General features: G+C 35.5%; 3 protein-coding genes across 3 annotated transcripts; all 3 read left to right on the top strand.

Annotated features, from left to right (window-relative positions):
* Positions 1-32,850: 32,850 nt before the first annotated feature.
* LOC130881671 (olfactory receptor 4K3-like) lies at positions 32,851-33,780 on the top strand. Its single transcript, XM_057781363.1, has one exon. The coding sequence runs from the start codon at positions 32,854-32,856 to the stop codon at positions 33,778-33,780; it is 927 nt and encodes a 308-aa protein (XP_057637346.1). The 5' UTR covers positions 32,851-32,853.
* Positions 33,781-52,459: 18,679 nt separating this feature from the next.
* On the top strand, positions 52,460-53,395 carry LOC130881655 (olfactory receptor 4K3-like). The gene has a single exon (XM_057781333.1). It carries the CDS (start codon positions 52,463-52,465, stop codon positions 53,393-53,395), a length of 933 nt encoding a protein of 310 aa, XP_057637316.1. The 5' UTR covers positions 52,460-52,462.
* A 6,781-nt stretch (positions 53,396-60,176) lies between these two features.
* LOC130881653 (olfactory receptor 4K3-like) lies at positions 60,177-61,118 on the top strand. The gene has a single exon (XM_057781327.1). It carries the CDS (start codon positions 60,180-60,182, stop codon positions 61,116-61,118), a length of 939 nt encoding a protein of 312 aa, XP_057637310.1. The 5' UTR covers positions 60,177-60,179.
* Positions 61,119-72,089: the final 10,971 nt, after the last annotated feature.

Consider the following 72,089-nt stretch of genomic DNA (forward strand, 5'->3'; position numbering starts at 1 on the left):
GTTTATACCTTGGGCCTGATAGGAATTACATTAAATTTCAGTAGAAAAGTTCTGGTAAAATCTTACCAATTATATTCACCTCTCCATTTTTTATGAAGACTCAGAAGGGTGACAGTGTGATGAAAACAAAGAACATTTTATTTATTTTTTTTTTATTTTTTTTTCCTTGCTGATTTTTTTTATTAATTAATTAATTTAATTATTAAAGATTTCTGCCTCTTCCCCACCACCACCTCCCGTTCCCTCCCCCTCCCCCAATCAAGTCTTCCTTCCTCCTCAGCCCAAAGAGCAAGCAGGTTTCTCTGCCCTGTGGGAGGTCCAAGGACCACCCACCTCCATCCAGGTCTATTAAGGTGAGCATCCAAACTACCTGGGCTCCCACAAAGCCATTACATGCAATAGGATCAAGAACCCATTGCCATTGTTCTTCAGTTCTCAGTAGTCCTCATTGTCCATTATGTTCAGCGAGACCGGTTTTGTCCCATGCTTTTTCAGTCCCCGGAACAAAGAACATTTTAAAGACACTGGGAAACACATCCCTTTGCTATAAAAACAGGACAATAGAGGAGAGTCTGGTGTGTTACAAATAAAGATATGTGCCTTTTCAAGAATACCTATTTTCTAAGGAAAAGATACAGATATTATACCAAGCAGGTCTTTGTTCCATGAAAATTTTGATAATCTGAATTTTTCCTCCAAATTTAGTTTCTTACTATACTAAAAAATTCCAGCATGTTTTTAAAACAAGTTCTGTATCTTCTAGATATAAATTACATGGATAATAAATATTTAATATTTCATGTGCTTAAAATCAAAATTTTCTGCAAGATGACAATACATATTTTTAGAAAACAATTTGTCAATATAAAAGTTTTAAGATGAAGCTTCATAATATTATTTAGAATCAACAAGGAATGGTCATATTACTCTATCAATATTAACAAGTTTATTACAATTACTTGACCAAACATGATTTTAAGTAAGTCAGATCTGACTGACTTCTTATTAGCAGTTGGTATTATGCATGGCTTGGTACTAAAAGTATTTCCATATCTTTACTTAAAAAATTAACACACTTAATCAAACACTGTGTTGTGAAACTTTAAAAGAAAAGACACAGAAAGTCATAGGTTTTTCAATTTTTCATAGTAAATTGATTCATGGGCATTTTCTTCTTTCTGTATACTTTTATGTACATCCTAAAACAATAGTATTTCATGTGTGTAAGATAGAAATTTGTACCCAAATTACCACAGACATTCTTAGGAATTAACTGAACAATAAAATAGTAATAGTTTTAAAATTAAGTTTTCTATGACTCAAGGTTGGAACTGTTTTTTTTTTTTGTTCCCAAGGAGGGTGCGTGCAGAACAAGGCATGCAACAGAAGCACAGGGTGGCCTGCCATGGCATGGCAATCAGGTGCTGCCAGGCCATTGGTGCTGCCAGGCTGGTTATCATCACAATGACCACTGCTAAGTAAATTTTATATGATTCTTAGAAGTTGTCTCCTTTTGACATCCTTTATTGTATATCTTAAAAACATCGTATTGTTTTAGCCAAGGATTTTAATATCCAGTTTAAGTCTTTAAAATTGCATGTGTGAATATATATAAAATACTTGATACTTATATTCTTATATTTCTTCTAATTTGACATACACTTTCTGAGTAACTGAGATATGGAGATGCAAAGGACATTTTCCAATGGTGACTCTTTTCCAGAATTTTAACAACTATTTCTTGCTTCCTTTTAGTTTTCTTAGGAGTGAAATACATTTTTAGAGGGCCTAGATTCTATAGAATCTTCTATTGTTTGATTTGTAATTCTTGTCTGTAACAGGTGGCAATGCTAATAGAAAATGCTAGCTTTGACTTTTAAATGAGTACATTTAAAAATTATTGAATGTAAACACACCAAATTATCCTTTTAGAAACATTTAAACCAAGTATTCTTTTCTCAGATTAAAGATTTTTCTATGCAGTTCATTTTAAGTTCTAAACTTTGCAATAATGTATTTGTATTTTTGTATTTGTGTATAAAGTTTAATATATATACATACATATGTTAATATTTAACTTATACTGTAATAACACTTTAATATAGATGTAGATCCTGCTGGCTGAGAATTATACTGCAGTTACTCCTAATTTCTTGTTTGCTACCAGATGAATTTAATATTATTTCTGAAATGAATAGGAGTCATCTCACTTGACATGCTATTACACTGACTCCTATTTCTGAGCTGAAAATTATCTACAGTGAACTCTATGATTAAAGAATACTGTACTTGATTAAGAAACAGGAAATTATTGTGCAATGTTAGCTGGACGCTGCTCATATTTATAACTACATAGGAATGATCTTTTGATGCAGACACTAGAACAGTTTTGTGGGTGTGCCTTTTGGTGGTATATGCCCTGATGGTCATCCGCTAAATAGCTGTTGGATAAGAAAAGGTAGAGAAAACCAATTACTTGGGTACAAAAAATGAAAGGAGACAAAGAAATATTCCTCAAGTCTTTACATAATGGGCATTGGTGGAAGAGATACCTAAAAATATCTTAGGGATTATCTTGAGAAGAATGTTGGAGAAATGAATTGGCTTATCAAACTCACGATTTTTTCTTGGGTTATATTTTCTTCCATCTGATGTGCATATGGGAAGATATCAGTTTCATACAGAGAGTTTACTAAATGTATTTCCTCTTATCTTGACCTATATTCACTCCTGGAGTTTCCCCATGGGTGAATTCACCTGCTCTGTGGAACAAAATGAGAACCCTGGTAATAATTATTTGGACATCTCTCAGGGACTTCTCTTCTCTGAGAAGAGAAGTGATATATATTGTAAAATTTCTGTTTACAAGTTCTAAGCATCTATGAAATTATAGAGAAATTTTATTAATTATCCTAGAATTGACATAATTAGTCTATATTTCAAACTGCTTTACTCGACCAATAAGAAGTTTTATTATTTATGTCATCAAAGTAAAAAAAGTTGCTTTATATTTACAAGAGGTGATGTGTTATAAGATATGCTAGAACAAAATTAATGCTGTGAATGTAATTTTCTTATGCATTAGAAGGCAATGGCAAATTGGCCCTTGATTAGTCAATTGGTCACTCATTGGTGTATTTCAGTCTGACCTCTGACTGCATATAATGATGGCAGGTATAATTGGGTGTCAAAATATCAAAACCTCATTAGGTTTCTAAATTTTAATTTTTAAACATTATTTTGTAGATGTTCATGGTATGTTTCTGAAAGTAAGTGAATAATTTTCTAGATTTGGTTCTCTCCATCCACCTTTACAAGTCTCCTGGAATGGAACTCAGGTTGCCAGACTTGAATAGCAATTCCTCTTATCCTATGATCTATTTATATCATACCCATCTTACCTTGTTTTCTTTTCAAAAGGACATGGGTAAACATTTCACATATATTTGTTTTGATCTTACATTTTAAGTACTCTACAATAATACAATACGTAAAAGTTACATTTAAATGTGTAACTTATGAAAAGCTGATATTGACATCAACCTTGACTAGATCATCAATGTGAACTATAAATCTCTGAAGAAAAAGATTAAAAATGATCCCAGAAAATGGAAATACAACTAATGCTCATGGGTTGGTATAATTAATATTGTGAAAATGTCATTTACCAAAAGCTAATGAAGATTCAATGGAACCTCTATCAAAATTTACATTTTATTGATCACAGAACTTGAAAGAAAAATTATCCTAAAATTTATTTCAACCACAAATACCCTGGATAGACCAAGTAATTCTGAACAAAATCATGGGTGCTGGAGGGATTATCTTTATAGATCTCAAGCTATATTATAGACTCATAGTAATAACAGCATGTTACTGGCAAAGAAGTAACGGTATAACAATGGAGTAAAACAGAAAACCAGGCATAACTATTTGCCACTATGGTCATATAATATTTGACAACGATGCCAAAATCACACACTGAGAAAAGACAGAATTTTTAACAAAATTTTCCAAGAAATCCAGATATCTACTTAGAGAAGAATGAAATTACAACTATATCTATCACTATACACAACAATGAACTCCAAATTGATCATACTTAAGCATGAAAACTGAAACAGGAAAGACCACTGACAGTATCCTATGTGATAAAGTTTTAGGAAAGGATTTTTGAATATGATTCCATTTGTTCAGAAATTAAGGCCTATACTGCCTACACTGGCACCACCTCTAGACATAGTTCCATGTGTAGTTGAAGCATGCCAAGAGAATTAGAATTAGTCTATTCCAAGAATGAACACCTAATTAGTCATAGGAACTACTGGAGGAAAAGTACACTGGAAGTAATGAGGAAGGAATGGTAGTGGGATGCTATGGAGATTTGCATTGATACGGATCTTGGTTTATTGATACAAATTTAAAGTCTGATGTAGGAGTCCCTTTTGTTTGCTATGATTACCATTAATGAATAAAGAAACTGCCTTGGCCTGTTGTTAGGATAGAACTTAGGTAGGCAGGGAGGACTGGACTGAATCCTGGGAAAAAGAAGGGCACAGTAAGAGAGATTCTATTATCTGTCACAGAGATAGACATGCTGAAACTTTACTGGTAGGCCATGACCTTGTGGAGATATACAGATGAATAGACATGCGTTAAATTTATATAAAAGTTAGCCAAGAAGAAGCTAGAACTAATGGGCCAAGCAGTGATTTAATTAATACAGTTTCTGTGTAATTATTTTGGTTCTGGGTAGTGGGGACAAACAAGCCAGTCCTCCTCCTACAAATGGTGCCCACATGGCCAACTAAATCCACATAAAACCTGAGAGGGCTTGAAAAAGAATTCTAGACAGAAAAAAAATTACAGAGTTTAACACAACTTCTTGCTGTTTGTTGGCGGCTTGTTGCAGCTCCTTTAAGAGAGATTTTTCTGATTCAGTGATAACAGGAAAAAAGCTGTGGCCACTTTAAAATGCCAGCTTTCTGAGCTATATTGACAGCACAAACTCTGACTTTTTCAGGAGATGGAGTATTTGAATGGGTTTTGTTAGCAGACTGCTGCAGCTTGTTTAATGGCAGCATGGACTTGCTATGTGCCTAGAGATGTTACACTGTGCATGTCTCTCAGAGGCAATGAGCAGCTCTGCTATGCTGGACTGTGCTGAGAGAGCAAGCAGTACTGTATATATTATAGTAATGACACCACTTAAGTTTTAGACTTGGCAGGGCAAGCATGAAGTATCGTATTTAACCTAGTAATGCTGCAGCTTAGATTCTTAAGCACTTAAACTTTTAAGAAGCACTTCTGGTCAGAAAATAATTACAGATATGCAATAAAGGCAACTTCAAATGGAAAAGAACTCTAAATAAATCACAGTTTTGGAATAATGTACATAGGCTTAGGAGAGAGAAGAAGAAGAGTATAGAGAGTTGGAAAAGAAGTCAACCATTTAAAAAAGTATTTAAAGAGACAGAGTACAGATAGTCATAGAATAAAAGGAGTAAAGTAAAATAAGCCATGTAAAAATGGAAAATTCACAGAGTCTGAATTCTGTGTATTATTGTATATCTCTGAATTTTTTGACTGTGAAGGAGCTAAGTACAGAGAGATATTTCATTGTATGGGCTGCTAGACTAAACCAGCAGGTATATTATTTTAAAGGCATCTTTACTTCAAAATTTGAGTCTAAGGATATGTTGCTTTGGAAAAGAGGTTCTTATTTTCTTTCCACAGATGACGAGAACCTATGAATTTCTTCCATACTATTATGGTATGATGGAAAAATGTGCCCTGAAAGGTTGCTGTGAATACTCCCACAAAGAAAATACTTCACCCAATAAACAGCAGGAAGCAGTTTGGAGAGAAATAACTATGCACATATTCCTAAATATTGTTTATAAATGTTTATTTACATTAAAAGGGGGATATGATATAGATTTGCATTGGTATGGATCTTGGTTTCTTGATAGAAATTTAAGGTAAAATTTGTTATACTGTATATATCATTGATTATGATATTGTGTTTGGGTAGTTCATTTAAAAATTAACATATAATTAAGAAATAAAGCTTAATAGTTAGTTATCTATAATAGTCAAGATTGTAGTCATGTTAGTTAGGTTTTCTAGATATATAGAAATATATTTCAGTTAGATAGTTATCCTTCAAATCTTTTAGAGACCTTCAGAATATGGAATTTAAAATGTTTTAATAACTAAGGACTTTTCATGACAATGAGACACATCTGCTCCTGGCAGCACCAAGCTACTTTAAGAGGAAGATGGGCATCGAAGAGGCTCCTAATGGAGTTTGCTAGACATTTGGGCAAGAACTGCTCTTTCCTGGACTGCTTAACTAAACATGCAGAACCGACAGAGAAATGACTGCTGAACTTGTAGGTGAAATGGTCCTTTGGGGATCCCGTTACATGAAAGAGTCTGTTAGACATTCTTCAGGACACAGAAAAATATGATAGACAAACTGCAAGTATAGAAAGAATTGTTTTTGAAATTTCCTGTTTTGTGGAAAAGTCTGCTGGATACTATAGGCCAGTAGGCTGAAGATGGATGCCTCAATAGTACAGAAGAACTTTTGGTGACTGTCCAAGCAACAAGATGCCTCTGTCAGTTCTAGAATTTTGGAAGTTGCTTACAATGCACTTCCTGTTTACCTTAGAAATATTATATACTTCTGAACTCTTTGATGGAGTTGAAGAATTTATAGTTATATTTCTTCTTAGTTATGATAAAAGATAAAGTATATATAAATATTGTAACTGTAATTCTTGCTTGATACCTGTTATATATAATTTTACTATGTTAAAACCTTCTTCTTTATTTAAACAGAAAAGGGGAGGTGATGTAGGATTCCCATCTGTGCTGTGCTTACTATTAAGGAATAAAGAAACTACCTTGGGGGTTGGAGAGATGGCTCAGTGGTTAAGAGCATTTTCTGCTCTTCCAAAGGTCCTGAGTTCAATTTCCGGCAACCACATGGTGGCTCACAACCATCTGTAATGAGGTCTGGTGCCCTCTTCTGGCCTGCAGACATACACACAGACAGAATATTGTATACATAATAAATAAATAAATAAATATTTAAAAAAAAGAATTAAAAAAAAAAGAAACTGCCTCAGCCTGCTGATAGAGTAGAGCTTAAGTAGGTGGGGAGGACTGGACTGAATGCTGGAAGAAAGAAGGGTGGAGTAAAAGAGATGCCATGATCCACTGCTGGAGATGGATGTGCTGAAACTTTACTGGTAGGCCATGACCTTGTGATAATATACAGATTAATAGAAAAGGGCTAAATTAATACAAGAGTTAGCCAATTGGAAGTCAGAGCTAATGGGCCAAACAGTAATTTAGTTAATACAGTTTCTGTGTAATTATTTTCTTTCTGGGTGGCTGGGACAAACAAGTGGGCCCTTCTCCTACAAAGGTCAATTTTGTTACATGTATATATTCTGCTCTTGATTAAGGTATTGTGTTTGTGCAGTTCATTTAGAAACGTAATGTATAATTAAGAAGTATAGGTTCATAGATAGTCATCTATAATATCTATAATAGTCAAGCTTGTAGTCATGTTAGTTAGGTTCATATATATATATATATATGTATATATCTTTCAGTAAGATAGACAATCTTCAAATTTTTTAAAGACTATAGAATATAGCATTTAAAATGTTTTAAGAACTTAGGACTTTTCATGACAATGAGACATATACTCCTGGAAGTACTAATCTACTTCAAGAGGATGATAGACATTGAAGAGGCTCCTTATAGAGTTGGTTAGCCATTTGGTAAAGAAACTGCTCTTGCCTGGACTGCTTGATGTTATGTTGTATGAACTAGACATACAGGACTCACAGAGAAGCTGCCTAAAGAAGGTGAGACAGTCCTTCAGGATTCCTGCTTCATAAAAGAGTCTGTCAGACATTTTGCAGGACACAGAAGAAAGCAACTGTTGAACTTTTCCATTACACAACAGATCTTCAAATTTTCTGCTTCATGGAAAAGTCTGCTATGGGGCTGTGGGCTGAAGATTGGATGCCCCAACATTACAGAAGAACTTTAGGTGACTGTCTAGGCAGCAAGATGTCTCTGTTAATTACAGAGTTTTGGAAGTTGTTTACAATGCACTTCCTGTTTACTTAGGTAATATTATATCCTTCTGGAGTCTTTGATGGAGTTGAAAAATAGATAGTTATAGATTTTCTTAGTTATGATATGAGAAAAGCAGATATAAATATTGTGACTGTAATTCTTGCTTGATGCCTATCTTGTTATATGTAATTTTGCTATGTTAAAGTTAAAACCTTACTTTTATTTAAACATAAAAGGGGAAATGGTGTGAGAAGTTCTTCTGTCCATGTGTTCTTTTCATGGTTAATGAATAAAGAAACTGTCTTGGGCCTGGGCAGGGAAGAATAGAGATAGGTAGAGAAAACTAAACTGAATGCTGGGAAGAAGAAGAAAGAGACAGGAGAAGCCATGTAACCCTGCCAGAGACAGATGCCAGATGGAACGGTTCCCGGTAAGCCACAGCCACATGGTGATACACAGATTAATAAAAATGGGTTAAAATAATATGTGAGAGCCAGCCAATAATAAGCTAGAGCTAATAGGTCAAGCAGTAATTTAACTAATATAGTTTCTGTGTGATTATTTTGGATCAGACCAGCCAGGAACAAACAAGTGGCCTCCTATTACAGTAGGGAAAATAATGTAACTGTATCTTAATAAAACAATTGTTAAAAAAAGAATCAAAAAATTATAAACAACAAGAAATACCTTCCAAAATGTACAATGAGTTACATTGTACATTTTGGAAGGATGATTTTTTTCTAGATTCATCTATTTACTACAGTATTTCATGATTTTCTTATTTTTAATGCCTGAGTAATTATTCCATTGGGTAATTATGCCATATTACTCATTCATCTTTGAGGGACATCTTGGCTGTTTCTAGTTTCTGGATTTTATGGAGAGATAAGCAATGAGCATGGTTGAGCAAGTGTCTCTGTGGTAAGAGGAAGTGTCTTTTGAGTACATGCTTAAGAGTAATATAGCTGGATCTTGATGTTTATTGATTCCTGTGTTCCCAAGCAACTATCCCACTGATTTTCGTTGTGGTTGTATAAGTTTACACTTCTACCAGCAATAGATGAGTGCTCACTTTATATCACATCCTATCAGTATGAGCTGATGTGTGTAAGATGAAATCTCTAAGTGGTTTTGATTTATATTTCTCTGATGACTAAATACATTCAACATGTCTTTAAGTGTTTCTCAGTAATTTGAGTACCCTCCTTTGAAAATTCTATTTAGGGATTTTCAATGTTGGCACAAAGTTGTGAAAGTAGCCAACCAAGGTTTGGTTTGGCATGAAGTCTGCACTATGAGAAACCTGAAACCAAATACTACTATTCAAAACAGTAACAACAATAATAACAATGCAAAAATCTCTAAAATTAGCAATAAAATGACTCCTTATGACATTTTGCTATACTCATAGATCAGTGCCTTACTCAGGCATCATCAGAAAAACGTCTTTATGCTGCAAATGGAAACAAATACAAAGGCTCACAACCAGACAATATGCAGAGGGTGAGAGGAACAGGAGGGAGAAAGAATGTAACAGCCAGAGGGAATGGAAGACACCAAGAAAAGAAAGTCTTCTAAAGACAGTTGGATCAATACACATATGAACTTGCAGAGACTGAGGCAACATATTTGGGGGCAGCAGCAAAAGAGATTGCAAGAGTTGAAAGAAGTAGATACATAATCCCCACCCTAACTCAGAAGAAATCGCTAAATTATATCCACTTGCAAATGAAAATTCAATTTTTTCAAGGGAGTCTTACTGAGGAAAAGAAATCTCTCTTTAGGATAGGTCACATACCCAGTAGTAAATGGCCAATGGAAAATGAACTGAAAAACACCATTTTTAAATGTCATGCCAGGGATTTTTAGCTTTTTAAATTTTTTTTTAAATTTAGTATTATTTTTTATCTTATTTATATGTATATTTTCTCTCAAGATTTACCTTATAGGTCCATTGCGTCTATATTATGACTTCCTGTGTAATGCTTTTATCAGATTCCTGAGTGTGCAAAACAGTGAATCTCTGCACTTATATCTGTTTCTTGTGTCTTCACTTGGGCTCTTTTCCTTCTGTTTGTTTGTTTTGTCCTATTCAGGTGTGCTTGTTTTATCTTTTTATATTTTATTATTATCCCTTACAAGCATGTCTGTTTTCTTTTTTTAAATTGATTTTATTGAGCTATATATTTTTCTCTACTCCCCTCCCTCTCTCTTCCCCTCCTCTTCAACCCTCTCCCATGGTCCCCATGCTCCCAATTTACTCAGGAGATCTTGTCTTTTTCTGCTCTCTTAAGAAAACTAAAGGAGTCCTGTGGGAACTTCCAAACAACCAAGGTTCTTTAAAAACTGACAGCAAAGTCCTATAAAATAACATCCACACAACTTACTGAGCTCAAGGTCATGCCTTACTAGAGCCTTCACTCTTACCTGTTGTGCACTTCCAAAAGAGAAATGTCAACACAATCTCAGATACGAAACCTTTGACAATGATGTACTTCTTACACGATATGGTAGTGTGCTGATGACACAAAACTGTGGGAATAGCCAAACAATATCTGATTTTATTTAAGACCCATTCCATGAATTAGAAGCTATACCCATTGCTACTTGGGTGACCAAAAACTTGAGAGTAGATACCCAGGGGACCTAGGGGAAACCCAAATATTACTGCACTACAAATGCAATGCAGCAACAACTAAATGATTCTTATGATATTCTGCTATATTTATAGATCAGTGCCTTGCTCAGTCATCATCAGAGAAGCTTCCTCCAGCAGAAGATGGGAACAAGTACAGCACCCAGTCAGATAATAGGCAGAAAGGGACAGACCTCTAAACACTCAGCCCTAAGTGGTATGGTTCCTTCAAATTCATGCCCTCAAGGCTTAGGAAAGCCAGAGGAAGAGGAGGCAGAAAGAGTGTAGGAACGAGAGAGGATGAAGGACACTAAAGAAACAAGACCTAAATACAGCAGAACTGACATACATATGGACTCACAGAGGGTGGGGCAGTATGCACAGGGCCTGCATGAGTCTACACCAGATGGAGTCTTAGAGCTGAAAGGAGGAGTTGTCACATGCCCACATCCCTAACCCAGAAGCTATCTCCAATTTCAGCTACTTGCAAATATAAAATTAGTTTTGTCCAAGGAAGTCTCGCTGGAGAAACAAACTATTCTTAAGGGTAGATCCCATTCCCAACAGTAGATGGTCAAGAAGAAATGAACTCAAATGCATCTTTGGAGGTTTTTTGTTTCATAATGTTGTATCAGCTTTTATTTATAAATTTTAATTTTTACTTATTTTAATTTAATTTTTTAGATCCTACAGATCTTATGTATATGTTATGGTTTCTAGCTTTGTGTTTTTGTGAGATTCCTGAGAGTATGATCACATGGGTTTCTTCATCTATATCTGTTTCTTGTTCCTTTTCTTGGGTTCTTTTCTTTCTGTTTGTTTATTTTGTCCTATTTCAATTTGTTTGTGTTTGCTTTATCTTATATTTTTTTCTATTTTATTTTATTATCCCTTAGATGCTTATTTGTTTTTTAATGAGAAACAGAGTAGATGTGGATCTGGATGTGTGGGGAGCTGGGGAGGAGCTAGAAGGAATAGAGGTAGGGGGAACTATAATCAGGAATTTGCATGAAAAACTGTTTTCAATTAAAAAATGTCAAAACAACAGTAACAAAAAAGTACACAAGAAACATGGAGTCTATTTTGTGCTCGTCAACTATGAGAATAAGCCATGCCCTGATTTTAGTTGATATGCCCAATGTTACTCATTGCAGAAAATTGATTTTCCATTTCTCAGTAGGTATCAATTGCAAATAGATTCTAGGATAGGAGTAGGCGTTGTCCTCATTTTGCTTCTCAGTGTTGGAATTTTGTCTGATTCGAGTTTATGCAGGTCTTGTGAATGCTGTCACATTCACAAGTAAATTCATTTGTGTTTTTCTTGCTCCTGGAAAACACAATTTTCTTGAAGTCATCAACCACCTCTGGCTCTTACAATCTTTCCATCTTTTTTTCAGCATAACTATCTGTGCACTGGGAGCAGGGGTGTGATAAAGGTATCTCAATTGGGGCTGAGTGCTCCAAAGTCTCATTCTATGCACATTGTCCAAGTGTGGATTTCTCCATTTGTTACCATTCCCTGTAAGAAAAATTCTGTGATAAGTGATGAGTGATGTACTAATTTATGCTGCAGATTATGTTATTATGAGCTGTTTTATTGTTATGCTCATTTAGTAGAATAATAGTAACAGGTTTTCCCTAGGCTCTTGGCCCATCTAGCATCAAGATCTTGTCCTAATTAACAGTGTCATGTATGAGTTATGTTTCATTTGCTGAAATTAAATACTTTTTTGAGAATTTCTTGCATCAGAGACACTTTTCCCACCATTTTCACACTTTCATGCACCCATCAAACTCCTGTCTTCCTCCTCTGACTCCAATTAATGACCTCTTCATCTTTAATTATTAATGTTACACCTCCACATTATAGTTATGTGTATATTATGTATATATAAATACAATCAGAGAGTACTTCCACTTTTCATCAAAATTATTCTTTACTCTCCTGAACATTCACATCTTTCAAGTGCAGTAAACTTTTCTTTCTCAGAAGGAGATCATTAACAGAGAACTAACTTTATTTCTCTTTCCCATGCATTCTGTCATCTATAAGAAATGGCAAACTGTCCTATAAATAATCCTTTACATAACATTAATTTGGTTTGCATACAAGGCCGTTGTTTCAAAACATACAAAATACTTATTTACAAAATATACACAGTAGATCAACAGGAAACATAATAGAAAATGATGAGAAATAAAGCAGAAAATATGCAAATATTGATGACCAAGGCATGATCATCACATATCTGGAATCTGAACACCTATGAAGTTTGTTAGCAGGAATGTGAATTCAAGCCATAGTTAGGGTATATATTGGGATTTTGTACAAGAATAAATATATTAAGAGCATAAGATTAAGTATTTAATATCTTAAATAACTATATCTCCATGTACAACATATTGCTAAATGATCTTTATGTTTATTATTTATTTATTTATGAGAATAACATTTGTCTAGGGATTAAATTAATATTATGGAATATATGGTTTTGAAGCAAATGTGTGAAGCTCATCAAAAGTGGATATATATTAAGGCAGATTATAAGTCTTAATAAATTATAACTTATTGATTATATCTTGTAGATTATTTAAACATAAATTCAATATAAAAGAAAGACTTCTTTTGCTATTAGTTTGTAATCTTTGTTTCTTTTAGAATCAAATGTTATTATTCCTGCTAAAAGGAGAAATCACAAAATAGAGTTTAAATTTTTTTGGAGAATCTGATTGATGTCATAAATTTGATGATTTTAAGCATAATATTCTTGTTGAATACTTGGAAATTTCACATAAAGTAGCCCAATCACATTCATGTTCCAGTCTTCCCAGGTCCACTCTACACCTCTCCCAAAACAAAAGATGAAGAAAATAGAGAATAAAGCACCAGTTTAAAATTGTTCTGTCCATATACTCACTGGAACATGGTCAAACTAAATATGTAAAGATAAAATACAGAAAAATGTTCATATTGACAATCTTGAGAAAGTGATGAGTTCATTGAAGTGAGCAATACCTACTTTCACCTTTCGGAGTATGAGCAAGATGAGGAATGAAATGGAAATGAATTCTGGGAAAGTCTTTTCTGTGATAAATAGAAATAATTTTTTTCTAACTGCTGTAGTTTACATTATGATTTAGAATCAGGAAGAGTAAGGAGTCAACTAGTTTTGGCATAGTCCTATGTTGCTTCAGGATTTGCTAAACACACGCAAAAGAAAATTGAAAACAATGTTGAGTTAAAGCTGTCTGAAGAAATAGATATGCAAGGAATATTGCTCTATTGACTGGACTGAAGAGAAATTTTCAAGTTAACTCTCGGTAAAAGAAAGAAATTATTAATTGCAATTCGTTCAATTCCTTTGTACAAATCTATCTTGTAATAAGGACTTCTGTGCCATGAAGACACATGTCAACAGAAGTAGATGTCATAATAATCTGAGTGTCAGCAGTAACAGCTACGAGGTTCAAGCTCACTCCAGTCTGATGACTATCACAAGGAAGCTTTTGGCAATAAATGCTGGTGAGGAAGAGGAAAAAGAGTGACCTTTATTCACTGCTTGTGGGAATGCAAGCTGGAGCAGCCATGATGGAAATCAGTATGGAGGGTTCTCAAAAATTTAAGGACATGCACAAGTATCATGTTACTCAGGTACCTCTCTTCTGGCAGAGGAGTCCTTAACATCGTCTATTGCAGCACTTTTCCCAGCCGGCAGGAAATGGAATCAGTCTAGATGTTCATCAGCAGATAAATGTATTGATGAACATTGGCATTTTCTTCATTCTTGGAAAAAAGTTAAGTGGCACCACTTCCAGGTGGTGGAAATAGATTTTGTTAGCCTCAAGGAAGTCATCAGACTCAAAGAAAACAAATATCACACTCTAGGGATCTGCAAATCTTGGACTAGATTTAAGGTTTTCTAATGCAAGCTCTACTAGTTTTAGAGACAAACTGTATGCAGTTTGGCATGGTTAATTAAGACTATCCTAAGTGTTTGAATTTATTTTAATCATGGATTTCAGTGATTTTGAAGGTGTCTTCTGTTCTATGGTGTGTGTGAATATTAGAAATTTCCTTTTAATACTTATTTACTCCTAACATATTTCACACATTTTGTTCTCAGGGACAATTTTACAGTATTTTAGAATTTCAGATTTTCCTTTAAAACTGTTCTCAAAGCAATTCAAGCTTTGGATAACTATAGTCAGAATAAATTAACACATATAAAACATGTAATGATGCAATCACTGGTGTTTATACATTACACCATTTTAATTAAAGGTTTTTACATACAAATGAGCCATGAATGTTTTTGCCATTTGAATTTGTGACTTACACATCATTATCCTATTGGTTTGCTTCCAATTTCCTTAAAAAAGTTAATCAGTAGATAAGACAAAGGAAAATATTGTACCATTCACTCAAGGTTTAGTGTCCCTGACAACAATATTACTATTCTTAATCAAGATCTAATATTACAAAACCAGTTTTAAAGAACAAATCGTTCTTTCACTTTTTCCTTCTGTTATTTTTCATTCAATTAAATTTGCTTGTTAGTTGGCTTCCTGGAAAATAAATTATTACAAGGAGAAATAAACATCAATTTACAGGAATAGATGTGATCCCCAAGTGACCCATTAATCATTTTCCCTCTTATAACCACTTTCCCTCTTACAACATTGGGAAAACTAATATGATTCCAGAAGACAGCTCCCAAGACATATTCTTGGCAGGCAATGTCTGGTCTCTGAAGGTCCTCTTGGTCACTACACAAGCACAGTTAGGGCTCTTAATTAACTGCTTTCAGTATGGCAGGGTTTTGTAGTACTCTTTACATAGGGGACTCATGCAGCAGACAGAAACTTTCTTTGTTGTTGTGATTCCCTGAAGATGCAGTTGCGTATGCCCTGTAGTAACAGAACCAATGTCTTCTGTTTATAACAATAGTACAGGGACTGATGGGATTTGCCTCTGACAGTGTTAGTTAAATGTTGGTCACAGATATGAGAGATTACAAATTGGAGGTATGTGTATCAACTCATTCACCAAGCACTGAGTTTTATTTTTAAATTAAATTTATAAATAAATTACAGTACAGAAAAGAAGGTTGTCTTTGTTAAGGTTTAGTTTTCTGTGACAAAATACCACGATCATATATAACTTGGGGAGAAAAGGGTTTATTTCACACTGAAGATTACAGTCCATTATTGAGAGAAGTCAGGGTAGGAGCTCATGGTAGAGACCTAGGGATAGGCTGTGGGGCACTGGGACACTGAGTGCTACAGGCTTGTTCCTCATGGCTCACTTAGTTGCCTTTTAAAAAAGATTCTTCTCTGATACATTACATTCTGACATCAGTTTCCCTTCTCTCCATTGCTCCCAGACCCCCTTTCAATTTCTCTTTCCCCCAATCCACTCCTCCTCCATTCTCTTCAGAAAAGAGCAGGCCTCCCCAAGATATCAACCAGCAATAAGGCTAGGCACAAACCTGCTTTTTTTTAGCAATCCTAGACCACTTGCCCCAGATGGTACCTCCCGCAGTGAACTGGGTCTTGGCAACTCAATCATCAGTAAGGAAAATATCCCACAGGCATGTCTATCTGTAAAGTTGGTGCAGCAACTTTCTCAATTGAGGTTCCCTCTTTCAAAGTGACTCCAGTTAGTATTAGGTTGACAAAAAATTAGCCAGTACAACTGCTAGAAAAATTATTTTTATAAATTGATCACCCTTGTAATCATTATCTAAGTCAAGATATTGAAATTGCCAGACGTCCGGAAAATCCTCCTTTCTTCATAAATACAATATTTTATTGTGTTAGTTTTCCATCTACAGTGTGTATTCCAAAGCACTATGACTTATTCTTACTTGATATGTTTGTCATGATTTTACAACTTCTTCTAGTACATATATTTTCTTCCTGCTTTTTTTCTTTGTTGAATATTCCCCCCACTTTCCAGTCTGATTTTTGCCCTTGCACACTCAGTTAAACATAATATTTATATTCACTTTTGCATTTTATTGAAATGACACCTGAATTTAGAAGATTGATTACCTCATGCTTGATTCCATTTTTGGTAGATGATAGTTGTGTTGTAGTGATCTGTTGTATGCATACACCACAACTCCTTTATCAAATCCTTTGTTCACAGACACTTAGATGAGCTGAATAGTTAGTGTGACACTCTCATCCATTGCTGGTGGGAATGCAAACTTGTGCAACCACTTTGGAAAAATATTTTTTCTTACAATTTTTTGTCATATCATCTCTGTGTCCCAGTACTAATAATCTGTCAGCTTGTGGGTTGTTGTAGTATAGTGCTGTTTCATATTTGTATCTGCTTCCATTAACTATTGGATGGAGACTCTCTACTGACAATTAGGGTAGTCACCAATCTAATTACAAGGAAGGCCAGTTCAGGAACCTTCTCCACTATTGCTAGGAGTCTTTACTGGAGTCATCCTTGTGGATTCCTTGGAGATTCCCTGGCACCATGTTTCTTCATCATCCCAAAATGATCTCTTCTATAAAGGTATCTCTTTTTTTACTCTCCCACTTCCTTCTGACCCCAACTCATCCACCCTGATCCTTCAGGTTCCCATCCTCTAAGGGAATAAGTTCCCTATATAAGGAAACTCTTACATAAGGAAACATTTAATTGGGACTGACATAAAGTTAATACTTTATTATTATGTCAGGAAGCAAGGTAGCATGCAGGCAGACATGGTGCTGGAGAGGTGATGGAGAGTGCAGGCTACTAAAGGAGAAATCTGTACAGCAATGCAGGTGCAATACACTTGATTTATAATCTGTCCTTCTTGCAAGTTGTTCTGGGGCTATGAGGTACAAAACTTGAGGGCATGGTCAATCAAGGTTTGGTTTAACTTGAGGCTCATGCTGAAAGAGGGAGTCTGTGTCCTAGACTGCCTGGATGACCAAGAACTGGAGACTGGATTTTCCAGAGACCTAGGGTAGAACCAAATACAACTGGCAAAAAAAAATCGATGGAATTATTCTGATGATATTCTGCTATACCTGTAGATCAGTGTATTGTCTAGTCATCATCAGAGAGGCTTACTCTGGCAGCGAATGGGTGCAGGTGCATAGACCTACATGTGGACATTATGTGGACACTCTAAATTGTAGGTCCTTTGTTTTACAGAAGCTTCTCAGTTTCAGGAGGTCCCATTTATTCATGGTTGCTCTTATTGTCTGTGCTACAAGGGTTCTTCATAGGAAGTGGTCTCCTGTGCCCATGTGTTGTAGACTACTTCCCACTTTCTCTTCTATCGGGTTCAGTGTGGTCAGCTTAATATTGAGGTGTTTAATTCATTTGAACTTGAGTTTTGTGCATGGGGATAGATATGGATCTATCTGCATTTTTCTATATGTTGACATCCAGTTATGCCAGCACCATTCGTTGAAGATGCTTTCTTTTTCCATTATATAATTTTAACTTCTTTGTCAAAAATCAGGTGTTCGTTGGTGTGTCAATTAATATCCTGGTCTTCGTTTCAATTCTATTGGGCAACCTATCTGTTTTTATGCCAATACCAAGCTGTTTTCATTCTGGAGCTCTATAATAGAGATTGAGGTCAAAGATGGTGATGCCTCTGTAAGTTCCTTTATTGTGTATTGTTTTAGCTGTCCTGGATTTTTTGTTTTTCTGTATGAATATTGTTCTTTCAAGGTCTGTGAATAATTGTGTTGGGATTTATATAGGGATTACATTGAATCTATAGATTGTATTGAATCTATATGTTGCTTTTGGTAGAATCACATTTTTATTAATTTGATCCTACCTATCCAAGAGCATGGGAGATCTTCCATTTTCTGGTATCTTTTTCAATTTCTTTCTTCAAAGAGTTTGTCAGTCAGAGATTTTGTCAAACAGGTCTTTCATTTCTTTGGTTAGTGATATTTTATTTTATTTGTAGCTATTATGAAAGGTGATGTTTCTATGATTTCTTTTTCAAATTCTTTATCATTTGTATATAGGAGGGCTACTGATTTTCTGTTGATCTTGTATCCTGACACATTACTAAAGGTATTTATCAGCTGTAGGAGTTCCCTGCTAGAGTTTTTGGGATTACTTATATATACTGTTGTATCATCTACAAATAGTGAGTTTAACCTTTTTCTTTCCAATTTGAATCCCCTTGGGCTCATTTTGTTGTCATTTGTTCTAGCTTGAACTTTAAAAGATGGGAATATATATGGAAAGAGTGGAGAGCATTGTTTTGTTTCTGGTTTTAGTGGAAGCACTTTGAATTTCTCTCCATTTAATTGATGTTGGCTGTTGGCTTGTTGTATGTGGATGATTTTTTTTTGATGTCTTCTTGGATTCAGTTTGTCAGTATTTTATTGAATACTTTTCCATCTATGTTCATTGGTCTGTAATTCTCTGTCTTGGTTGAGACTTTGTGTGGTTTTGGTATCAGGGTAATTTTAGCCTCATAAAAAGAATTTGGCAATGTTCCTTTCGTTTCTATTATGAGGAACACATTAAGGAGTATGGGTATTAATTCTTCTTTGAAGTTTTTGTAGAATTCTGCACTGAAACCATTCAGCCCTGGGCACTTTTGTTTGGGATGCTTTTGATGACTACTTCTATTTCCTTGCAGGTTATAGGTCTATTTAAATTGTTCACCTGCTCTTGATTTAATTTTGGTGTGTGGTACCTATCTAGAAAATTATTTGTTTCTTTTACATTTTCCTTTTTGTGGAGTACAGGTTTTTGTAGTATAACCTAATGATTCTCTGGATTTCCTCAGTGTCTAGTGTTATGTCTGACTTTTCATTTCTGATTTTGTTAATTTGGATGATCTCTCTCTGTCTTTTGATTAGTTTGGATAAGGGTTTATCTATCTTGTTGATTTTCTCAAAGAACCAGCTTTTTGTTTTATGGATTCTTTGAATTGTTTTTTTTTTTTATTTCTATTTTATTTGTTCAGCCCTTCATTTGATTATTTCCTTTCATCTACTCCTCCTGGGTGAGTCTGCATCTTTTGTTCTAGAACTTTCAGGTGTGCTATTAAGTCACTGTTGTGAGATTTCTCCACTTTCTTTATGATGGAACTTAGTGCTATGAACTTTTCTCTTAGCACCGCTTTCACAGTGTCCCATAGGTTTAGGTGTGAATTGTTTTCATTTTTGTTGAATTTCATGACGTCTTTAATTTCTTTCTTTCTTTTCTCCTTGATCCAGGGGTGGTTCAATTGAGCACTGTTCAATTTCAATGAGTTTGTAGCTTTCTGCAATTAGTGTTATTGTTAAATTCTAGCTTTAAACAATGGTAATCAATAAAATACGGGGGGTTACACTAACTTTTTGTATTTGTTGAAATTTTTTTTAAACTGAGCATGTGTTCAATTTTAGAGAAGCTTCCATGAGGTGTTGAGAAGAAGGTACATTCTGTTTTGTTTGGGTGTAATGTTCTGTAGATGTCTGTTACGGCCATTTATGTCATGATATCTATTAGTTCTCTTATTTCTCTGTCAATTTTCTGTCCGGTTGACTTGTCCATTGGGGAGAGTAGTCTGCTATTAGTGTGTGGAGTTTGATGTGCAATTTAAGCTTTAGTAATATATTTTTTTACATATGTGGGTGTCTTGTACTTGAGGCACAGATGTTCAAGATTGAGATTTCATCTTAATGGATTGTTCCTGTGATGAGTATAAAGTGTCTTTCTCTGTCTTTTCTGGTTGATTTTAGTTTGGTCTATTTTTTTTAGATATTAGCATAGCTACACTTGTTTGTTTCTTAGGTCCATTATATTGGAAAACCTTTTCTCAACCTTTTATTGAGGTAATGTCTGTCTTTGAGGTTGAGGTGTGTTTCTTGTATACAGAAGAAGGATGGATCCTGCTTTCATATCTATTCTATTATCCTGTGTCATTTTATAGGTGAATTGAGTCCATTCATATTAAGAAATATTAATGACTAGTGATTGTTAATTTCTATTATATTTGGTGGTAGTGTTTGTGTGTTTCCCTTCTCTGGGGTTTGCTGATGTGAGGTTATCTGTTGCCTGTGGGTTTTTTTTTTTTTTTTGGTGTAGTTAACTTCCTTGGATTGGGGTTTTTCTTCTAGTATGTTCTGTAGAGATGAATTTGTGGATAGTTATTGTTTAAATCTGGTTCTGTCATGTAATATCTTGTTTTCTCCATCAGTTGTGATTGAAAGCTATGCTGGGTATAGTACTCTGAACTTGTATCCAGGTTCTTTTAGTGTCTGCATCACATCTGTCCAGGACCTTCTGGCTTTCGTGGTTTCCATTGACAAGTCAGGTGTAATTCTGAAAGGTCTATCTTTATATGTTATTTGATCTTTTACCTTCATAGCTCTTAATATTCTTTCTTTATTCTGTATGCTTTGCATTTTGATTATTATATGCATATATTATTTGCACTTTCTTTGGTCCAGTTCATTTGATGTTCTGTAAGCTTCTTATACTTTCATGTTCTTCTTTAGGTTGGAGAAGTTTTCTTCTATGATTTTGTTGAATATATTTTCTATGCCTTTGAGCTGAAGTTCCTCTTCTTCTTCTTCTGTCCTTATTATTCTTAGGCTTGGTCTTTTCATGGTGTCACACATTTCCTAGATATTTTGTGTTGATACTTTGTTGAAAATAATGTTTTCTTCGACCAATGACTCTTTTTCCTCTATAGTATCTTCCACATATGAGATTCTCTCTTTTGTCTCTTGCATTCTATTGGTTATGATTTACTCTGTAGTTCTTGTTTGCTTACCCAGATTTTCCATATGCAGAATTCCCTCGGTTTGTCTTTCCTTTTTCACCTCTATTTCAGTCTTCAAATCTTGAACTGTTTGCTTCACCTGTTTGATTTTTCTTGGTTTACTTTGAAGGATTTATTTCTTCCAATTTTTTTTTTGTTTTCTCCTCCATTTTTAAAGAAATTTTTCATTTCCTCCTTAAAGGAAATTATGGAGATCATCCTCAAAAATCACATTTAAAATTGTTTTCTTCTGCTTCTTCTGGGTTAGGATGATCCTGTCTTGTGTGACCTCTGGGTTTTGGTGTCACAATGTTGCTTTTCAGGTTGATGGATGAATTCTTGCCCATCTCTTCCATCAATTGGTGCCAACAGTGTCTTTGCCTCTTGGACAATCCTTGTAGTGGCTGTCTGTGTCTTTGGGAACTGTTCATGGTCTGCTCTGTACTGCCACTGTTTGTGTCTTAGAAAGCCACTGAAGTCTCTCTTGGCCTGATCTCTTGATTTGCTCTCTTGGTCCATTCTGTACAGTCACAGCCTGTGCTTCAGAGTTCCTCTCTTGGTCCTTTCTCTTGGTCCTATCTGTGTAGTTGCAGCTTGTGTTTCAGCATTCCTCTGAGGTTCCTGGGGGGTATAGGAGAGTTTGGGGGCAGAGTAGGATGTGTAGCTGATGAATGGGGTGGGGTGTTGGAGAAGTCTACCTGCAGGAAACTCAACCTGCTGGCTGGATAGAGTAGTTGATGCAGGTGTGGTAGGGGCCTGGGATTTTGCCCCAGTTTGGAGGGCCTAGAGAGTGGGGTGTCCTACTGGGTGGGTGGTCACATACCTCTTGGTCCTCTATGTGTATTAGCAGGTTGTGTTTCAGGGTTCCATCTAGGTTCCCCAGGGGTAGAAGTGTAAGGGTGTTTGGCATTAGAGTGGGATTTGTAGCTTGCAAGGTACTATTGATGGGATGGGGGTGTTGGAGGAGCCTACCTGCAGGAAACTCACCTGCTGGCTGGCTAGAGAAACTGAGGCAGGTGGGGGACAGGGGTTTTGCCCTGGTATAGTGGGTCTAGAGAGTAGGGCATATTGCCAGGTAGGAGGTCACTTACCTCTTGGTCTCAAGTTCATTTATCTTAGTGTTGGAAGATGTGCTCACTAGTGGGTCTCTGACTCTTGTGCGTGATTTTGGGACTCTTTTCCTCCTGTTGGGTTGCCGTGTCCAACTTGCATAGGCACTTTTTGCTTTATATTATTATATTTTATTTTGTTATGTTTGGCTATCTCTTGGAAGCTTGTTTTCTAATGACTTAAAAGGAGTAGATCTGGAGGGGGGAAGTAAGGAGGAACTGGGCTGAGTATAAGGAGAGGAAACTATTATCAAGATATATTGCATGAGAAAAGACTCTATTCTCTTCTTTTTTAACTTTCTTTTCATTTATTCTTTCTGCCCTTCACACCATGCATATTGATCTTATTCATTTCCCCGTCTCTTCGTATTTACCCTCTGCCCTTCCAATCCTCTCCTCCCAATTAAAATAAAATTTAAGAAGCAAAAGAAAAAAGAAAAGGAAAAATCTGGTCATGGGAGCTGTAGTAAGAAACAGTGAGTCACACACTAAACTCCTTTGTCCATATTTCTTTACTTGCAAGTGTTTCTTGTAAATAATCATTGATCTGGTTTGAGGTCTCTGGTTTCTACTATCCTGTCATTGCTGGGCGCTCACTGGGACACCTCCTGAATATCCTGTGATTAGCCTGTCTTGTGGAGATTCTGCAACATTGGGTCTTCAGAACAGGCCCCTTTATTTGTTCTCATAGATCAGAGAAGATGTGGATGTTGGTTTATAGCAATTCTGGGCCTGGGTAGCTGCAGGGTTTTTCAGCCCACCAGTTCTTCCTCATCCTCACCACCATGGTGAGCTCTCCAGCATTGCCAGGGGCCTGGTCTCCCACTTGCCCACCTGATTGGTACCCAGCTGTTGCTGTAGTCCTCTTGCTGGCCAGGGCTAGAAACCCCTGGCTGCATTTGACCTCCTGGCATGGGGTGGAACTGTTGCTGGAGTTCTCTCCTGGATCGCGCTTTAAAAATCTATTTTCGTGGAAGTGAAGGGGGTGGGACCGGGTGGTGGTGGTGCCAGCCATTAATCCTAGCACTTATCAGGGGATACAGTTTTAGAGAAATCTTTCTTAATATTTGCGCTTGGGAAGTTTAGTTTCTCATTGCAGAAGTTTATATTGATTATAGTTTTTGCAATCCAGCTTAATTTGTGCCTGTTTTACCACTCTTCAGCACTAGATGGTGACCTTCGTTTAAGTTTGCTATGAATTAATAGTTGCTCAATAGTTCTTTAGTGACATGGGGAGTGAGGGTAGATTCTACTTAACAATAGACAGACTCTCTGGAGAGACCAGCCTCAGGTTTCTAGATCATGACTATGGCTACCAATGTTACAGTTATTTACCTTAATCCCCTGTATCCATAAATAATGACCCAACACTTGAATGGAGCAAAACCCACTGCTGTATGAGGCTTCTTACTACTGAGTGAACTTACTCATCATGCCTGGAAAAGTCTAGAGGCTCCACAATCAATTTTGGTCCTAGTTAAGGGATCTTTGATTTTTCCCTGGTGTTAAATGTCACTAAAGAGAGTCTTGTAATAAATTCCAAGGCAATGCTATTATAACTTTCTTGCCCTACTCACCAGCAGTTGGGGTTTTCTGTCTAATGCCTAAGGTTGGAGAAAGCATGGGCCAGTTTCTTTGATCCTTAGTGACTTGTTTCCTTTTAGGAGTAACCTTAAAATGTGTCCAAGAGCATTTAATATATTGTGCTTTTATTTTATTTAGTTCCTGGAAGTTAATTTGTCTTCTTTATTTCTTCTTAGCTCACTCTTAATACAGTGATGTGGATTTCTAACCATTTTTTCCTATCCATAATGTTTGTCCTATTTTGTACTTCAGTAATTATATCTTCATTTATTTTCTTATTGTAACATTGTGGGTATGCTTATTCCTCACCTCAGTTCTGATTATTTCTTCTTATATTCTCTGTCAGACAAGTTTGAGAAACAAAAATTCTTTTAGCCTATATTTTTATCTTTTTTGGTTTTTTGACACAGGGTTTCTCTGTGCAGCTTTGGTGCTTATACTGGAACTTGTTCTGTAGATGAGGCTGGCCTCAAACTCATAGAGATCCTCCTGCCTCTGCCTCCTATGTGCTGGGATTAAAGGCATGAGTCCATCATCTGGCATTTTTTTTTCTTTTTTAGTTTTGAATTTCTTTTAGCCTTTTATCTTTATTCTTCCTTTATCTATGGCAGACAGTCTTGATAGATAAAGAACTCTAAGCTATCATCTGTACTTTTTTAGAACTTGGAGTCCATTGCATGGTGCTGTTCTGTTTTTTAAGGCTTCCAGTGAGGAGGCAGATGTTATTCTGATAGGTTTGCCTTTTTATATGATTTTTTTTGATTTTCTTTTGTAGTTTTAATACCTTTTATTTGATCTGAATATTTAGTGTTTTAACTACTTTATGGCATGGAGAGTTTCTTCTCTGTTCTTACGTTGTGGTCCATGTGCTTCTTATATCTGTATTCTTTAATTTGGGCAAGTTTTTTCTTTAGTCTCATTGAAGATCTATTCTGTGCTCTTGACCAAGGATCTTTCTCCTTCTATGACTGTAATTTGTAGATTTGGGATTTTCATGGGGTCCCAATGTTCCTATATTTTCCTTGTGTTTGTGTGTGTTTAATTTTACCTTTGTTTGGTGGTCATATTTATCTATTTTATCTTCAATTTTGATACTCTATTTTTTTGTGTTTTTTTTTTTTTGTTTGTTTGTTTTTTGGTTTTTGATACAGGGCTTCTCTGTAGCTTTGAAACCTGTCCTGGAAGTAGCTCTTGTAGACAAGTTTAGCCTTGAACTCACAGAGATCCACCTGTCTTTGTCTCTCAGGTGCTGGGATTAAAGGTGTGTGCCACCACCGCCCAGCTTGATACTCTATCTTCTATTCAATCTATTCTACTTGTAATATTTTTTCCTGAGTTTTCTTATTGGGGTGTTGAAATTTTCAATTTCATCTCAATTTCAGGTTGAGTTATTTTCCATCTTTTCTTTTTGCTAAATTTATTTATTTATTTTTACTTTTTATTGAAAAAAATTTCCACCTCCTCCCAGCCTCCCATTTCCCTCTCCCTCCTCCCCTTCCTCCCCCTCCTCTCCCCCTCCCTCCACTTCTCTCCCCCTCCCTCTCCAGTCCGAAGAGCAGTCAGGGTTCCCTGCCCTGTGGAAAGTCCAGGTCTAGGAAGGTGAGCATCCAAACTGGCTAGGCTCCCACAAAGCCAGAACATGAAGTAGGATCAAAACCCAGTGCCAGTGTCCTTGGCTTCTCATCATCCCTCATTGTCCGCCATGTTCAGAGAGTGCTTTTTCAGTCCCAGTCCAGCTGGCCTTGGTGAGCTCCCAATAGATCAGCCCCACTGTCTCAGTGGGTGGGTGCACCCCTCGCGATCTTGACTTCCTTGCTCATGTTCTCCCTTTTTCTGCTCCTCATTTGGACTTCGGGAGCTCAATCCGGCGCTCCAATGTGGGTCTTATATTATGGAATAAAATCGAGCTGATTCACCAAAATCTGTTTTCTGGACAGCTGTCTCCATTGGTGTTTATAGGCCACTAAAGCTTTTTGTTGCCCCATCTGCCTCCTTCCCCTCTCAACCTGGTGTCCAACAGACTGAGGGAGGAAAGGACCACACAGATAGGGTTTTGACTGTTTCATTATACCTTTTCCTATATGTGATTATGTATTGCTAGAATTCTGTCAGAATTTTCACACATTTAAAATTTTGTACTTAGAACATAGTGATTAAAATTGCTATATTATTATAATTAATTGATGACTTTTTCTATGTGAAATGGTCTTTTTATCTGTAGCAGTATTCTTCAATTTAAATCATACTTTGCCTAATATTAAATATTTGCTGAATTTTCTCTTGATGTATGTTACTGTCACATGCATTTCTTACTTTTTTTGAGATAGAACCCCTGTTGGGCACTGTTCATGTAGCCAAGAATCTAAGACTAAATAGATCAAGGATCTAGGGCAAAACCAAATACTACTATTCTACTGAAAGCATATAGTGATAAAATGACTCCTAATGACATTCTATGCTCATAGATTAGTGTCTTGCTCAGCAATCACCAGAGAATCTTCTTCCTGCAGCAGATAGGAACAAATACTAAGATTCACATGGATAATGTGCAGAGAGCAAGAAACCTAGGAACATTCAGTCCTAAATGTCCCTATCTAATCTCTCCCCTCATGACTCAGAGAGCAATGGGGAAGAGGAGGCATAAAGATTATAGGCACCCATTGGGACAGAAGATTCAAGGAAACAAGGCCTTATACATGCAATAGGACTGATGCAGATATGGATCCACAGAGACTTTGGCAGCATGACTGTACAGGTCTAAGCCAGATGGTGTTCTTGTGCTAACAGGGAAGTTGACATAAGCTCCCATTTGTGAGCAGAAGCTATCTCCAACTTATAACCACTCAAAAAATAAAAATTAGTTTTCTCCAAAAGAGTCTCACTGGGTATACAAACACACTAATGGCAGGATCTTTGCCCAGCAATAGATGAACAACACAAAACAAACTCTGGTATCTTTGGAGTCTTTCTTTCTTTCTCTTTCTTTCTTTCTTTCTTTCTTTCTTTCTTTCTTTCTTTCTTTCCTTCCTTCCTTCCTTCCTTCCTTCCTTCCTTCCTTCCTTCCTTCCTTCCTTCCTTCCTTTCTCTCTCTCTCTCTCTTTTTCTTTCTTTCTTTCTTTCTTTCTTTCTTTCTTTCTTTCTTTCTTTCTTTCTTTCTTTTTTCTTCCTTCCTTCCTTCCTTCCTTCCTTCCTTCCTTCCTCCCTCCCTCCCTCCCTCTCTTTCTTTCTATCTTTCTTTCCTTCCTTCTTTTCTTTCTTTCTCTCTTTCTTTCTCTCTTTCTTTCTTTCTTTCTTTCTTTCTTTCTTTCTTTCTTTCTTTCTTTCCTTCTTTCTTTCTTGTCACGTGTGTACATATGGATACACCTCATTAAAATACAAAGGAAACATCACAGATTAAGGAGCTAATTCACTGTCTACACTATGATGATACTTCTTCATGGTTAAATGTATGTATCAACACTTCTTAAATTTTACATTTTAAATTTCAGTTTTTCTTATCTATTGAATTGAAGAGATACTTCATTTATTTATTATTTAGAAGGAAGAGCTTATTTGAGCTCACTCTTCCAGAAAAATAAGAATCCTTAATGGCAGGAAACATGACTACAAGTAACAGAGGCAGGAAGCTAAAGAGCTTAGTTCTACAAAATCAGCATGAAGCCAAGAGAATGAACTTGTAGTGCCTCCAGCTTTCAACACTTAAAACTGACTCTAAGTGATATACATCCTTCTGCAAATCCATACCTTCCCATAAACTTTACAAACAGTTCCACCAGCTAAGAAGGAAGTGTTCAAATACATGAGACCATGGGAGACATTGCCTTGCAAATCATTACATTGGATGATGTTGGGAATCTTTGAACTGGAGCTCTGTCACTTACCTCTCTATCTATGCAGGATAATCTTTTAGCTGTACCGGTTAGATGCCTTAAATCTAAGATGAAAATAAATATGTTTGAAATGTACATCTATGTCTTTTCTCTAAAACATATTGAAAGAAGAGGAGCCAAGAAATCTCCAAGAATAAAGATGTTTGTTGTCCAAGTCTGACAGTCTGAGATCAATCCCTGAAAAAATTGGAAAGGCAGAAGAAGAGAATTAAGTTGATAGAGTGACACTCTGATCTACATATATGTATGTATATGTATACACACACACATACACACACACACAAACACACACATTCATATGACATACACACCCAATGAACAATGGCACAAATTCACACACAGGTATACATGATAAGCATAGCTTAATTTAAAATATCATAATGGGGCCTAAATAACTTGCCAGCCAATTCAAACCTAGTAATACCAGGTACAAATATAGAACACAAAAAATATATCAGGTGTGTGACCAAGACTTGAAACAGATTTCCATACATTAAGAAGTTTTGTTCACAGCATGGGTTTTGTTCTAGTCATATCTCACACGTTTAGCAGACAGTCTTATAACTATAAATTTTTGAGGTACTTTGTTTTTACTGATACAGTAACAGACTAGGCACCAGCATGCTTCTTCTTCATCCTCATTGGTGAAGTAAATAATTTTGACTAACACTGTCAATGCTGGACTAATGAGCAAAGGGTTTTCCTTGTCTTTCTATTTTCACAAATTTTCTGCACTAAGTATCACTCTTAACAGAGAAATCCCTCAGAGATGTCCAAGATAATTATTTCCAAGGTTCTCATTATATCCAGAATACAAAACAACTGACATGGTTCACCCATGGGACAATGTCAGGAAGTGAAGATTGGTCAGGCTAAGAGGAAGACTGGTTTTACACACCACGAATGTCTTCATAAACACACATCAGATGGGAAGAAAGTGTGACCAAAGAGAAAACTATAATTTTGGTAAGTTATCTCTCTTATAGTCTTCTGTTACGAAGTTCTCCATCGACTTCTTGCTATCCCTTTTTAGTAATACCCAATGTGTTTATTGAGAACTGTTTCTTTGTTCTATGTCATCCTTGGAGGTCAGTTAATGTGATTTTTTCATTTGTCATATTTCTTTCCTATTCATGTCTACATCAGAAGATCGTCATTCTTTATCAGATAATCCATAACAGCTTTATCCAACTACCATTGTATCATTATTCCCTTCAATTGAACAAGACCAAGCACTTTTAATTCAGAGTGAATATATAATTTTCAGCATAGATATAGTAAATATGACAAAAAAATCAAATGAAACTAGAGATAATATATGGTCATTATAGAACCCAAGTTGAAAAAAAATTCTGAAAATTAGTGACTCCAAAGAGAAGGAGAATTAGTTACTCCCAGAGATGAGCTCCTTAATTTGTTCTCAAATGTTGCAGAGTGGTCAGCCTTGAATTATTTTGCAATAATAAATTTGAACTGAACAGATTATGTGTATATATTTGTGCATACAAACATATATCAATAAAAATACATACGAATAATTACCAAAGAAAAATGCTATCAACTATAGTGGTAGTACTGGAAGTGTTTAGGGAGGAATATGATGGTGGAAAGGGAGGTAAGGATGTTATATAATTATATTTCAATTAAAAGTACATTTAAAAATGTGAAAATAAACCTACAGCCCCTAAACACAAAATAAACAGAGAGGTGACAAAACACCAATAGCAAAAAATCTGTTAGCAAAACAAACTTAGAAGCTACTAAAATATCACCCTTTACATCTCTACTATCTGTCATTTGATGTCTATTAAGTTATATAAATATGTTTATATCCAAAAATACTTAAATAAGTATAAATATTGAGACTATTGCAAAGTTTAGCACTTTGACAGAAGGGCAATCAATATAGAACAACATTACACATAGAAGAAAATAAATAACTTGTTTCTCGACTCTAAAAAAGATACTTAGGTTTGTCTCCCTTCATTAAAGATTGTTAATGTAAAAGCTAACATTAGAATTGTCACTAAGTTAATCATAAAATTACAGCAAAACTTTTATAGATTTTTGTATGTCATTGGGTCTTTTAATACTGAAATGTTGTGGGTAAGAGCAGAAAATAGTGAAATGGTTGTTATGTTCTCGAAAGAAAATTAACATGTCAAATGTCTTTTATATCTGCTTATCTCATAGTTACTAAACAGGTATGCATGACCTTAGGAAAGTATAAGTAGCAAGTATTTTAAAGAAAGGTCACACACATATACATGTGTTTCATAGCAAAGGTAAATGTTACCTGAACTAAATGAATAAATATGTGGATATATATGTATATGTATATATATATACATATATGTGTGTTTGTGTGTGTGTATGCTTACATATTTTACAAAAAGAGCTCATTTGAACAAAGAAATAATTGTCTATAACATTAAGAACCATGATGTTTAAAAATACACTAGATAATATGATAAAGGGACACAACTCGTGTATCATCATACTCTGGAGACTGGAAAGACTTAATGATTCCTGTGTGTATATTTCCTTCTACATATTTGCAACAGGTTATATAGAGTATGTAATATTTTTTAAGCTACTGTAGTATCAGGCACAATTTTTACTAATGTCTCATTCATCATCTAGAAATAAAATAAACTGAATAATATTATTAAAAGAGTTTTGAAGAATCATGGTCACCAGAACATATCATAAATTAGATATAAGATATTTTATATCAACAGACATATGATGTAGTAGTGTTGTACATCTATAATACTAGATGAGTTAATTTAAAAGGCATTACTTGATACTTGGTTCTATTTGGCAGTAGCGGTCAAAAGGAAAGTCTCACACAGCTCTGAAATGTGCTTGCTTTCTTAGATGGTAATTCTTTCATGGCAAAGTTTATCATGGCTGTGTGAACTTGTGCAGAAGAAAGACAATGCCAGAGACTATGTTAAAGAGGACAGGGAACTCCAAAATGACTCAACCATACACAAAGAAAAAAAGGCAACTAAGAAATGTTAAGAGCTGGAAAAACAATCATCCTCAGGGAGGAGCATATCTATAGGTCATCTAATACCAAATGGTCACCTCTTGCAGCTTATATATACAAGTAACACTATTCAGAATGAGCAGGTTATATTTAGGAATAAGCATATATTCATGAAGTAGTAAGTACTGAAAAAGGAAACCATGAATTTGAAAGAGCATGGAGTGGGTCTATTATATGATTTATAGGAAAGAGAGAGAAGGGGGAAATGATTTAACTGCATTAGAATCTAAAAATTCAAAGAAATAATTAGAATAAAGGAAAACAAAAATGTTGTCCTGCAATTTTTAGGTTGACCAGAAGCTTCCTTGTGAAAAATCAAAATTATCAAGAAACACAAATTCTGTGCTGCATATCAATGTATTTTCATTAAATATGTGATAAATCTTTGTAAGGCACATGTGTTTACTTTTATGCTATCATGGTGCTATAGCCCATTGATGTGTTGTTACCCATGTCTTCAAAATTTTGTTTTGTTTTTTTTATCCTTACTCCACCTTTCTGGGTCCTCAGAAAACAGGATTGTCAAATAGTTCTGATGATAACATCAGGGATCTCATTGTTCACCTGCTGTATTCCTTCCACCTAGAGACTTCAAAGGATAAAGAATGATAAGACCCACATGTTGAGAATCACTAAATGTAGAAGAAAAGGGAGAAATATTATCCACCATCCAGCTTAATATTATTTATTAGATCAGTATAAGCACCCTTCTGTGATTTGAGATGAAAATTGATGATCACTGAAAGTGTAATGTCATACTCATCCAGGCTGACAAAGAATAGCTGTGCTTACATGTTTATGTAATTTATTCTCTTCTTTTAAAAAAGCAAAGTTAATTGGTAGATACGTGATATAATGAGAAAATATACTGTTTATAGATTGATGGCAGATAACTTATTCATATCAATAAAATATAATATTTTAACATATAAGGATTCTCAATATCTGTTGATGCAATTAAGATCAACATTTTTTTCTAGTGCTATGACTGAACTAAATGTGACTTTCAGAGCTAAGATTTGAATGCATGTTGCCATGTGCTTTGGTAAATCATCTCCTATGGATTTTGCAATGATATTTTGTTAATCTGTATAGTTGAATAAATAAAGTCAAAGATATATATTTAATAATAAATAACACTGGATCTGGTTCAGTGTTTCTATCAATGTGTATGTTATATGGCATTCTGTATGCTTCTTCTCTGAGATTTTGAAGGTTTCCAATTCTCTACTTCTGAGTTTGAGTTCAAAATTTTAATTTATTTATGTCACTAATATTATTTTCCTAATGCTCAAAGCAATCATCATAATGCTTCCAAAAATGGTAACATCCTGTCTGACCATTTGTACTGAACATAAATGCAATTTCTATGTTTAAACTCCATTTCTGTTACAGAATATCATGATTTCTAGTGATAAATTTAGACCACACACTTTTTCTTCATGTTGTCGTCCTGCTTCTTTGCTGCTCTCTTATAGAGGAATTTCCTGAATGAGCATGTGGATAACGGTCGCACCTGATGCTTCTCTTCATGTGGAGTTGCTCTTGGCTCATTAGCTTTCACTTGGGCAGCAGTATCACTCATAGTTGCCTTAGATTCCTCTTTACATTTATGTATTTCTATCCAGGTAAGTTTCAAAGTTAATATACAGTTCTACAAAAGAAGTAATCTTCCTATTATGACTAAATCTTAATCTTTCTTAATTTGTAGGCCACTTCTGAGGACTCACTGAGTGAAATGGATGGAGGCAATCAGTCTTTGGTGTCAGAATTTATGCTTTTGGGACTTACCAATTCTAAGAATCTTCAGGTCTTACTCTTTGTGATATTTTTCATACTTTATCTGCTCATCTTGTTTGGAAATATTGTCATCCTTGTTTTAATCACCACTGACCCCCATCTCCATTCTCCCATGTACTTCTTCTTGGCCAACCTGTCCTTTGTTGACATATGTCTTTCTTCAAACACCACTCCTAAAATGATATCAGATTTTCTCAGAGAATACAAGACCATCTCCTTTGCAGGCTGCATTTTCCAGATTTTCTTCTCCCATTGTGTTGGTGCAGTGGAGATGGTGTTGTTGGTGGTAATGGCTTATGACCGCTATGTGGCCATCTGTAAACCACTCCACTACTTCACCATTATGAACCTGAAAAGATGCACTGGATTGGTGTTGATTTCTTGGACTACTGGGCTTATACATGGCATAAGTTACTTGGCCGTGGTTTTGCAGCTACCTTTTTGTGGTCCCAAGGAAATAGACAGTTTCTTTTGTGATATGCCATTGGTGATCAAGCTAGCCTGCATAGATTACCATGATCTAAATACTTTAATGCATGCTGACTGTGGGATTGTGGCTGTAACCTGCTTCATTCTATTGCTGATTTCATATACATATATCCTAATCACTGTTGGCCAGAGCTCTAAAGCTGGTGCATCTAAGGCTCTGTCCACATGCAGTGCCCACATCACTGTGGTAATGATCTTCTTTCTGCCTTGCATCTTCATCTATGTGTGGCCCCTCAGTATTACCTGGTTGGACAAATTTCTTGCTGTGTTTTACTCTTTTTTTACACCTCTATTAAACCCAGCCATTTATACATTGAGAAATAAAGAAATGAAAAATGCTATGAAAAGGTTCATAGGCAAATTCTTGGGACCCTAAGGATATTCATAATGTTCAGAAACATGCACTAATTGTTTCACACCATGAGACTGACTCTATGAAATATATTTAAACCCAAAATGCAGTTAATTGACATTTTATACCAATCTTTCAACATAGATACAATTTAACATTTTAAAATATATGACATTTATTCATCAATCCGCAGAACATTGTTAATTCTTTTTCTTAAATTTTTAATATAAACTTTTTCCACACAGGATTGCCATCAAAGTATTCTATGGTTTTAATAAATTTTAGCTTAAAATTTTTGATCAACCCCATATATTTATCTTACTAATAAAATCTTAGTAAATGTTACTTGAATACAATTCTGTATAACACCACATGCCCATTAAATGTTATTCTAGTTTCATGATTATAAATTCTAATGGTGAACTTGAATTTTCCTAAAATATTTTCTCCTGTAATATGTAACTACTTCTCCTTAGCCGGAAAATATCAATTTTATATACTCGATACTGTCTTCCTTTTTAATAATCACATCATATAATATTTTGGTTTTGTTATTTTTGTGGAAAAACCAAGAAGTTTTAGAATATTTAGTAAGTTTAGTATTTCCACCCAAAGAGAAGAAAGTGTCATTTTTTAAATTTTAAGCATTTTGTGGATGTTTAAATGTAGTAATGTTTTAACTTATTATGGTCATTATTACCTTAGTGAGTCTCACCCTGAACAATACTTTTTAAAGGAAAAGTATTTTATTATTATTATTATTTAAAAATAACATGTTGTCAGTTTTCTATAGACTTAAATATACTTAGAAGCTGGGAGATGATTATATATTTACATAAGTTACATATTAAAATTGATTATTTTCTCATGCAATATATACTTATTACAGTTTCCTTTCTCTTTACTCCTGGTTCCTCCCACCTTCTTGCCTATTTGGATTCCCCTCGTTTTCTGTCTCTCATTAGAAAAGAGCAGGTTTTAAGTGATGACAACAAGAGAAAATAAAATAAAATAAAAGATAAAATGAAATTCGTTATATTGAAGATGGACACTGCAAAGCAACAGAAGAAAAAGAGACCTAAGAGAAAGCACTAATATCAGAGATCCTCTCATTCACACACTCAGGAGCTGCATAAAACTTCTCAGCTGAAAGCTGTGTTTATATGAAGAGGGTATGGCATTAAATCATGAAAGCCCTGTGCTTGCTGGTTTAGTATTTGTGAGTTCATATAAGTTTTTTCTTGGTTGATTTAGAGGATCTTGTGCTCCTAGTTTCCTCCATTCTCTCTGGTTCTACACTGTTTCTCCATTTATTTATTTTTTCATATTTGAGCTCTGAGGGAAAAAACTTGATGGAGATATTCCATTTAGAGCTTATTATTTCAAAATCTCTCTTTGTATAATATCTGATTGTGGGTCTCTGTATTTGTTTCCATCTAATGCGTGATGAAGCTTTCCCAATAATGTTTGAATGAGGCAATAATCTTTGAGAATAGAGGAATGTCATTAGGATTCAATCATTTCATATTTTTTTGAACATGCACATTTTTGTCTTGATCTCTGGGCTGCCTGGTCTTTGGTTCTTTAGATATGAGTTACATCTTGTGGGGAGAACTTTAAGTCAATTTAGACATTCATTCTTTTCTCCCGCAAGTTTTGTGGCACCATTCTATTAGCTTAATTTGGCAAGCAGTACACAGTATAAATCAAAGTGTTTTTTTATTTTTATTTTTTGACAGGGTTTCTCTGTAGCTTTGGAGCCTGTCCTGGAACTAGTTGTATAACAGGCTGGCTTCAAACTCACAGAGTTCTACCTGCCCCTATTTCCTGAAAGATGAGCTAAAGACATGTATCACCATGCCCAGTTACTTTATTGCTTTTTAAAAGGACTTTCTCTATTCTTATTCTTTTCTCTATCAAGCCTACACATATTTTTAAACACATTGTAAATTGTTTAGAAACTTCTTCTGAATCTGATTTTACTATATATCTTTATGGTTTCCTGACTGCATGAGTCTTAAACTGCTAGGTGATATATATAGCTAGGATAACAGTGAAGCTTTAGTGGCTGGCTTTGCTCCATTCCTTAACTTTTTTTTTTTTTTTTTTTTTTTTTTTGGTTTTTCGAGACAGGGTTTCTCTGTAGCTTTGGTGCCTGTCCCGGAACTAGCTCTTGTAGACCAGGCTGGCCTCGAACTCCCAGAGATTTTCCAGCATTCCTTAACAGTTTAAGAGTTAGCTTCATGGAGAAGGTACTGGCAGGAGCCCACCTAATTCATCTGGTAGAACATTGGACTCCTGTTCCCAGGGTCATGGGTTTGAGCCTTATGTTGAGTGCCAAAATGGAGCACAATTAATAAAAATGCAGACACTGATGTTGGTGTTCAATCTGAAGACCAAGAAAGCAAAGTAGCCAGTCACTGGCTCTTTCTTCTATCTTAGTATAAAATTAGTTTTCCTACCTCCAGGAAACCTCATAATGAGACTAAGACTGAGAGCTATCTCCTCTTGATTTATAATCCTCTCCAGTTCTAGGATTAAGGGCATATACCACTACCACCTTGTTTCTACGGCAACTTAGTGTGACTACTGGGATTAAAAATGTGTGTAATTGCAGCCTAGTCTGTAATGCTGGTCAGTGTGGCTGTTTACTTTTCTGATCCTCAGGCAAGATTTATTTATTAAAATACGATTTAAATGTCACTACAAATCTGACAACCTGAGAACAACCCCTAAAAAATTGATAAAGGTAGAACAGAATTGACAGAGAGACCCTCTGAGCTGCATATGTGTACACACATGAACACACACATACATATGTATATATAAACATATATTTATATGTATATATGTGCACATATACTATTGCATACACTCACTCACAAGCATAGATAAGTAGAGCTAAATTATTTTAAAAAACATAATGGGGACTAAATATGTTGCCAAACATTTCAAACCTAGCAATATCACATGCAAGTATGGAGCACATGAAATCCATGAATTATGTGATGAAGAAATGAAACAGATTTTTTATACATTGGCAAATTATGTGCCCAGCATGGATTTTGTTCTAGTAATAACTCACACATTTACAAATTGTCTTTTAACTATGCTTTTGAGTTACTTTGTTGATATTAAGACAATAGCAGACTAGGCAGCAGCATGCTTCTCCTTCATCTTCATTGATGAAGTGAATAATTTTGAAAAGTTGACTAACACTGTCAATGCTAGACTAATGAACAAAGGGTTTTCCTTGTCTTTCTATTTTCACAAATTTTCAGCACTCAGTATCACTCTTAACAGAGAAATCCCTCAGAGATGTCCAAGATAATTATTTCCAAGGTTCTCATTATATTCAGAATACAAAACAACTGACATGGTTCACCCATGGGAAATGTCAGGAAGTGAAGATTGGTCAGGCTGAGAGAAAGACTATTTTCACACACCATGAATGTCTTCATAAGCACACATCAGATGGGAAGAAAGTGCGACCAAAGAGAAAACTATAATTTTGGTAAGTTATCTCTCTTATAGTCTTCTGTTACGAAGTTCTCCATCTACTTCGAGTTATCCCTTTTTGCCAGTATCCAATGTGTTTACTGAGAACTGTTTCTTTGTTCTATGTCATTTTTGGAGGCCAGTCAATATGATATTTTTTTTCATCTCTCATGTTTCTCTCCTATTTACGTCTACATCAGAAGATGGTCATTCTTTATCAGATAATCCATAACAGCTTTATCCAACTACCATTGTATGATTATTCCCTTCAACTTAACAAGACCAAGCATTTTTAAATCAGAGTGAATATATAACTTTCAGCATAGAAATAGTAAAGATGACAACAAATCAAATGAGAATAGCGGTAATACATGGTCATTATAGAACACAAATTGAAAAAAAATTCTGAAAATTATTGACTCCAAGGAGAAGAAGAGTTAGCTGCTTCCAGAGATGAGCTCTTTAATCTGTTTTCAAATGTAGAGTGTTCAGCCCTGTATTAGGATGCAATAATAAAATTGGGCAGGTCATGTGTATATATTTGTGCACACAAGTGTATATATACATATATATATATGAAAAATTACCAAAAATGCTATCAACTGTAGTGGTGGTACTGGAAGGGTTTAATGAGGGTAGTTGGGAGGAATTTGAGGGGGAAGGGAGAGAAGGAAGTGATATAATGTATTTGTATTAAAAATTAAAATAAGCCTACACCCCCACAAACAAAACAGACAGACAATAACACAATTGCACCCAATCTACTAGCAAAACAAATGTAGAAGCTACTAAATTATCACACTTTAAGTCATTATTATGTATTACTTGATGTCTATTAAGTTCTATAAGTATAACTTTATCCATAAATACTTAAAGAAGTATGAATATTGAGACTATTACAAAATTTAACACTTTGATAGAAGGACAATCAGTATAGGAAAACTTTGCACATAGAAGAAAATAAATTTCTTGTTTCTGGTCTCTAAAAATATAATTAAGCTTGTCCCCCTTCATTAAATATTATTAATATAATAGTGAACATTAGAACTGTCATTGAGTTAAACAAAATTTACAATTACACTTTAATGGAATAATAGATGTCATTGGGTCTTCTAAAATACTGATTGGTCCTGGACAAGAGAAGAGAATTGTGAAATGGTTGTTATGTTCCTGAGAAGAAATTAGCCTGTCAAATGTCTTTTATATCTGCTTATCTCATAGTTAATGAACAGGTCTGTGTGATCTTAGAAAAGTATAAGTAGGAAGTATTTTAAATAAAGTCACACATATACACACATATTTCATAGCAAAAGTATGTATTACCTAAACTAATATATAAATATGTATAGATATACACATATGTATGTATATATATATATGTCACACATATATTTTATGTTTGTCTGCTTGAATATTTTATACAAAAAGCTGAACTGAATAAAGAAGTAATTGTCTATAACATTATGAACCATGCTGTTTAAAAATACACAAGAAAATATGATAAAGGGAGGCAATTAATGTATCATCATACTCTGCAGACTAGAAAGATTTAATGATTCCCATGTGTCTATTTTCTTCTACATGTTGGCTACAGGTTACATTGAGTGTGTAATATTTTTAAGTTATTGTAGTATCTGACAGCATTTTTACTAATGTCTCAGATATCATCTAGAAATAAAATATACTGAGTAACATCTAAAAAGAATTTTGATGAACCATCATCATCAGAATGTATCATAAATCAGATATATTTTACATCCACAGATATATAATGTATTAGTGCCATACATCTGTAATACTAGAAGAGTTAATTTAAATGACATTACTTAATGATGTGGTATTCCCCTCTTGATGCTGTGAATACCATTGGCGAATAAAGAAATTGCCTTGCCTGTTGATAGGGAAGAATTAGGTAGGCAGGGAAGCTAAACCAAAATCTGGGAGAAGGAATGGGGAGAAAGAGAAGCCAAGTAGTCCCACCGGAGGCAGATGCTGGAACTTTAGCTGGTAAGCCACAGCCTCATGGCAATACACAGATAAATAGAGATGGGTTAAATTAATATGTAAGTGTTAGCCAATAAAAAGCTAGAGGTAATGGGAAAAGCAGTGATTTAAATAATATAGTTTCTGTGTGACTGTTTTTGGAGTCTGAGATGACAGAAAACAAACTAGTGGCCCTCTTCAACAAATTGGTGCCAACGTGGCAAACTAAAATCCATGTAAAATCTGAGAGGCCTTGGAATGGAATTTTAGACACACACAAAAAACAAAGTTTAGCTGTATTTTTTGTCTTGAATGGGCTTACCTTGTTTGAGTTGTGCTGTAGCTCTTTCAAGAGAGGTCTTCTGATTCAGTGGTAGCAGAAAAAAAAAAAACCACTATTTTAAAATAGTGACTTCCTGGCTGTGGGCAGTGCTGCTAGCACAAACTCTGACACTTTCAGGAGGCTGAGCATTTAAATGAATTGTGCTACAACTTGCCTAATGACAACATAGACTGTCTGTGTGCCTAAAAATTGAGGCAATGCACATGGCTCTCAGAGACAGCAAAGAGCTCCACCATTCTAGACTGCAGAGCAAGCTGGAAGTACTGAATTTGACCTAGCAATAATGAAGCTTAGGTTTTTAAGTAGCACTTAAAATTTTAAGAAGTACTCCTTGACAGTAATGAATTACAGATACAGAACAAGACAAATTCAGATGGAAAAGACCTCTAAATGTGTGGTAGTGTTGGATAAATATATGTAGGTTTGAGAAAGAGAAAAAAAGAGTATAGAGAGTTATAAAAGGAAGCAAATAATTTATAAAAAATAAAGTCTTTAAAGAGACAGAGTACAGAAGTCATGAATTAGAGTGAAGATAATAAAATAAATATTAAAAAGTAATAGAGTAAGAAAGCCACATAAATATAGACTATACATGGAGTCTGGATTATGTATGTTATTGTGTTTTCTTTGAATTTTTTTTACTGTGAATGAGCTAAGTACAGAGAGACAGTTAATTGTATGGGCTGCTAGCTAAACTAGCATGTATATTATAAAGGTATCCTAACTTCAGAATATGGATCTAAGGATATGTTGCTTTGGAAATGAGGTTCTTCTTTTGTTTCTACAGAGGATGAGAACCTGTGGATTAATTTCAGGGTAATGTGGTTTGTTGGACCAAGACTCCCTGAAAGGTTACTGTGAACACCCCCCCCCCCCAAAAAAAATGATACACACAACAAACAGCAGGAAGCAGTTTGGACAGACAAATGCCCACCTCCCAAATATTGTATATAAATGTTTGTTTACATTGAAAGGGGGACATGATATAGAGATTTACATTGGCATGGATCTTGGTTTATTGATACAAATTTAAGGTTAATTTTGTTGTACTGTGTATATGTATTTCTGATCTTGATTAAAGTATGTTTGTCCAGCTCATTTAAAAATGTAATATATAATTAAGAAATTAGGTTAATAGGTAATTATCTATAATAGTCAAACATCTAGTCATGTTAGTTAGGTTTTCTAGGTATATAGAGATTTATTTCAATTAGATTGGTGTTCTTTAAACCTTTCAAATTCCTACATAATATGGCATTTGAATATTTCAAGAAGTTAGCACTTTTATGACAGTGAGACACATCTGTTCCTGGCAGCACCAATTACTTCAAGAAGAAGATGGACATCAAAGAGGCTCCTCATCTGTTAGCCATTTAGGCAAAAAATAATTACTCTTATCTGGAGTGCTTGGTGGTATACTGTGTAAACTAGACATGAAGGACCCATACAGAAATAACTGCTGAACTTGTGTAAAGGTGAGATGGTCCTTTGGATTTCCTGCTTCATGAAAGAGTCTGCTACACATTCTTCAGGATACAGAAAAATATGACTGACAAACTGCCAATATAGGCTGGAACTGTCTTTGAAATTTCCTGCTTCATGGAGAAGTCTGCTGGATACTATGGGCCTGTAGGGTGAAGATGGATGCCCCAATGGTACAGAGGAACTTTGGGTGACTGTTCAGGAAATGAGATGTTTCTGCCAATTCTGGAGTTTTGAAAGTAGCTTACAATGTACTTCATTTTTATATAAGTAATATTATATCCTTCTGGAGTCTTTGATGGAGTTGAAGAATAGATAGTAATAATGTGGTTTTCCTTAGTTATGATAAAAGATAAAGTAGATATTAATATTGTAACTATAATTCTTATTTGTTACCTGTAATATGCAATATGTTATTTTACTATGTTAATGTTAAAACCTTCCTTTTTATTTAAACAGAAAAGGACAGGTGATGTGGGATTCCCCTCTGTATGTTGTGAATACCATTGGTGAATAAAAAAAAATGCCTTGGCCTGTTGATAGGGCAGAACATAGGTAGGCAGGAAAAAACTAAAATGAATGCTGGGAGAAAAAAGGCAGAGAGAGAATACATGTAACCCTACTAGAGACAGATGGCAGAACTTTAGCAGGTAAGCCATAGCCTTGTAGCAATACACAGACTAATAGAGATGGGTTAAATTAATATGTAAGGGTTAGGCAATAAGAAACTTGAGCTAATGAGCCAAGCATTAATTTAAATAGTATAATTTCTGTGTGATTATTTTAGAGCTGCAGGGCAGCCAAAAACAAACAAGTGGCCTGCTTGCAACAACATGATATTTGGTTCTATTTTGTAGTAGAGGTCAAAGTGATAGTCTGAAACATCTCTGAAGAGCAATGTCCTTGCTCTCTTATATGGCAATTCCTTTCATTTGTGGCAAAGTTTTATAATGACTGCCTGAACTTGTGAGGAACAAAGACAATAACTGAGATCGTGCTAAAGAAGGCAGGGGACTCCAGGATGACTCAACTATACACAAAGATAAAATAGAACTAAGAAATGTTAAGAGCTGGAAATAGTGTCTTCCTCAAGGAGGAGCACATAGTAGGTTATCTAATACCAAATAGTCACCTCTTACAATATACATATACAAGTAGCAGTATTCAGACTGAGCAGGTTATATTTAGGTAAATGCATATATTCAGGAAGTAGTAACTACTGAAAACAGAGGCTATGAATTTGAAAGAGAGCATGGAATAGGTCTATTATAAGATTTTTAGGAAATAGTAGGAAGGAGGTAATAATGGAACTAAATTATAACCTAAAAAGAGAAATAATTAAAATAAAATAAAACAAAAAGTTGTCCTGGAAATTTTCAGGTTAATCAGAAGCTTCCATGTAAAAAATCAAAATTATCAAGTGTTGAGGACCCTTCCCCAACCTCCTCGGTTATGGATGACCCTGGGTAGTGCCGCAGAAATCAGGACACAGGGGATGCAGAGTAGGAGATACAACTGCATACTTTATTGCAAAACCAGTGTTCTTTTTATAATACTCAAATCATGATTCAAACTAGGTTCCCATAATACATGAAAATAGTTTCATACACTAGTCACTTCATTGCAACTAAATTCAAGGGTTTCATGCCCTTGCTAAGCTAAACAAAAAGCTCGGTGTTATAGGAATAACACTTGTTGTGATATAATATGTAAAAACACCTCATCAGAAGACAAATCACAACCTAATCAGAGCCTTTGAACTGCAGTGCACATCTGTGTTCTCAAGGACTGACCATTGGCAAGGCACTCTACTGATGGGAGAGGTTTGCCTCCTCCCAACTTGGTTTGCCAACCCTATCAGCAAGAATAGTCTCCCTTGCAGAGTTTCTATGCAGTTCAAAACCAGCCCTCTACCATGAAGAAACACAAACACTTTGCTGTATATCAGTGTATTTTCCTTAGATATTTGTTAAATCTTTGCAAGACACATGTGTTTACTTTTCTGCTATCATGCTGCTATAGCAATAGATGTGTTGTTACCCATGTCTTCAAAATTTCATTTTTTTTTCTTCCTCCACCTTTCTGGTCCTCAAAAAACAGGATTGTCAGATAGTTCTGATGATAGCATTGTTCACCTGCTGTATTCCTCCCACTTGAGATTTCAAAGGACAAAGGATGATAAGACCCACATATTGAGAATCACTAAGTGTGGGAGAAAAGGGAGAAATATTATCCATTATCCAGCATAGTACTATCAGCATAAGCACCCTTATGTGATTTGAGATGAAAATTGATGATCACTGAAAGTATAATGTCACACTCATCCAAGGCTGACAAAGAATAGCTCTGCTTATATGTTTATGTAATTTATTCTGATCTTTAAAATGACAAAGATATGTGATATATTGATAAAATATACTGTTGATATATTGATAGTATATGACTTTTTATTCATATAAAGAAACTAAATTTAGCTTCTCTAGGAACATGAATTATAGGCTCAATGTCCTTTATTTATGGCTAGAAACCAAATATGAGTGAGTACATCCCATGTTCCTCTTTTTGGGTCTGGCTTACCTCACTCAGGATAGTGTTTTCTATTTCCGTCCATTTGCATGCAAAATTCAAGAAGTCATTGTTTTTTACTGCTGAGTAGTACTCTAATATGTATATATTCCATACTTTCTTCATCCATTCTTCCACTGAAGGGCATCTAGGTTGTTTCCAGGTTCTGGCTATTACAAACAATGCTGCTATGAACATAGTTGAGCATATACTTTTGTTGTATGATAAGGCATCTCTTGGGTATATTCCCAAGAGTGGTATTGCTGGGTCCAGAGGTAGGTTGATCCCGAATTTCCTGTTGGTCAGAGCTCTAAATCTGGTGCATCTAAGGCTCTGTCCACATGCAGTGCTCACATCATGGTGGTGATGATCTTCTTTTGTCTTGCATCTTCATCTATGTGTGACCCCTCAATATTACCTGGTTGGACAAGTTTCTTGCTTTGTTTTACTCTGCTTTTACACTTCTGCTAAACCCAGCCATTTATACACTGAGAAATGAAGAGACAAAAAAATGCTCTATTTTAGGCATATTCCTAAAATATCTTCATAATATTTAGAAACGTTCTTTTAGTTGCTTAACACCATGAGATTGACTCTATGAGATATATTTAAAACCAACAAATATGGTTTATATTAAAAATTTATACCAACATTTCAATATAGATACAAATTAACATTTTTAAAAGTATGAAATTTATTCATCAATCAGCAGAACTTTATGAATCCCTTATCTTAAATTCTAAATATGAAAATTTTCCACATAGTAATGCCATCAAAGTATTCTTTAATGTTTTCAAAAAATTTTTGCTTAATATTTTTCATCAACCCCATATATTTTTTTATCTTAGGAATAAAATCTTAGTAAATGTTACCTAAATATGATTCTGTATTACACCACATGTTCACTAATTGTTTTTCTATTTTCATGACTATAACTTCTAATGGTGAACTTCAATTTTCCTAAGATATTTGCTCTTGTAATATGTAATTACTTCTCCTTAGCTGGAAAATATCAAATGTATACTTATTACAGTTTTCTTTCTCTTTACTTGTGTTTTTTTTATCACTTTCTTGCCTATCTGAATCCCCTGTCTTTCTGTCTCTCATTAGAAAAGAGCAAGTTTTAAGTAATAACAACAAAATAAAATAGAATAGAATAAAATATAAGATAAAATGAAATTCATTACATTGAAGTTGGACATGGCAAAGCAACAGAAGAAAAAGGGACCTAAGAGAAGGTACTAGAATCAGAGATCCTCTCATTCGCATACTCAGGAGTTCTATAAAACTTCTAAGCTGAAAGCTATATTTATATGCAGAGGACTTCGCACAAACTCACGAAACCCTTATGCTTGATGGTTTAGTCTTTGTGAGTTCATATAAGATTTTTCTTGGTTAATTTAGAGGATCTTTTTCTCCTAGTGTCCTCCATTCCCTCTTGTTCTTACACTGTTTCTCCATTTATTTTTCCATAGTTTTTGAGCTTTGAGGGAAAATATATGAAGAAGATATTCCATTTAGAGCTGTATATTTCAAAATCTCTCTCTTTGTATAGCATCTGATTGTGGGTCTCTGTATTTGGTTCCATCTACTGCATGATGAAGCTTTTCCAGTAATGTTTGAATAAGGCAATGATCTTTGAGAATAGAGGAATATCATCAGGATTCAACCATTTTATCATTTTTTAATCTGCACTTATTTTTCTCTTGGTCTCTTGGTTTCCTGGTCTTTAATTCTTTGTTGATTATAAGTTTCATCTTGTGGAGAGAACTTTAAGTCAAATCAGATATTCATAGTTTACTTCCATAAGTTTTTTAAAAAATATTTATTTATTATATATACAATATTCTGTCTGTGTGTATGCCTGCAGACCAGAAGAGGGCACCAAACCTCATTACAGATGGTTGTGAGACACCATTTGGTTGCTGGGAATTGAACTCAGGACCTTTGGAAGAGCAGGCAATGCTTTTAACCTCTGAGCCATCTCTCCAGCCCCTACTTCCATAAGTTTTATGACACCATTGCTTAAGCACATTTTTGCAACCAGTACAGAGTATAAATCAAAGATTATTTTTAAGAGACATGATTTCTCTGTTGTTTTGGAGCCTCTCCTGGAGCTAGTTTTTGTATAGCAAGCTGGCTTTGAATTCATAGAGTTCAACCTGCCTCTGCCTCCTGAAAGCTGGGCTTAAAGACATGCACCACCATGCCCAGCTACTTTATTCCTGTTTAAGAGGACTTTCTCTATTTTTTTATTTTCTCTCTCAAGCCTACATATATTTTTAAGCACACTGTAAAACTGTATAGAAACTTTTTCTTCTAAATCTATCTTTACTGTATATCTCTATGGTTTCCTGACTGCATGAGTTTTAAACTGCTAAGTGATATGCCTAGTAATAAAGGAGAGGCTTTAGTGGCTGGCCTCACCCCATTTCTTAAATTATTTAGAGTATTGCTTCGTGATGAAGGTACTGGCAGGAGCTCATCTAGCTCAGCTGGTAGAACATTGGACTCCTGTTTCTAGGGTCATGGGTTTGAGCCCCATGTTGGATGCGAAATTGAAGCACAATTAATAAAAATGCAGAAACTGATATTGGTGTTCAATCTGAAGACCAGAAAATCAAAAGAGCTGGTCACTATCTCTTCTATCTCAGTCCAAAATTGGTGATCCTGCCTCCAGGGAACCTCAGAATGAGACAGAGACTAAGAGCTATCCCCTCTTGTTTTATAATTCTCTCTAGTTTTGGAATTAGGGGCATGCACCACTACCACCTGGTTTCTATGGCAATTTAGTGTTGCTACTGTGATTAAAGGTGTGTGGTATTGTGGCTACTGCGACTAAAGGTGAGTGTCATTGTTAGCTACCCTGTAAGGCTGGCTGGTATGGCTGTTTTACTTTTTTGAACCTTAGGCAAGATTTATTTATTAAAATAAAAATTAAATGCCAATACAAATCTGACAACCTGAGAGCAACCTGTAGAAAATTGGTAAAGATAGAAGAACAGAATTGACACAGATACCTTCTGAACTGCATGTGTGTGTCTGTTTGTGTGCATATATCTCTATCTATCTATCTATCTATCTATCTATCTATCTATCTATCTATCTATCTATCTATCTATATGTGTGTGTATGTACACATATACATGCTCATGCACTATAGCACAAACTCACTCACATGCATGCATGATAAGTATAGCTAAACTATTTAAAAAACATAATGGGGCCTAAATATCTTTTCTGTTATTTCCAAACTAGCAATGTCACATGCAAGTATAAAGCACAATGTAATACATCAGTTATGACGAAGACTTGGAACTGAGTTGCCATACATTAGGAAATTGTGTTCAGAGTATGGATTTTGGTCTAGTTAAATCTCACACTTTTAGAAAAGTATCTCATAACTATGCATTTGGGTTACTTTGTTTATATTGGTACAGTAATAGACTAGGAAGTAACATGCTTCTCCTTCATCTGCACTGTTGAAGTGAATAGCTTTGAAAAGTTGACAAACATTACCAAGGCTGGGCTGACTTATTTGTCTTTCTATTATCACAAATTTGCTGCATTTAGTATCACTCTTCACAGAGAAATCCCTTAGAGATGTCCAAGATAATTATTTCCAAGGTTCTCATGTTGTTCAGAACACAGAACAACTTACATGGTTCACCCATGGGACAATGTCAGGAAGTGAAGATTGGTCAGTCTCAAAGGAAGACTGTTTTTTTTTTTTTTTTACATGATATGAATGTCTTCAAAAGCACAGGAAGAAAGTGTGACCAAAGAGAAAATTATGATTTTGGTAAGTCAGCCCTCTGATAGTCTTCTGTTAGGAACTTCTCTATCTATCCCTAGTTATCTTTTTTGACCAATACCCAATGTGTTTGGATTAGAACTGTTTCTTTGTTCTATGTCATCTTTGGAGGTCAATTAATATGATTTTTTTCTCATTTCTCATATTTCTATTCTATTCATGTATACATCAGAAGATCATTCTTTATCAGATAATCCATAACAGCTGTATCCAACTACCCCTGAACAAATATTCCCTTCTACTTAACAAGACCAAGCATTTTTAAATCAGAGTGAATATATAATTTTCAGCATAGAAATAGTAAAGATGACAACAAGTCAAATGAGAATAGAGGAAATACATGGTCATTATACAACCCAAATTTAAAATAAATTGTGAAAACAAAAGACTCCAGGAAGAAGGAGGGTTAGCTGCTCCCAGAGATGAGCCCCTTAATTTGGTTTTAAATGCAGAGTGGTCAGCCCTGAGTTAGGATTCAATAGTAAAATTGTACTAAACCAGTTATGTGTATATATTTGTGGATATATATATATATATATGTAATCATATATATGTAATCATATATATATATAATGTGTGTGTGTAAGAATAATTACAAAAGAAAAATGCTATCAACTATAGTTTTGCTGCTGGAAGGGTTTAGGGAGGATAGTTGGGATGAATTTGTAGGAGGAAGGGACTAAAGAAAGTAATGCAATTATATTTCAATTATGCTGACTCTTTCCTGGTAAGCCACCACTTTGTGGTAATGCACAGATTACTAGATATGGGCTAAACAAATATGTAAGAGTTAGCTAATAGAGGCTAGAGCTAATGGGCCAGTCAGTGTTTAAATTAATATAATTTGTGTGTTGTTATTTTGGATGTTAAACTAGCTGTGAGGAAGCCGGGCGGGATGAAAAGCAGGCCTGCTCGCCTTATCACTACAGTATAAGAGGCCAATCCCAAGTGGCTACTGTCTGAAGGAGTTTCCTACTTTTCTTGTGTTCATGTCCCTAAAACATGTTCACTGTAGAAATAAAAATATGGAAAAATGTGAAATTTGAATTGAGGAGTCATCACCACAAATGAAGTTACACACATAAGAAACAATGAAAAGCTCTTACTAATGTTTGTTTACTTTCAAATCCATTTCCAAAAGCTTAGATTAAATTATTTCAATATTAAGGATAAATGAAAGTCTTTGATCTCAGATGTCTTCCTAAGTAAAATATTATAGAGCCAGGCAGTGGTGGTACACACTTGTAATCACAGCACTCAGAAGGCAGGGGGAGGTGGGGCTATGTGAGTTTGAAGCCAAACTAGTCTACAAAGCAAGGTTCAGTAAAGCCAGAGCTGTTACACAGAGGAACTAATTACCAAAAATAAAACAAAACAAACAAACAAACAAAAATCAAAACAAGCATATTTAAAAATTAAATAAGCACACTCTCTTGAAAACAAAACAAACAGACAGACAGAAACACAATAGCAACCAATCTGCTACCAAAATAAACTTAGAAGCTACTAAAATATCACTCTTTACATAATTATCATCTGTCGCTTGATATCTATTAAGTTCTATAAATATGACTATACCCATAAATACTTAAATAAATATAAGTATTGAGATTATTACAAAGTTCAGCACTTTGATAGAAGGGCAATCAATGTAGAAATACATTACACCCAGAACAAAATAAATAGCACTAAGTTAAATTTAAAAGTTACAGTGACACTTTAATAGAATATTGTATGCATTTCAGTAATCAAAAATACTGATAGATCTTGGGTAAGGTAAGGAATGGTGAAATGGTTGCTATGTTCCTGAAAGGAAATTAGCATGTCAAATATCTTATATATTTGCCTATCTCATAGTTACTAAACAGGTATGCATGACCTTAGGAAAGCATATGTAGTATGTATTTTGAAGAAAGTTTACACACTTACATTTGTATTTCATAATAAAGGTATAAATTCCCTGAACTAAATGAATAACTATGTATGTATATGTCACACACACATGTTTTATATGTGTGTATGCTTACATATTTTAAACAAAGTGCTCATTTGAACAAATAAATAATTTCCTATAAGTTTAAGATCCATATTGCTTAATAATACACTAGAAAATATGAATAGGTAGTAAACACATGCATTATTGTTCTCTGGACACTGGAACAACTTAGTGATTCCCATGTGTTTATTTTCTTTTAAGTACAGGTTACATTGAGTGTGTAATATTTTTAAGCCATTGTAGTATCTGGCACCATTGTTACTATTGGCTCATTCATGATAAAAAAATAAAATAACCTGAGTACCATTACTTAAAGAGTTTTGATTAATTATGGTCGCCAGATCATATCATAAATCAGATATAAAATATTTTACATCCACAAATGTGTGATACAGTAGTGTCATAGATTTACTATATTAGAAGAGGCATTTTATTTTTTTATATTTATTTATTTATTTATTAAAGATTTCTGCCTTCTCCCCGCCACCACCTCCCATTTCCCTCCCTCTCCCCCATCAAGTCCCCCTCCCTAGTCAGCCCTAAGAGTAATCCGGGTTCCCTGCCCTGTGGGAAGTCCAAGGACCACCCACCTCCATCCAGGTCTAGTAAGGTGAGCATCCAAACTGCCTAGGCTCCCACAATGCCAGTACACGCAGTAGGATCAAAAACCCATTGCCATTGTTCTTGAGTTCTCAGTAGTCCTCATTGTCTATTATGTTCAGCAAGTCCGGTTTTATCCCATGCTTTTTCAGACCCAGGCCAGCTGGCCTTGGTGAGTTCCTGATAGAACATCTCCATTGATCCTAGAGAAGCTAATTAAGAAGGTGAACCCAAAGAAAAACATTTAGGCGATGAAAGGAGACAGAGACAAAGACCCACATTGGAGCACCGGACTGAAATCTCAAGGTCCAAATCAAGAGCAGGAGACAGAGCACGAGCAAGGAACTCAGGACCGCGAGGGGTGCACCCACACACTGAGACAATGGAGATGTTCTATTAGAAGAGGCATTTTAAAAGGCATTGCATGAAACTTGGTTCTACATTGCAGCAGATGTCAAAAATAGTCTGACACAACTCTGAAAAGAAAGAGCTTGCTCTCTTAGATAGTAATTCCTTTCATTTGTGGCACAGCTCTATCATGACTGCCCGAGCTTGTGCAGAACACCTACAGTAACAGAGAACATATTAAATAGGACAGGGGACTCCAGGATGACTCAATATATAAAGAAAAAAGGCAACTAAGAAATGTTAAGAGTTGGAGAAATAGTCTTCTTCAGGGAGGAGCATAAAAGTAGGTTATCTAATACCAAATAGTCACCTCTTAGAGCTTATATATACAAGTAACTTTATTCAGATGAGCAGGTTATATTTAGGTATAAACATATATTCATGAAGTAGTAACTACTTAAAAAAGAGGCCATGAATTTGAGAGAGCCTGGAGTAGGTTTATTTTATTATTTATAGGAAATAGAGGAAGGGGCAAATTATGTATCTGAATTATAATCTAAAAATCCAAGAAATAATTAAAATAAAACAAAACAAAAAGTTGTCCTGGAAATATACAAGTTGTCCAGAAGTGTCCATATGAAAAACAAAAATTATCAAGGCACACAAACTTTTTGCTGTATATCAATGTATTTTCTTTAGATATTTGGTAAATCTTTGTAAGGCACATTTGTTTACATTTCTGCTATATGTTGCTATAGCACATAGGTGTGTTGTTTCCTGATGCCTTCAGAATTTCCTTGTTTTTATCCTTATGCCACCTTTCTGAATCCTCAGAAAACAGGACTGTCAAATAGTTCTGATGATAACATCAGAGATCTCATTGTTCACCTGCTGTATTCCTCCCACCTAGAGATTTCAAAGGAAAAAGGATGATAAGACCCACATGTTGAGAATCACTAAGTGTGGGAGAAAAGGGAGAAATATTATCCACCATTCAGCTTAGTATTATCGATTAGATCACTATAAGCATGCCGTCTGTGATTTGAGATGAAAACTGATGATCACTGAAAGTACAATGTCACACTCATCCAGGCTGACAAAGTACAGCTCTGCTTACATGTATATGTAATTTATTCTCTTCATTAAAAAAGCAAAGATAATTGGTAGATAAGTGATATATTAAGAAAATATACTATTGATTGATTTATGGTAGATGACTTAATCATATAATGACACTACAATATTTTAACATCTAGTGATTCTCAACATCTGTTGATGCAACTTCAGATCAACATTTTTCTCTAGTGCTAAGAATGAACTTAACGTGACATTCTGAGCTTAGATTTGAATACATGTTGCCTTGTTCTTTGGAAACTCCACTGCTATGAACTTTGCAATAATATTTTGTTAAACAGTTTACTTGAATAAATAAAGTAAAGATATATACTTATTAATAAATAACTATGGACCTAAGTCAATGTATTTATCTGGTATTTATGTATATCTCATATGGCATTCTGTATGCTTCCTCCTGGAGGTGCTGAGGTTTTTCAATTCTCTACTTCAGACTTTTAAGCTAAAATTTTATATTTATTTATGTCATAGATATTATTTTACTGATGCTCAATGAAATAATCATAAATGCTTCCAATAAGGGTAACATCCTATCTGACCATTTGTACTGACCTTCAATGCAATTTCTGTGTTTAAACCCCATTTCTGTTACATAATATCATGCTTGCTAGTGATAAATTCTGATCACACACATTTATTTTCCACATTGTTGACCTGCTTTTTCACTGCACTCCTGTAGAAAAATTTTCTGTTAGAAAGAACATGTGGATAACAGTCACACTTGATGCTTCTCTTCATGGGGAGTTGCTCTTGGCTCATTAGCTTTCACTTGGGCAGCAGTGTTTGTAATATTTGCCTTACATTTCTCTTTACATTTATGTATTTCTATTCAAGTAAGCTTCAAACTGAATGTTAAGTTCTACAAAAGTATTAACCTTCCTATTATGACTAATTCTTTATCTTTCTTAACTTGTAGGTCACTTCTGAAAACTCACTGAGTGCAATGGATGGGAGCAATCAGTCTGTGGTGTCAGAATTTATGCTTTTGGGACTTACCAACTCTAAGAATCTTCAGGTCATACTCTTTGTGATATTTTTCATACTTTATCTGTTCATCGTGTCTGGAAATATTGTCATCCTTGTTTTAATCACCACTGACCCCCATCTCCATTCTCCCATGTACTTCTTGTTGGCCAACCTGTCATTTATTGACATGTGTCTTTCCTCAAACACCACTCCTAAGATGATTTCAGACTTTCTCAGAGAATACAAGACCATCTCCTTTGCAGGCTGTATGTTCCAGGTTTTCTTCTCCCATTGCATTGCTGGAGGAGAGATGGTACTATTGGTGGTAATGGCTTATGACCGCTATGTGGCCATCTGTAAACCACTCCACTACTTCACCATTATGAACCTGAAAAGATGCACTGGGTTGGTGTTGATTTCTTGGACTACTGGCTTTATACATGGTATGAGTTACTTGGCAGTGGTTGTGCAGATGCCTTTTTGTGGTCCCAAGGAAGTAGACAGTTTCTTTTGTGATATGCCATTGGTGATCAAGCTAGCCTGCATGGATTACCATGATTTAAACACTTTAATGAATGCTGAATGTGGGGTTGTAGCTGTAACCTGCTTCACTCTGTTGCTCATTTCCTACACATATATCCTAATCTCTGTTGGCCAGAGCTCTAAATCTGGTGCATCTAAGGCTCTGTCCACATGCAGTGCCCACATCACGGTGGTGATGATCTTCTTTCTGCCTTGCATCTTCATCTATGTGTGGCCCCTCAGTATCACCTGGTTGGACAAATTTCTTGCTGTGTTTTACTCTGTTTTTACACCTCTCCTAAACCCAGCCATTTATACACTGAGAAATAAAGAAATGAAAAATGCTATGAAAAGGTTCATAGGCAAATTCTTGGGTCCCAAAAGATAGTCATAATGTTCAGAAACATGCTAATTGCTTAACACCATGAGTTTGACTCTACAAAATATATTTAAAATCAACAAATATGGTTTATATTGAAAATGTATACCAACCTTTCAATATATATATACAATTTAACATTTAAAAATATGATATTTATTCATCAGCAAAAAAGTATAAATCTCTTATCTTAAATTCTAAATATGAACATTTTCCACACAGTAATGCTATCAAAGTATTCATAAATGTTTTTAAATTTTTTTGCTTATCATTTTTATCTAACCCACATATTTATCTTACAAATAAAATCTTATTAAAAGTTACCTGAGTATAATTCTGTATAACACCACATGCCCATTAATTGTTTATCTAATTTCATCATTTCAATTTTAGACGGTGTACTTGAATTTTCCTAAAATGTCATCCCCTGTATATTTAATTACTTCTCCTTATACGGAAAATATGAAAAAATATATATGCTATTTTGTCTTCCTTATTAATAATCACATTATAGAATGTTTTAGTTTTGTTATTTTATTGCAAAAACCAAGAATGTTTAGAATATTTAATAAGTTTGGTATTTCTACCCAAAGAAAGGAAAATGTCATTTGTTAAATTTTAACTATTTTTGTGGATGTTTTAATGTACTAATTTTTTAAGTTTTTATGGTCATTATTACTTTGCTGATTTTCACCTGGGCCAATTTTTTTTTTAAGGAAAAGGCTTTTATTATTATTATTATTATTATTTTTAAAAACCTTGTTTTTACTCTGTTATAGACTTTAATATACTTAGAAGGTGGTAGATGATTATAAATTTGTTTATGCCACATACTAAAATTGATTATTTTCTCATGCAATAAATCCTTATTATAGCCGGGCGGTGGTGGCACATGCCTTTAATCCCAGCACTCGGGAGGCAGAGGCAGGCGGATCTCTGTGAGTTCGAGGCCAGCCTGGTCTACAAGAGCTAGTTCCAGGACAGGAACCAAAAGCTACAGAGAAACCCTGTCTCGAAAATCCAAAAAAAAAAAAAAAAATCCTTATTATAGTTTCCTCTCTTTTTATTCCTGGCTCCTCTCACCTTCTTGCCTATCTGGATCCCCTCACTTTCTGTCTTTCATTAGAAAAGAGCTAGTTTTAAGTGACAACAAAATAAAATAGAATAAAATATAAGATAAAATGAAATTCATTACATTGAAATTGGACACTGCAAAGCAATCGAATAAAAAGAGTCCTATGAGTAGGCACTAGCATCACAGAACCTCTCATTCACACACTCAGGAGTCCCATAAAACTGCAAACCTGAAAGCTATATTTATATATTTATATGCAGAGGACTTGGCGCAAACTCATGAAGGCCCTTTGCTTGCTTTAGTCTTTTTGAGTTCACGTAAGTTTTTTCTCGATTGATTTAGAAGACCTTGTGCTCCTAGCGTCCTCCATTCCCTCTGGTTGTTACACTGTTCCTCCATTTATTTTTCCATATTGTTTTGAGCTCTTACTGAAAAGTTTTGATGGAGATATCTTATTTAGAGCTGTATGTTTCAAAATCTCTCTCTTTGTATAACATCTGATTGTGGGTCTCTGTATTTGGTTCCATCTACTGTGTGATGAAGCTTTTTCAACAATGTTTGAATAAGGCAATGATCTATGAGAAGAGAGGAATATCATTAGGATTCAATCATTTTATCATTTGTTGAATCTGCACATTTTGTTTTCGTTTTGGACTCTGGGCTACCTGGTCTCTGTTCTTTGTTGGTTATGAGTTTCATCTTGTGGGGAGAACTTTAAGTCAAATTAGACATTCATTGTTTACTCCCACAATTTTGTGGCACCAATGATTTAGCACAATTTGGCAACCAGTACAGAGTATAATTAAAGATTTATTTTAAGAGACATGTTTTCTCTGTATCTTTGGAGCCTGTGCTGGAACTAGATCTTGTATACAAGGCTGGCTTCGAACTCATAGAGCTCCACCTGCCTCTACCTCCCGAAAGATGGGATTAAAGACATGCACCACCATGCCCAGCTACTTTACTGCTTTTTAAAAGAACGTTTCTATTCTTTTTCTTTTCTCTCCCAAGGCTACATATATTTTATAAACACACTGCAAACTGTTTCGGAAGCTTTTTCTTCTGAATCTGTCTTTACTGTATATCTCTATGGTTTTCTGACTGTATAAGTCTTAAACTGATAAGTGATATGGTTAGAATTAAAGGTGAGGCTTTTTGGCTGGCTTTGCCTCATTTCTTAACTTATTGAGAGTATTCTTTACAATGAAGTTACTGGCAGGATCCCATCTAGCACAGTTGGTAGGATGTTGGACTCCTGCTTTCAGGGTCATTGGGTTCAATCCCCATGTTTGGCACAAAATTTAAGCACGATTAAAAAAAAATGAGGAGACTGATATTGGTGTTCTACCTGAAGATCAGAAAAGCAAAGGAGCCAGTCACTGGCTCTTTCGTCTATCTCAACCCCAAATTGGTGACCCTTCCTCCAGGAAATGTCAGAATGAGACTGATACTGAGAGCCATCTCCTCGTGTTTTATAGCCCTCTTTAGTTCTCGGATTAAGGGCATGCACCACTTCCACTTGGTTTCTATGGCAACTTGGTGTGGCTATTGGGATTATAGGTGTGTGTCATTGTGGTTACCGTGATTAAAGGTGTGTATTATTGCTGCTAGTCTGTAAGACTGACCGATGTGGCTGTTTTACCTTTCCGATCCTCATGCAAGATTTATTTATTAAAAAAAAATGAAATGACACTACAAGTCTGACATCCTGAGAACAAACCCTCGAAAAATGGTAGAAGAACAGAATTGACAGAGAGACCCTCTGAGCTGCATATGTGTGTCTATTTGTGTATATATGTGTACATATATATACATGTACACATATACATGCACATATACTATAACACAAACTCACTCACATGCATACATGAAAAGAATAGCTAAATTATCATAATGGAGCCTAAATATTTTGGCAGTCATTTTAAACTTAGAAATATCACATGCAAGTATGGAGTATAATGAAATATATCAGTTATGTGACAACGACTTGAGACAGATTTGCTATACATTAGGAAATTAGGTTCACAATATGGATTTTGTTCTAGTCATAAGTTATACTTTTAGCAAATGGTCTCATAACTATGCATTTTGAGTTACTTTGTTTATATTGATACAGTAACAGACTTGGCAGCATCATGCTTCTCCTTCATCCTCCTTGGCGAAGTGAATAAGTTTGAAAAGTTGACTAACATTATCAATGCTGGGCTGACTAACAGAGGGTCTTATTTGTCTTTCTATTTCCACAAATTTGCATCACTCAGTATCACTCTTCACAGAGAAATCCCCCAGAGATGTCCAAGATAATTATTTCCAAGGTTCTCATGTTGTTCAGAACACAGAACAACTGACATGGTTCACCCATGGGACAATGTCAGGAAGTGAAGATTGGTCAGTCTCAAAGGAAGACTGTTTTTACATAATATGAATGTCTTCAAAAGCACAGGAAGAAAGTGTGACCAAAGAGAAAATTATAATTTTGGTAAGCCAGCTCTCTGATAGTCTTCTGTTAGGAAATTCTCCATCTATTTCTAGTTATCTCCTTTGACCAATACTTAATGTGTTTACTGAGAACTGTTTTTTTATTCTATGTCATATTTGGAGGCAAGTTAATGTGTTTCTTCCATCTCTCCTATTCATGTCTACATCAGATCATTATTCTTTATCAGATAATCCATAAGAGCTTTATCCAAGTACCATTGTACGATTATATCCTTCAAATTAACAACACCAAGCATTTTAAATTCAGAGTGAGTATATAACTAACAGCATAGTAATAGTAAAGATGACAACAAATCAAATGAGAACAGAGGTAACACACAGTCATTATAGAACCCAAACTGAAAAAAAAAATATTGTGAAAATTATTGACTCCAGGGAGAGGAGTTTTAGCAGTTCCCAAGATGAACTCCTTAATTTGTTGTCAAATGTATAGTGGTCAGCCCTGGCTTAGGATGCAAAAATAAAATTGGACTAAACAGGTTATGAGCATATATTTGTGCATAGAAATACATATATATATGTGTGTGTATGTATATAGATATATGCATATGTGTAAGAATAATTACCAAAGAAAAATTCTATCACCTATAGTTTTGGTTCTAGGAGGGTTTAGGGAGGATAGTTGGGAGAAATTTGAGTGAAGAAAAGGAAGAAAAGAAATGATACAATTGTATTTCAATTAAAAGCACATTTAAAATTTAAATGAACCTATGCCTTCTGAAAACAAAGCATACAGACAAAAACACAATAGCAACCTATCTGCTAGAAAAACAAAGTTAGAAGCTGCTAAAAGATCACTCTTTAAATCATTATTATCTGTCACTTGATATCTATTAAGTTCTATAAATATCACTATATCCATAAATACCTAAATAAGTATAAACATTGCGACTATTGCAAAGTTTAGCACTTGAATAGAAGAGCAATCAATACAGAAAATCGTTACACATAGAAGAAAATAAATAACTTGTTTTCTAGACTCTAAGAAAGATAATTAAGTTCGTCTCCCTTCATTAAAGATTGTTAATGTATAAGCCAACATTAGAATTGCCACTAAGTTAAACACAATAATTACAGTGACATTTCAGTAGATTATTCTATGTCACTGTGTCTTCTAAAATACTGATAGGTCTTGGGCAAGAGCAGAGAATATTGAAATGGTTGTTATGTTCCTGAAAGGAAACATGTCAATGTCTTTTATATATGTTTATATGTGCATATACAAACATGTATGCTTGACCTTAGGAAAGTATAAGATATATGTACATCAAAGAAAGGTTAAACACATTCACTTTATTTGATACCAAAGGTCTGTATTACCTGAAATAAATATAAACAAATGCCACACATAAATACTTGTTTATATGTGTGTATCGTTATATATTTTATACAAAGATATCATTTGAACAACAAAATAATTATCTATAAATTTAAGCACCATTTTGTTAAAAAAATAAGCTAAAAATATGATAAAAGGACAAAACTCATGTATCATTGTACTGTGGGTATTAGAAAAGCTTAATGATTTCTGAGTGTATATTTTCTTCTACATCTTTACTGCATGCTACATTGAATGTGTAATATTTTAAAGCTATTGTAATATCTGGCACCATTTTTACTATTGTCTCATTCCTCATCTATAAATAAAACATTCCATGTAAGATCATTAAAAGTGTTTTCATGAATCATGGTCACCATAATGTATCATAAAATAGGCGTAAAGTTTTTTACATCCACAGATGTTTGAAGCAGTAGTGTCAGATTTACAATATTAGAAGAGGCATTTTAAAAGTCATTGCTTGAAATTCGGTTTTACAATGCAGCAGATGTCAAAAGTAGTCTGACACAGCTCTGAAAAGAAATGAGCTTGCTCTCTTAGATAGTAATTCCTTTCATTTGTGGCGCAGTTCTATCATGACTGCCTGAACTTGTCCAGAACAAAGACCATAACAGCAGATATGCTAAAGAGGACAGGGGACTCCAGGAAGAGTCAATCATACACAAAGGAAAAAGACAACTAAGAAATGCTAAGAGCTGGACAATCATCCTCAGGAGGAGCACATCAGTAGGTTATCCAGTGCCAAATAGTCTTCTCTTACAGCTTACAAGTAACGTTATTCAGACAGAGCAGGTCATATTTAGGTATAAGCATATATACATGCAATAGTAATTATTGGAAACAGAGGTCAAGTATTTGAAAAAGAGAATGGAGGTCTAGTGTATGATTTATAGAGAAGAGAGGAAAAGGGGTGTAACTAAAATATTATCTTAAAAATCAAAGAAATAATTAAAACAAATAAAAAGTTATCCTGGATATTTTTAGGTTGACCAGAAACTTCCATGTGAAAAATCAATTTTTTCAGGAAACACAAATTCTTTGCTGTATATCAGTTTATTTTCCCAAGATATTTGATAAATCTTTGCAAGGCACATGTGTTTAGTTTTATGCTATCATTCTGTTATAGCACATAGGTGTGTTGTTACTTGATGCCTTCCTAATTACCTTGTTTTATGCCGGGCGTTGGTGGCGCACACCTTTAATCCCAGCACTCGGGAGGCAGAGACAGGCGAATCTGTGAGTTCAAGTCCAGCCTGGTCTACAAGAGCTAGTTCCAGGACAGGCTCCAAAACCACAGAGAAACCCTGTCTTGAAAAACCAAAATAAAATAAAATAAAATAAAATAAAATAATTACCTTGTTTTTTATCCTTACTTCACCCTTCTGAGTCCTCAAAAAGCAGGACTGTTAAATAGTTCTGACGATAGCATCAGGGAACTCATTGTTCACCTGCTGGATTCTACCCCACCCACCTAGAGATTTCAAAAGACGAAGGATGATAAGACCCACAAGTTTAGATTCACTATATAGGGAAGAAAAAGGAGAAATATTATTCACCATTTAGCTTGAATATTATCTATCAGATCTGTATAAGCACCCTGTCTCTGTTTTGAAATGAATAATTGGTAATCACTGAAAGTATAATGTCACACTCATCCAAGGCTGACAAAGTACAGCTGTGCTTACATGTTTATGGGGAGTTACTCTCAGCTCATTAGCTTTCACTTGGGCAGCCTTGCATTTCTCATTACATTTATGTGTTTCTAGTCAGGTAAGTTTCAATGTGAATGTTAAGTTCTACAAAAGAAGTAACCTTCCTATTATGACTAATTCTTAATATTTCTTAATTTGTAGGTCACTTCTGAAAACTCACTGAGTGCAATGGATTGGGGCAACCAGTCTGTGGTATCAGAATTTATTCTTTGTGGACTTACCAACTCAAAAAATCTTCAAGTCTTACTTTTTGTGATATTTTTCATACTTTATCTACTCATCGTATCTGGAAATATTGTCATCCTTGTTTTAATCACCACAGACTCCCATCTCCATTCTCCCATGTATTTCTTGTTGGCCAACCTGTCCTTTATTGACATGTGTCTTTCCTCAAACATTACTCCTAAAATGATATCAGACTTTCTCAGAGAATATAAGACCATCTCCTTTGCAGGATGCTTGTCCCAAGTTTTCTTCTCCCATTGCATTGCTGGAGGAGAGATGATGCTGTTGGTGGTAATGGCTTATGACCGCTATGTGGCCATCTGTAAACCACTCCACTACTTCACCATTATGAACCTGAAAAGATGCACTGGGTTGGTGTTGATTTCTTGGACTACTGGCTTTATACATGGTATGAGTTACTTGGTAGTGGTTGCACAGTTGCCTTTTTGTGGTCCCAAGGAAATAGACAGTTTCTTTTGTGATATGCCATTGGTGATCAAGCTAGCCTGCATGGATTATCATCATTTAAACACTTTAATGAATGCTGAATGTGGGGTTGTAGTTGTAAGCTGCTTCACTCTGTTGCTTATTTCCTACACATATATCCTAATCACTGTTGGCCAGAGCTCTAACTCTGGTGCATCTAAGGCTCTGTCCACATGCAGCGCCCACATCACAGTGGTGATGATCTTTTTTGTTCCCTGCATCTTCATCTATGTGTGGCCACTCAGTATCACCTGGTTTGATAAATTTCTTGCTGTGTTTTACTCTATTTTTACACCTCTCCTAAATCCAACCATTTATACACTGAGAAATAAAGAGATAAAAAATGCTATGAAAAGGTTTATAGACAAATTCCTGGGTCTCAAAAGAAGTTTATAATATTCAGGAACATGTACTAATTGGTTCACAAACTAAGACTGTCTCTGTGAAACATAATTAAAACCTGCAAATATGTTTATATTTAAAAGTTTTACCAATCTTTCGATATAGATATCATTTAACATTTTAAAAAAATATGACATGTATTTTTAAAACTGTTTTCCTTTGTCTTAAATTCCAAATATGAACTCTTTCCACACAGGAATGCTATCAGAGTATTCTTCTATGTTTTTAATAAAATTTATCTTAATATTTTTGACTATCCTCATATATTTATGTAGTGAATAAAATCTTAGTGAAAGTTACCTGAGTATGCTTCTGTATAACACTTCTTGTCCATTGGTTTTATAATTTCATAATTGCTAGTTTGAATTGTGAACTTGAATTTTCCTGAAATATTTACTTCTGTAATACATAATCTCTTCTCCTTAGCTGGAATATATCAAAGAATTTATACTCTATTCTGTCTTCCTTTTAGAAAGTCATATTATAGAATATAAAATGTTGTTACATTTATTGCAAACACCCATGAAGGTTCAGATATTTAATAAGCTTACCAGTATCTCCCAAAGAAAGGGAAGTATTAGTTTTTAAAAATTTAACAACCATTGTGACAGGTGTAAGATGGTATCTTAAAGTTGTCTTGATTTGCATTTCCCTGATCACTAAGGAAGTTGAGCATGACCTTAAGTGTCTTTTGGCCATTTGAACTTCTTCTGTTGAGAATTCTCTGTTCATCTCAGTGCCCCATTTTATAATTGGGTTGATTAGCCTTTACGGTCTAGTTTCTTGAGTTCTTTATATATTTTGGAGATCAGACCTTTGTCAGTTGTGGGGTTGGTGAAGATCTTTTCCCAGTCAGTGGGTTCCCTTTTTGTCTTAGTGACAGTGTCCTTTGCTTTACAGAAGCTTCTCAGTTTCAGGAGGTCCCATTTATTCAATGATGCCCTTAATGTCTGTGCGGGGATGTTCTATCGGAAACTCACCAAGGCCAGCTGGCTTGGGTCTGAAAAAGCATGGGATAAAACCGGACTCGCTGAACATAGCAGACAATGAGGACTACTGAGAACTCAAGAACAATGGCAATGGGTTTTTGATCCTACTGCACGTACTGGCTTTATGGAAGCCTAGGCAGTTTGGATGCTCACCTTACTAGACCGGGATGGAGGAGGGTGGTCCTTGGACTTCCCACAGGGCAGGGAACCCTGATTGCTCTTAGGGCTGACGAGGGAGGGGGACTTGATTGGGGGAGGGGGAGGGAAATGGGAGGTGGTGGTGGGGAGGAGGCAGAAATCTTTAATAAATAAATAAATAAAATTTAAAAAAATAAATAAAAATAAATTTGACTCAGAAAAAAAATAAAAAAAATTTAACAACCATATTTGTTAATACTTTTATGTACTAGTGCTTCAACTTACTGTAGTCATTATTACCTCACTGATTCTCATGTTGGACATATTTTAAAGGAAAAGGCTTTATTTTATTATTATTAAAAAACATGTTTCAGTCTGCTATAGATTTCATGTGCTTAGAAGTTAGGAGGTTATTATAAAATAGCTTTGGCCACATATTAAAATTAGATTATTTTCTCATATAATATATCCTTATTACAGTTTCCTCTCTCTTTACTCCTGGTTCCTCCCACCTTCTCGACTATCTGGATTCCCCTCTTTCTGTCTCTCATTAGGAAGGGTGGATTTTTAAGTGACAACAACAAAACATAATAAAATAAAATATAAAACAAAATTCATTACTTTGAAACTAAAAACTGCAAAACAATAGAAGGAAAAGATCCTCAAGACAAGGCACTAGAATCAGAGATCCTTTCAGTCCCACACTCAGGAGTTCCATAAAACTACTAAGCAGAAAGCTATAATATTTACTTACAGAGGATTTCGTACAGACCCCTGAATGCCCTGTGTTTGCTGCTATTGTTTTTGTGAGTTCATGTAAGTTTTTCTTAGTTGATTCAGAAGATTGTTATTGTCTTACACCTATTATAATTAGAGGGTGCTCTTATTGTCTTCTAACCCCTTTGGCTCTTACATTCTTTGTACATTTTTTTCCAAGTTTTCTGAGCTCTTATGGGAAAGATTTGATAGAGATATCCCATATAGAGCTGTATGTTCCAAGGTCTCTCTCTTTGCCTAATGTCTGACTGTGGGAATTTGTTTCCATCTACTGCAGCATGGAGCTTTTCCAATAAAGGCTGAATAAGGCTATAATCTATGAGTATAAAAGAATATCATTAGGATTAATTTACTTTGTTATTGTCTTTTGACTTATATTTGTTTTTTCTCTAATTCTCTGTACTACCTTGTCTCTGGTTCTTTGTTGGTTATTAGTTCCATCTTGTCAAGGGGACCTTAAATCAAGTCAGACATTCATTGTTTTCAAGTTTTGTGGCACATTGCTTTAGCACAATTTTTCAAGCAGTACAGATTGTAAATCAAAGATTTTTGTGGCTGGGTTGGTGTTTATGTTTTTTTGGTAGCCTGAAGAGTACCTTCCCATACCAAAGAAACTAGATGCAGTTAAAAGTTCTGTTTAGGCACCAGGTTGGCCGCTTGTTGTTCAGTGAGTTGTGTGTATACTGACTAGAGCAATGTGGTCCTGCTTTCCATTTGTAGAGAGTAGCATGTTATTTTATTTATTTATTTATTTTTATTCTTTTGTAATTAAAATTTCTACCTGCTCCCTGTTTCCCATTTCCCTCCCCCTCCTCCCACATATTGCCCCCTCTCCCCACTCCCCTCCCCCATCCCCACTCCTCTTCTCCTCCCCCCACTCCATTCCCCCTCCCTCTCGATACTGAAGAGCAGTCCAAATTCCCTTCCCTGCGGGAAGACCAAGGTCCTCCCACTTCTATCTAGGTCCAGGAAGGTGAGCATCCAAACAGGCTAAGCTCCCACAAAGCCAGTTCATGTATTAGGATCGAAACCTAGTGCCATTGTCCTTGGCTTCTCAACAGCCTTCATTGTCCGCCATGTTCAGAGAGTCCAGTTTCAACCCATGCTTATACAGTCCCAGTCCAGCTGGCCTTGGTGGGCTCCCAATAGATCAGTTCCACTGTCACAGTGGGTGGGTGCACCCCTCGTGGTCCTGACTTCCTTGCTCATGTTCTCCCTCCTTCTGCTCCTCCTTTGGACCTTAAGAGCTCAGTCCATTGCTCCAAATTGAGTCTCTGTCTCTATCTCGATCCATCGCCAGATGAAGGTTCTAAGGTGATATGGGCAATGAGAATGGATCCATTTGTATTCTTCTACATGCTACCATCCAGTTTGACCAGCACTATTTGTTGAAGATGTTGCCTTCCAAATGTGTATTTCTGGTAGTTTTAATGAATATGACCCCCATAACCCAACTGAGTAATACTCCATTGTATAAATGCATAAAAAACTATATTTTTATCCATTCTTCTGTTAAGGAACATCTAGGTTGTTTCCAGTTTCTGGTTACTATTAATAGAGTAGCAATAAATGGGTTTGAGCAAATGTTTTGTGGTAGGATAAAGGGTCCTTTGTGTATATGCCCAAGAGTAGTATAGCTGGGTCTTCAGGTAGATTGGTTCACAGATTTTGGAGGAACCACCATATTGATTTTCATAGTTACTATCCAACTTTGTACTCCCACCAATAATAGAAGAGTGTTTCACTTATTCAACATCCTCGCTAGCATGAGCTGTCACTGCTGTTATTGATTTTAGCCATTCTGACAGGTGTAAGATGAAATCTTGAAGTTGTTTTTATTTTTCATTTACCTGATGGCTATGAGTGTTGAACATTTTTAAGTATTCCTCAGCCATTTGAGATTCATCTACTGAAAATCATCTGTTTAAATCTCCACCCTATATTTAATTTTAAAAATTTATTATTCTCTTATGCAATATATCCCAACAGCCACCTCCACTCTATTTGTTCTTCCCAGTTCCATCCTACCGCTCTTCTCTTCCATTGCTCCTCTATTTGCTTTCATAAAAAAGCAAGTGTACCAATGACACCTACTGAACAAGGCATAACAAGATGCACAAAAAAAAGACTAGGCACAAATCCTCACATCCAATGCTGAATGAGGTATCCTACTAAGAGGAAAGGGGTTCTATGAGCAGGCAAAAGAGTCTTGGGGCTGGAGAGATGGCTCAGTGGTTAAGAGCATTGCCTGCTCTTCCAAAGGTCATGAGTTCAATTCCAGGCAACCACATGGTGGCTCACAACCATCTGTAACGAGGTCTGCTGCCCTCTTCTGGCCTGCAAACACACAGAGACAGAATATTGTATACATAATAATAATAAAAAAAAGAGTCAGGGACATCTCCTCTCTCACTATTAGAAGTTTCACAATACCCCAGCCTATACAACCACACCTTATATGAAAAGGACTTATTACAGACCCATGCAGGATCCATAATTGGCAACTCAGGAGTTTCCATGAGTCTCTAAATGCTGCTAAGCTGATTCTATGTGCTATTTTCTTGTGGTGTCCTTGACCTCTCTGTCTTCTATAATCCATTTTACCCCTTCTTTTGCAGAGTGCCATGAGCTATACATAATGCTTGGATATGGGTCTCTGCATCTGCTTTTATCAACTGCTATAGGAAGTTTCTCCAATGTTGATTGGCCTAGGCAGCAGAACATTGTTAGGACTCATTTCATTTCTTTTTGGAGGTTCTGCTTTGTTCTATCCTAGGTTTTTGAGCCATTGAACCTTGGGTTCTTGGCTATCCAGACAGTATTGGGTGGGGTTTCCCTCTTGTGTCTTGGGCCTCAAGTTAGACAAGTCATTAGTAGGCCATTCTTATAAGTTCTGAACCATCATTGCCCTAATAAATCTTGCAGGCAAGATATGTGTTATTTTGAGATTTTTGTGGATGAGTTGGTGTCCCTGTACCACCACCTGAAGCCTTTCCATGTAACCAAAGATAGGTTCAGGCTTCACATCCTCCATTTCTAGAAGTCCTCACTAAGGTCACCCTCATTCTTCCAGGAATTTTCTACTGTACTCACTTTCCAAATCACCCCCTAAAATGTACCCCCCTTTCCAATGGCCTCTCTCCATATTCTTGCCTCATCCTTCCCTCCCCAATCTGATTTCTTCTGTTCCCATTCCTGTCCACATCCAGTCTACTCACACACATAATCAATTCTATTTTCCCTTCCCAGGAAATGCATGTATTCATCACCCTTGAGCTCTACTTGTTTCTTAGCCCATTTGGGTCCATGGATTGTAGTGTGATTACCCTTAAGCTAAAATCCACTTATAAGTGATTGTATGCAATGTTTATCTTTCTGAGTGTAGGTTACCTCTCTCTCTCTCTCTCTCTCTCTCTTTTTTTTTTTTTTTTTTTTCGAGACAGGGTTTCTCTGTGGTTTTTTGGAGCCTGTCCTGGAACTAGCTCTTGTAGACCAGGCTGGTCTCGAACTCACAGAGATCCACCTGCCTCTGCCTCCCAAGTGCTGGGATTAAAGGTAGGTTACCTCTCTTATGATGAGTTATTTGTAGTTTCATTTATTTGCCAGCAAGTTTCATGATGACATTCTTTTCTAACAGCTGTGTAATAATCCATTGTGCAAATATGCCCCATTTTCTTTATTCATTTTTTGATTGAGGGATATTTAAGTTCTTTCCAGTTTCTGGCTATTATCAATAAAGTTACAATGAACATAATTGAGCAAGTGTCCTTGTGGTAGAATGGAGTGTTGCTGGGGGAACGCCTTCAGCCAACGGCCTTTGAGATGCTGGACCATGTTGAGCATGGCCTTGGGTACTATAAAAACTAGATGTAGAAACATGTGTGCACTCTCTCTACCTCAAATGCTGAATTTAGTTCCAGTTCCCTGAATGTGCAGAGGACTGTTGATTGATGAGTCTACCTCTAAATAAAGAACCCATTATTACACTCTGTTCTGAGCTAGTTTGGGACTATTTTATTGCATTTATCTACATCTGGTTCCTGCTCACATGGGGCATGAGTCCATGCCTACTAGAACTGGTGTAACAGGTCCATGCACACTATTTCCCTGCCTCAGTCTCCATTCTGCAAGCCCAGGCATGCTTTTCCACGATGGCCCACACTGCCCACAGCCCACCTGCACAGCTTCTTTAGCCAGCATTCAGATGCCACAGCCTACCTCACTCACTGCCTGCTGTTGCAGCCTCTCAAGCCAGCACCCATGGCTATCCCACCCACTCACTCTTTTATTCCACTGTGATCCCTGCTGCATCCCATCTGTAGGCCAACTCAGACCCCATTCACCACTCATGACTGTCAACTGTAGGCAAGCTTTGGGTTCCTTGATATTCTGGCCAACCAATCCTCCTGATACAATTGTACTGCTCTTAATTAATTAATTAAGGACCAGATAAATCAGTTACTGGAACTTGCCTTGCCATTGCTGTTTGCATGCACCTGCAACTGTGACATCTGCTAGTCAATAAAGATTATCACACCTACAACAATTTACTGAAGACCCATAATGAGGTAGGTTCATTTGATTAATAAATAAATAAATAAATAAATTTGAAAGTTAGATAATGACAGACAATATCACCACCCAGGAATTTCATAACCTTTTTGCTTACACTATAGATAGTATTTTACAAGTCTTATATAATTTTTATGATACATCAATTTTCCTGGTATTTGGACTTAGCTTTGTTCTTGAAATGTTCACTGTTCCTTTTATGTTGCTAAGAGAATTAATGCAAAAAGGAATCTTCATCTAGGGGTTTTTAAACAATAAATCCCCTCAAAGCTAATTTATGGTCCTTAATAAGATTCCATAAATTTTAATAGTTTATATTGATTCTATAATTAATTTTCATTTACTGAAAGAGTTCTCCTGAATCATATACAATACTTATAAAAATAATGAAAATAAGGTAAAGTATTACTAGTTACTAAAATCTTTAAATTATTTACTTTATAGTCAAACATTAAATGTGCTTTTCATATACATCTTTTAATTTTTTTAAACATCTAGAAATTTTAGTAATCATTTAGATGGAAATGAAGATCATTATTTAAGCACAGGTGTACTGTTTGATCCTGGACTTACTAAAAAAAATCCTGGGCCTTCATTTTTTCATTTTTTTAAGTAAAATAACATTTTAGGCCTTTCAGCAGGGCTTCTCCCCAGCTACTGCCTTTCTCTTCTCATCCCATCCCAGCTTGTCCCCAAGAAGCATCTGCAGTGTCCCATCTGCAGTGTCATAGGATCTCCCAACTCTGCCTGCTTTGGGGTTGAGGGTCTTGGGACAAAGTGGTGAGTGCAGCTCCTGCAGGAGTTTCTTGGTTCCACTGAGCCTGCACCTAGCAAGCCCATCCTTTACAAGGTCCCTGGCCAGCAAGTGGCCCTGCTCCTGTTCCAGGAGATCCAACTATCCAGAGAGGTAAGTGAGTACCCGAACAGCCGGCCAGATGCCCCGGGAATGGAACACGGGCACGCTTCAATCCCCTAAACATTGTAATCATTCACCGGGCTTCTCCCTGGGTACTGCCTTTCTTTACTTATCCCATCCCAGCTTTACCCCCAAGCACTTCTTTCCATCTACGGGGTCCTTAGATCCACCACCACAGCCTACTTAAAGGTGAAGAGGATCTGAGAGCCAACTCCAGTGCTGAAGGGACCTAAGAGAGGGTAGACCAAGAAAACCCCCAAGGAAAGAGTAGGCCAAGGCAAAGATCAGACCAAACTGCCAAGACTCTCCTAACAGCATTTGAAGGAAGAGATAGGCAGGTGCCAATGCAAGAATTCCTCCAACAACCTGAAAAGCAACGTAACCCCAGAATCCAGCAAACATACAACAGGAATACTTGAACACCCTAATCCAGAAAAAGTAGAAGAGAGACTTTAAACATAACATTATGAAAGTGTTAGAGACCATTAAACAGGATGAGAAAAACTCATCTAAAGAAATGGATGAGAAAACTAACAAAAAGTTAGAAGAAATTAATAAATCCCTCAAAGATACCCAAGAAAACCAAGAAAAAGCAATCAAACAGGTAATGGAAATAGTTCAAGACTTGAAAATTGAAATGGAGGCATGAATAAAACACAAATTGAGAGAAGGCATGATATTGAAAATCTGGGTAAATGAACAGAAACTATAGAGACAAGTATAACCAACAGAATACAAGAGATAGAAGAAAGAATCTCAGATGCTGAAGATACTATAGAGGAACTAAATATACTGACCAAAGAAAACAGCAAATCCAACAAATTCTTAACACAAAACATCCAAAAAATCTGAGACACCATGAAAAGGCCTAAGAAGTAGAAGAAGGAGAAGAATTATAGCTCAAAGACCCAGAAAATATATTCAACAAAATTATAGAAGAAAACTTTCCCAATCTAAATAAGGATATTCCTATGAAGGTACAAGAAGCATACAGAAAGAAGAATACAGAAAGAAGGATATTCCTATGAAGGTGCAAGAAGCATACAGAACACCAAATAGACTGTATCAAAAAAAAAAACCCTAGCCATATAATAATCAAACACAAAACATACAGAAAAAGAAAGAATATTAAGAGCTGCAAAGGAAAACGGTAAACCTATCAGAATTACACCTGACTTCTCTACAGAAACCAGGAAAGCCAAAAGGTCTTGGATAGATGTCCTGCAGACACTAAGAGACCATGGATGCAAGCCCAGACTACTACACCCAGCCAAGTTTTCTTTCACCATCAATAGAGAAAACAAGATATTCCAGGATAAAAACAAATTTAAACAATACGTATCCACAAACCCAGCCTTACAGAAAGTAATAGAAGGAAAATCACAACCCAAAAAAGCCAACGACACTCACATGATTCAAACATCTAATAGCCCTCCACCAGCACAGCTCAAAGAAAGGAAACACACAAACTCTACCACCAAAAAATAACCAGAGTTAACAACCACTGGTCATTAATATCACTTAATATCAAAGGACTCAATACACCTATAAAAAGTCGTAGATTAAGAGGATGGATGTGAAAACAGGATCCAACATTCTGCTATTTACAAGAAACACACCTCAACCACAAAGACAGACATCACCTCAGAGTAAAGGGTTGGGAAAAGGTTTTTCAATCAAAGGGACCTAAGAAACAAGCAGGAGTGGCTATACTAATAGCTAACAAAATTGACTTCAAACTAAAATCAATCAGAAGAGATGGAGATAGATACTTTATACTCAAAACAGGAACAATTCATCAGGATGAAGTCTCAAACCTGAATATCTATGCCCCTAATATAAAAGCACCCAAGTATGTAAAAGAAACATTACTAGAACTGAAAGCACAAGGGTTGTACCTAACTATAATAAATGCCAAACTCTTTTTATGAAGTTATAGTTACCTTGATTCCAAAACCATACAAAGACTCAACCAAGAAAGAGAATTACAGACCAATCTCACTCATGAACATCGATGCAAAAATTCTCAATAAAATATTGGCAAACCAAATCCAAGAAGACATCAAAAAATTATCCATTACGATCAAGTAGGCTTCATCCCAGAGATGCAGGGCTGGTTCAACATACAAAAATCTATCAATGTAATCCATCATATGAATAAACGGAAAGAAAAAAACCATATGATCATTCATTAGATGTGGAAAAAGCATTTGACAAAATTCTACACCCTTTTATGATAAAGGTCTTGGAGATGTTAGGGATACAAGGATCATATCTATATATAATAAAAGGAATATACAGCAATCCAACAGCTAATATCATATAAATGGAGAGAAACTCAAAGCTGTTCCATTAAAATCAGGAACAAGACAAGGCTGTCCTCTCTTTCCATATCTCTTCAACAATAGCAATAAGACAACATAAGGGGATCAAGGGGATTCGAATAGGAAAGGAAAAAGTCCAACTTCCATTATTTGCAGATGATATAATAGTGTACATCAGTGACCCAAAAAACTCTACCAAAGAACTCCTAAAGCTGATAAGTAACTTTAGTGATGTGGCAGGATACAAGATCAACTCAAAAATATCAGTACCCCTGCTATACCCAAAGGACAGAGAAGAAGAGAGGGAAATCAGAGAAACTTCACCTTTCACGGTAGCCACAAATAGCATAAGGTATCTTGGGGTAACTCTGACCAAGGAAGTCAAAGATATATTTGACAACAACTTTAAGTCTTTGAAGAAAGAAATTGAAGAGGATACCAGAAAATGGAAGGTTCTCCCTTGCTCTTGGATTGGGAGGCTCAACATAGTCAAAATGGCAATTCTTCCAAAAGCAATCTGTAGATTCAGTGCAATCCCCATCAAAATCCCATCAAAATTCTTCACAGAACTTGAGAGGACAATAATCAACTTTATATGGAAAAACAAAAAACCCAGGATAGCCAAAACAATCCTATACAATAAAAGTACTTCCAGTGGCATTACAATTCCTGACTTCAAACTCTATTACAGAGCTACAGTCATGAAAACAGCTTGGTATTGGCACAAAAACAGAGAGGTTGACCAATGGAATCGAATCAAAGACCTGGATATTAATCCACAAACCTATGAACATCTGATTTTCGACAAGGAAGCTAAAAGTATACAATGGAAGAAAGAAAGCATCTTCCACAAATGTTGCTGACATAACTGGATGTTATGTCATAACATATATATATATATATATATATATATATATCACCGTGATAGATATATTCATATTTATCACCGTGAACAAAACTCAATTCCAAATGGATTAAAGACCTCAATATAAATCCAACCACAATGAACCTGATAGAAAGGCAAAGTGTGAAGTAGAGTGCAACACACGGGCACAGGAGACCACTTCCTACTTATAATCCCAGTAGCACAGACAACAAGAGCAACAGTGAATAAATGGAACCTCCTGAAACTGAGGAGCTTCTGTAGGGCAAAGGACACTGTCATTAAGACAAAAAGGCAACCTACTGAATGGGAGAAGATCTTCACCATCCCCTCATCAGACAGAGGTCTGATCTTCAAAATATATAA

This window comes from Chionomys nivalis, chromosome 9, assembly GCF_950005125.1.
Source record: "Chionomys nivalis chromosome 9, mChiNiv1.1, whole genome shotgun sequence".
NCBI classification, from domain to species: domain Eukaryota; kingdom Metazoa; phylum Chordata; class Mammalia; order Rodentia; family Cricetidae; genus Chionomys; species Chionomys nivalis.

Coding starts and splice junctions, on each gene's coding strand:
- LOC130881671 (XM_057781363.1), top strand. CDS start 32,854: ATGGATGGAGGCAATCAGTCTTTGGTGTCAGAATTTATGCTTTTGGGA.
- LOC130881655 (XM_057781333.1), top strand. CDS start 52,463: ATGGATGGGAGCAATCAGTCTGTGGTGTCAGAATTTATGCTTTTGGGA.
- LOC130881653 (XM_057781327.1), top strand. CDS start 60,180: ATGGATTGGGGCAACCAGTCTGTGGTATCAGAATTTATTCTTTGTGGA.